Here is a 66,110-nt window from a genome sequence, read left to right on the forward strand (position 1 = left end):
TTATTTGTTACCTTTCCCTGCCTCCTGTGCTATGAGTTGCTGGTTAGCCTGTTGAAATTATTGATAAATTGGATGGCTAAATCAGGCTCTCTGTTCAATTGTGTGTGACCTTTCCCTGCCTCCTGTGCTATGAATTGCTGGTTAGCCTGTTGAATTGTTGATAGGTTGGATGGCCTAATTAGGCTCTCTGTTCAATTGTGTGTGACCTTTCCCTGCCTCCTGTGCTATGAGTTGCTGGTTAGCCTGTTGAATTGTTGATAAATTGGATGGCCTACTCAGGCTCTCTGTTCAATTTTGTGTGACCTTTCCCTGCCTCCTGTGCTATGAGTTGCTGGTTAGCCTGTTGAATTGTTGATAGGTTGGATGGCCTAATTAGGCTCTCTGTTCAATTGTGTCTGACCTTTCCCTGCCTCTTGTGCTATGAGTTGCTGGTTAGCCTGTTGAATTGTTGATAAATTGGATGGCCTACTCAGGCTCTCTGTTCAATTATGTGTGACCTTTCCCTGCCTCCTGTGCTATGAGTTGCTGGTTAGCCTGTTGCAATTGGGGTTATTGATATGCTGAATGATGATTAACCTATTTGAGTCCCCTAAAGAACTGTCTGTCCCTTTGTCAATTAAGAGTCCCTTGGTTTGATGTGTTTGGTTGGAAAATCCATATGATGAAGGGACTCAGTTGATACAACAACTGCATAACCTGGAATTGCTCCAACAACTTGATACAAGAGTTGTTGTTGAGGGAACCAGTTATGAGAGTTTTGTGAAAAAAAAAACCCCCTCTGATGGATTTATTTGTCACTGTGTTTTGCCTATTTGATGCATAGTATGTGCCCCTAGATGTAAATAAACCTTCCACAGTTTTAATCATTAAATAAACCAAAAACTTTACATTGTCCAAATGGAAGGTAGCTTAGACTGCCATAAAATATCTATAGGCCTGACTTACAACAAAAACACATAACCAATGATTAACTTACACTAATGAACAACTCACAAAAATAACAGAAAACATGACATACAGTGATTCTTGCTGCTTCATTTCCTTGCATTGGTTATGTGTGGCAGTCTCACTAAACCTTCTTCATGTGTCAGTTGTTGTGTTTAGTCTCCATCAACAAGCATCTCTTCATCTCCTGCATTTCCTGTGTTAGTTGATATGAAAATGGTATTGAGGTAGTCAACAGCTTGTTGAACAACCCTGCTGTCCACATGTATTTGTTCTGGTAGCATCCCAATCCTTTCTAGCCTCTTCTTCCCTTTGTGTGGTGGGGTGAAGTTATTCCCTCCCAAGTGATTGAGTATTTCTTCCATGCAGCATTGTAGTGTTATCCAACAATATTTGTTCAACACTGGGTTGAACAACTCATATGCTTCTTTTACCCTATCTATGAGTTCCAGCAAATTCTTTGGGAATGATTGGTATTGTAGTGATTGTATTACACTGAACAGCCCTAGATCTAGGACATTTAAATCTGGGGACTGAGGGGGTTGGTATATGAATTGAATGTTGAATCCATCTGACTGACAGGCTGACTGAAATTCCTCATCCCTTGGAACTTGATGAGGTCTGGCATTATCCCATTGAATCCATATGTCCTTGGGTAGATGGGAAGGCCATTTAGCTTTGATGCTTGGTATTACATGATTCAGTAGCATTGCCCTTATGGCTTCTTTGTTGACATTCTGAGTTGCCTTGATTTCTACAGCACCAGCTTCCCTGTTTTTGCTTTTTTTCTTTGCTGTTGTTTCATACACAAATTCAAAAATTCCATACTTGCCATCATGTGTTACTGCTCCTTCATGGTAAAAAATGGGCTTCCCTATGGCTGCCATGAACATGCCCTTCACTTTAAATCTTTTAGACTGTTGGCACATGTATGGGTTAGCTTCGTTTGGTAGGAGGTAGAACTTCCTGGTATCTGGGTTCAAGTAGAACCATTTTTCATCAATGTGGATAACTTGCTGCATGTCCATGAACTTTGGGTCCCCATTTTCTTCAGCAGGCAGTAGATGACTTAGCACCCATTTTATTCTTGCTATCTTGTGATTGTCTGTCAGATGTGGGTGAGTTGTGGTTGTATGTGTTCTGAGTCTCCCTTGCTTCTTTAATTTGTGGATTGTGACATGTGGTACTTTGAGAGCTGCTGCATAGCTTCTCTAGTTGTCCTCTTATACAGGGGCACTGACTGCAGAAACTCATCTGTGTACACCTTTGGTTTTGGTCCTGTTTTGCCCAGCTTATTACTCCTGACATCTATCAAATTTCCCCTTGCCATTTGGGATTGGATGTCCTTGAATAATCTCTGAATTGTAGACCTGTGAACATTAAATTTGTGGGCTTGCTCTAATAAATATCCTCTTGGCAAGGGCCCCCCTAGCTTCAACAGCAGGCCATCAACAAGTTCCCTTTTTTGAAAAACTGTGAGCTGTTTTCTGCTTTTCTGTTGCTGTTCATGGTCATTGTTGTTCATGACATTTTCTGCAGTCCCTTGCATGTTGCTTGCTTCAGTTTGTCCCATTATGTTTTCTTCATCTAGCATTTGATCAATGCTGAAAAATGCATCATCTTCAATTACTGACATGATGCTGATGTTGAGTTCCCAGATATGAAGCCTGGTAATGAAGTGAGGGGGGCTGTTTTTGATTGTTGTGCTGTTGCTGAACCAGAAATTAAGGAGCTGATGCTGCTCCTAACCTAGAACTAATTTAGGTTTTGGATATTAATCTATCATGTTATTTTTTGGAACATATTAGTACTCTGTGTAAGCTTTTGGATTTTCTGTTGGATTGCTTGAAAACTGTTGGCAGGTGGTTTAAATACCCTATTGTATGAAAAATTCAGAGGGGGAAATGTTGGTTGGCAAATGATTTTTTTTTAAAGGGAGGGAAAACATTTTCGTGAAAAGGCCTGTTTTTAAAAAATTTTGGTCTAATTTTTGAAAAAGGGGAGGGAAAAAAATTGAGAGGGAAAATTTGGCCCCAATTTTTGCTGACAGGTTCACATGTTTTTAAATAATGGGACCACTTTCTCTTTCCTAAAAAAAATCAGATTTTTTCCCTCCCTTTTTAATCCTTTAATTACATACCCCACTACCCACTTACATACCACTAAACAACCCCACAATCTTTTGCATTGGCCTCCGTGAAACCCCCCTTTGTTGCAGATAATAAAAAACGGAGGAAGTATATAACTTTAAGTGACGTATTGACGTATCCCCGTATCCGTGTCAAAATATCAGACAGATTTCCCGTGTCCTAAAACTTGCCGGATCGGACACTTGTCCGAGACCTGTTCCCGATCTATGTAACATAGATTGACCCTATCCAATAAGGGCTCTATCCGTTAAAGGCCGTATCCATTAAAAGCCCTTTAAGCATAACCCTGAGCCTATTATCATTGAATTACCCTACTCAATAATCAGCTCTAATATAAACTTATTATACTGTGCAATTGCACGGGTACTATATTAGTATTGGCTTAAACACCAACAAAAACTAACCTTACAAACCAAAACCCTTCACCACAACCCTTACCAGACGATGTATTAGCCTTAATCCTAGGAAAACTCGACATCATAAGCCTCTGTCATTGCACAGCCGCCTCGAAGCCGGAATTCTCTAACATCCTACACTATCTACGCACCCTCTCCACCCCTTTACCCCCTTCTTTTAACCTCCCTGAAAGGGCAACCCTATGGTACGGTAAAGTTATCTTATTTTTACTCCAAAAGTCAGTTTCTTATGTAATAAAAGTAACCAAGTATTTGCCTTTGCCCGTAATTATGTACATGGTATTATCGACATTATCCTTATATTGTTGGACTTACATGCCAAGAATTTCTCCGTCTGGCCGGCGGTTTTTAAACAAGCTAATTAAAGGGCTCGAGTTCGTTGAACTCGAGCTTCCACCCCCCGTTGTCGTCGTCTGATTACCTTACAAACCTAACCTTTGGTTTAGGTGGGACGGCGGGCTTAAGTCCGGAGGAAAAAGTCGATGAAAATATTGACAATAATAGGTTATTTTGTCCTAAGGAAGAGTTTTTTCGTAAGTTTGGGGTGGCTATTCGTCACACAACGTATCACTTGTTTACGAATGTTTTGTTACAATCGGATGGACTGTTCGAGTTTGTACTAAGTTTTTATTTAAGGACAAAATAAAATGGTTTTTGAAGGACAACGACGATTTGGAACACTATGAAAAGATGCATTATGTGAGCAAAGATGCAGGAAAAAACGGGAGAATGTGGGGTGTACCGAAGGATGAAGACTTGAAAACCACGAATTTGGTGGGAATGGCTAGCTATGTTCCTACAACAATTACGGTGACAAATCACTCTAGTACGAAGAATTGTAACGACGATTCAGTTGATATAAAAAATGTTTGGCTTTTGTTTGTGGCGTATGATGATGGTAATGGTACGAGCGAGGAAATTATAAACGATTGTAATGGTGAATTTGGAAAAGATGTTGATGAGGCTAGGAAGGAGCTTGCAGAAGCTGTGATGAAAATATTGGCGGATGATAATCGACGTAATTTGGATGATTCCAAATTTTGGTTACCATATAATTAGAGTATGTTACTACTTATTATACAATGTATGTATTAATTTGATTGATTTGTGAACATGTTAATGATTGGACATACTTGACTCTTGCTAATTTCAAATTTTTACGGAATTTTAGTTTGATTACAAGTTTTAATTACGAAGTATATAAGCTAAAGTATTAGGTTAGCCAAGTAAATTGGAATTAGGATTCTTGTACAAATGTTCTGAATTTTAGATTACTTATTTACTGATCTATTAATCGATTATGTGTAGTATTACTAGTGTTTGGGTCCAATTTAGTCCAATTGGGCCTGGTCACTGAATGATCCAATTAAAAGCCCAAGGTTAAGGTTCAACTCTCCAAATGTGCTAAAGTCAAAAATCAAACATCCTCAAAGCCATGTCAAGGTCAGTCAACGGCCCAATCAGCTTGGCCCAGCCCAACTGACTTCCGGGCCCAATCCGCCTCCTTCATTAGCCAAGGTATAAAAGCCAACAATTTGGTCAATTCTTGGTAAGACAATAAAGCCTCAAGCAACTAAACTCTTGCACAGCTTTCTCTCTCTAATATACTGACTTAAGCATCGGAGGGGCCTTCCTCGGCGTCCCCCCCGAGGCTAGTTTACGTGTATTTGTTGTGCAGGAAACCCTCGGCTCCTGCGTCGTTCGGACCGAGACCAAGTTCCCTCAAGATAAAAGGATCTTCCGAGATTCGATTGTTTTCATCCGAAACAATTTGGCGCCGTCTGTGGGGAACGCTACTAAATTTCGCGTCAGTCATCAAACACTCCGGCAGTCGCCATGACTAAGAGTGGAAAGAGTTCCAAGAAGGCTAAGAAGGGAGGAGGCCGGATTACGGTGAGGGAACGCCAGCCGGTTTATCCCTCCCCGGAGCAAGCCTCTTCCGAATCGGAGGCCCCCATTTCTCCGGAAAGGGAAGCCTCAAGAGGTCCTAGCCTCCAGGAGGAGAACACCTCGCACCACACTCGGCAGCCGGGGCCATCCCCGAGACCGAGTGGCTCAGGTGCGAGGAACTCCCCGCCGCGCCATAGCGTGCAATCCAGGTCACATCCGCGGGAGACTCCTCCCTCCGGACCCTCCACCGAGGAAGTGGCCAGAGCAGTGGCCATCTGCATGGAGTTCCTTAAAGCTCAAGGGGCTCCAATCCAGATGCCTGATGATCACCAGCCGAGAAACCTGAAAAGGAGGATCGGTCAGGATGATGGTGGACAAGTTCCACCACATAGACAACTCGGCCAGAGGTGGCGAGGGGACACCCGAAACTCCAGTAAGGAGAGGAGGAGGAACCCTCAACCCTCTGACCACTCTGAAGCTCAGAATTCCATGGGGCCCTCCAAGGACCCGGAATTCGCCCGCCAAAGCGTTCACGAACGCTTGGGTTCGAGGGAGGTGAGTGTGCATAGCCGCCTCACCTTCCCAGAGGATACCGGACCCCACCCAACCTTGTCTCAGCCGGGGACGAAAACCACTTCCACCTCTGAGAGAGGAGGGAGCGAGGTCCCTGAGGCCGGGTACAAGGGGAAGGCGGTCATGGTTCCATCGAACTCGCCCTTCCAGAAGTGGATTCTGGAAGAGCATGTGCCAACGGTCAAAATCCCGGCACATATTACTTACGATGGTACCTCAGATCCTAAGGATCACATTGCCTCTTACGAGGGGCACATGTATCTGAACCCGAGGTCTGAGGCTACCTGGTGTAAATACTTTCCTACGACCCTCAAAGGTGTTGCCCAATCCTGGATCACCAAAGGGCTCAAGGAAGGCTCCATAACCGGTTGGAACGACCTCTCCAACAAGTTCAAGAGCAAATTCTCTACGGCCAACCGCCGAGAGAAGACCACTGCAGAGCTAATGAGTCTGCAGCAGGCGGAGGACGAGAGCCTCCGCGACTATCTGACTCGCTTCAGCAACGAGTCATCCGGAATCACAAGCCTGGATCAAGGCCTGGCCGTGTTCGCGCTACGGAACGGCCTCCAAGCTGGAAAGTTCCTGGACTTCATGGTCATGCATCCCCCGCAGACCCTGGAGGAAGCCTTGGAAGCATCGGATAGGTTCATCCGAGCCGAGGAGTGGAACAGATCCAGGTCTCAGTCTCGTCCGAGAATTGAGAAGCCGAAAGGGCAGCAGCCCGAAGTCTCGGCGCAGAGGAAAGGGAAGGCTAAGGCCTCAGAACCGTCCTCTGCTGCCGAGCCGAAGAAGGAAAGACACTTTCCCTACACGGGAAGGTACGATTCATACACTCCACTCTCCCTTCCCCGTGCTAAGATTTTCAGCACGACGAAGGACGAGGGGAGATTCAAAAAACCTCGTCCGTTGCCTCCCTGGCATCAGACGAGGGGAAAGGACCAGTGGTGCGAGTTCCATGACTCACCCGGACATCGCACCGAGGACTGCGTCCAGCTGAAGGACCAGATTGAGGATCTGGTCCGCAAGGGGTACCTGAGCCAATACCTCGCGGACAGGCGCGAGGAGAAAAAAGCTGAAAAAGATTCTCGGCAGGACCTCAACTTCGCTCGGAAGAAGGATAAGGGACCTCAGGGCAAGGAGTCCCTCGACATCCTGGTTATTTCCGGGGGAATCTCGCGAGGCACAGCCAAACGCCAACTGAGGGGTCTAACCCATCAGATTCATCAGGCTGAGCTTCGGCAGTCCCAGTCACCGGCGCCGAACATCCTGTTCACAGCCGAAGACTGTGAGGGGGTGGTATACCCCCACGATGACCCACTAGTAATCATTCTGGGCATCGCCAACCGCAACGTCTGGCGGACCCTCGTCGACGGCGGTAGCGGGGCGAACATCCTCTTCCGAGGAGCGTTCGACCAGCTGAGGATGGGAGCCGAGCACCTGGCCCCCGCACCCTACCCGGTGTCTGGATTCAACGGCTCTTCATCGTATCCTGACGGGAAGATTACACTTCCTGTCACCATCGGCGAAGGCCGAGCAGCTAGGAATATCATGGCCGAATTTTTGGTCGTAGATGCTCCATCTGCATACAACGTGATCATGGGGAGACCCCTCATTCACGGCATTCAAGGAGTCGTCTCCACGTATCATCAAATCATGATATACGTTTCAGACGAGGGACGCTCCGAGAAAATAAAGGGCAGTCAAAAAGAAGCCCGCCGATGCAATCACCTCAAGCCATCCACGTCTCGCCGAGGCGACCGTGGCGATGGGGAGGAAAAGCACCGGGACCGAAACGCCAAAAAGCCGAGAGGCTCAGACGTTTCGGCTAATGAAGCCCCAGACAACGAGAAATCTGATGGGGGCCAAAAGGCTGACTCCGCCTCAGGGCCGAACGACTCTGATGGCCAGCCGCGGTCAGGAAAGTCTGCTAATATTGATAGCAGGCCGGAATTCGAGGAATCCAACTCTAAGAGCATGGAAACGGATGACCTGACCGAGTCAATAGAACTGACCGTAGGAGATCCGAACAGATGTGTTAGCATCGGGTCGTCACTGGAGCCAAACACCCGTGCGGCACTCGTCCAACTCCTACGGGCCAGTGGAGACGTGTTCGCCTTCTCAGCCGCAGAAATGCCCGGGATTGATCCGGACTTCGTCTCCCATAGGCTTAATGTCGACCCCTCCAGTCGACCCATTAAGCAGAAAAAGCGGAACTACTCCGCCGAAAAGAACCAGAACATCGCAGCTGAGGTCGATAAGCTCCTAGATGCTGGGTTCATTGAACCCTGTCAGTATCCGGAGTGGCTGGCCAATGTTGTAATGGTTCAGAAGGCAAATGGTAACTGGAGGATGTGCGTTGACTTCACGGACCTGAATAGGGCATGTCCCAAGGACTCCTATCCGCTGCCGAGGATCGACCAACTGGTCGACTCGACAAGCGGGCATGCTCTGCTCAGTTTCATGGACGCATTCTCGGGATACCATCAGATCTTCATGCACCCCGAGGACCGAGCTAAAACAGCGTTCATAACAAGTTCCGGGTTGTACAATTACAGAATGATGCCCTTCGGATTGAAAAATGCGGGGGCAACATATCAGAGGTTGGTTGATCAGGTTTTCGCCGAGCAAAAAGGCCGAAACATGGAGGTTTATGTTGACGACTCAATCGTCAAAAGCATAAAAGAAAAAGATCATGTCACGGACCTAGCCGAAACCTTCGCCACCCTCAGAAAATACAAAATGAAGCTGAATCCGAAGAAATGTGTCTTCGGCGTGAAGTCAGGCAAGTTCCTCGGCTTCATGGTCAGCAAGAGGGGGATTGATGCAAACCCCGCCAAAGTACAAGCTGCTTTAGACCTCCCCGAGCCGAAGACAAAAAGGGATATTCAGCGTCTAGCCGGGAGAATGGCTGCCTTGTCCAGGTTCATCTCACGAGCCTCAGACAAAGGGCTCCCTTTCTTCAAGGCGCTGAAGCTCCAAAATTCAAAAGGCATTGAATGGGGAGACGAACAAAAGTCAGCCTTTCAGCAGCTCCGTGAACACCTGGCTCAACTCCCAACACTGGCAAGGCCAGTCGTAGGAGACATCCTATACTTATACGTGGCGGTCAGTCCAGCCACGGTAAGCGCGGTGCTGCTAAGGGAAGAAGAAAAAGTTCAACAGCCGATCTATTTCGTCAGCCACACCCTGACGGATGCCGAGACGCGCTACCCATTGTTAGAAAAAGTGGCTTATGCAGTGGTGGTGGCTGCTCGGAAGTTGCGACCCTACTTTGATTCTCATCAAATAGCGGTTCTAACTGATCAGCCGTTAGAGAAAGTCCTCGGCAAGGTTGAAAAATCCGGTAGACTGGCAAAGTGGGCTTTCGAGCTCACCGAGTTCAGTATCGGTTATCAGCCGAGAACAGCCATCAAGGCGCAAGCCTTGGCAGACTTCTTGGCCGAGTGCTCCTATCAGGAGACTCTGGATGCAAGGAGGAAAATCTGGACCGTCTTCACGGATGGGTCCTCCACCGTGAACGGTTCGGGGGCAGGGGTCGTCATTACCTCTCCCGAAGGCAAAACCTTCGAGTATGCACTAAAATTTTCATTCAAAGCCTCTAACAACGAGGCCGAATATGAAGCAGCCATTGCTGGCTTAGACCTGTGCATATCGTTGGAAGCCGAGCATGTCTACCTCAAGACAGATTCTCAGCTGGTCGCCAATCAGATCCGGGGGGAGTATGAGGCTAAAGAGCCTTCAATGGCAGCTTACCTCACAAGGATCAAATCGACAATTGCGAAGCTGAGATCTTTCGAAGTAGAGCTGATCCCAAGGGGTCAAAATGCTCAAGCGGACGCACTCTCCAAACTTGCAAGCTCAACTCTGACTGAGTTAAGCCGTTCTGTCTATGTGGAGGTGCGCCGAGAAAAGAGTGTAGCCGAAGCAATATCAATCTGCTGCGCTGCACTCGAGCCGAGCTGGATGGATGACATCCTGGCTTATAAACTCAGGGACGAGCTCCCCGAGGATAGGAATTCGGCCTCCAAGATAAAGCGGATCAGTTCACGATTCCTCGTCTTCGGCGGCCAACTCCTCAGAAAATCCTTCTCCGCTCCATTATTGAAATGCGTGGGTCCAACGGATGCCGACTATATTCTCCGAGAGATTCACCTCGGCATCTGCGGAAACCACATAGGAGGGAGAACCTTAGCCCACAAAGCTCTCAGGGCAGGGTATTTTTGGCCTACAATGATCTCGGATGCAAAGAACATGGTCAGAAAATGCGAGAAATGCCAAAAATTTGCACCGATAATCCATCGGCCATGCCTAGATCTCCAGCCAATTCTTAATCCTCTTCCATTTGCACAATGGGGGTTGGATATTCTGGGACCCTTTCCCGAGGCCCCATACAAAAGAAAGTGGCTGATAGTCGGAATCGACTATTTCAGCAAATGGATTGAAGCGGAAGCTGCTTCAAGCATATCTGAGCAAACTGTCAGACAGTTCATCTGGCAGAACATAATAACTCGGTTCGGCATCCCAAAAGTTTTTGTGTTCGACCACGGCAGACAGTTTGACAACCTGCCCTTGCGCCGATACACTGATCAATTCGGGATAAAATTGGCTTACTCCGCGGTTTGCCACCCTCAGAGTAATGGCCAAGCCGAAGCCGCGAATAAACAGATCCTTAACGCTCTCAGAAAAAGAGTAGAGGATCAAAAGTCCAAGTGGGTAGAGGAACTTCCGGGAACCCTCTGGTCACTCCGGACAACCGAGAAGGAGGCAACGGGGCATTCACCTTTTCAGCTGGTGTATGGATCCGAAGCAGTGCTTCCAGTGGAAGTGGGCTCAGAAAGCCTACGAGTGAATCTCTTCTCAGCCGAGGAAAATGAGCAGCTCATGAAAGAGTCCCTCGACTTCCTTGACGAGATTAGAGATCTAGCCCGAGAAAGGATGGCTGCACACAAGCTCAGAATGAGCAAGTCCTACAACCGAAGAGTCTATCAACGACCTCTCAGAGTTGGGGATTTAGTTTTGAGGAATGCTGCAGCTGTTCAAAAAAGTCGCATTCATGGCAAACTCTCAGCATCTTGGGAGGGACCTTATGAAATTTATCAAGAGCTTCAGCCCGGTACCTTCAGACTCAAACAAATGGATGGCACCGAGCTGAAAAACCATTGGAATGCCGATGTGCTCAAAAAATACTATGTGTAAATCCTTCGGATAGTACAATCTATGTAAGTACACTGATTTTGTTTATAAAAAGGCCATCGAGCCAGTATTCATTCAGATTGCGTGTATTCTTTAAGTCTTTATGCTTTCTACGGTTTTTCAAAAATTCAAGGTTTCATTCGGCGCTGTCCGGGGTATTGCATAATGATGCCTTGTACCTCGGCAAGCCGTAAAACCTGCCAAAAAAGGATACAAGCCCGAAGTATTGCATAGTGATGCCTTGTACTTCGGAGAAGCTGTTCCTTTGGGCAAAAAGGCCATAGACTTATCCGAAACATAGCCTAAAAAATAGGAACTGATAAAGCCCCGAAGTATTGCATAGTGATGCCTTGTACTTCGGATGAATCAGTTCCGGGTGGTAGTTGCAACTCTGAAGTATTGCATGATGATGCCTCGTACTTCAGATAAACTGCTGCCCCGGCATGGTGTTTCGGATAGTTGTTCCCTTGGATGAATTGAAGAAAGTGTCACAAGAGTACCATCTCTAGAGTGAAAACTCTCAGGTGGGAAATCAGTACTTTAAAAACAGATGTAGAAAATAAAGCAAAGTGTTCAAAGATCCTCGGCTTAGCCGAGAAAAATTATCAGCCATTCCAGAATTCAGAAGACCTCATCTTCAGATTTCTGGGGGGGCAGAGGGAAATAGAGAAATGGCACAACTGATCTAATACCCTTCAGCTCAGCCGAAGTTTGATACTTATGTCAGTTTTTTCACAAGTTGAAAACATCCGAGTACAAACGGCAAAAAGAAGTCTCAGCAGAAATGATTCTCGCTAGCCGAAGTTCTGCACTTAGCAAATATTTGAAAGATCATTCAAAGAAAGCAGTAAAGTGCGAAGACTGGTAAAGCGAAGAAAAAAAAAAATACACAAGAAAGCTGAGAAAGTGAACTTCTTTGAAATAAAAATGTTGAATTACAAAAATAGTCGGCAGCCGCCCACAAGCGGAAAGTAACAGCTGCCGAAATACGTACAGGCAAAATAAAAATATAATAAGCTGTTGTACGGTAAGGCAAGCTGAAGCAAAAAAAAAACAAAAGGCAAAAATTCAGAAAGCGGTAAGTCTAAAGTTGAGCGCATGATGAACCGCAAGATTCTGAAGACGACTGCCCGAGTTCCTATGCTTCAGCCTGAGGATCAGACTGATCAGCTTCATTGGGCCCAATGGTGGTCTCAGCTCCAGCAGCAGAAGAAGCAGGCTTTGCACTCTGCCGAGCCTCCCTTTCCCTCTGCTCAGCCTCCAACTCCATCCTCTCAGCTTCTTCCTCGGCTTCCTCAGCCTTAAGGATTTCAGCTTCGATTGGAGTGGCATACTTCATGTGAGGGTCTTCGGGATCTTGGACCCATTCAGCACATTTGGACCAGTCCAGCTTCGGCTCAGCATGAAGGCAGACCCTTCGGCACACTCTGAACCCGTTTCTAAAACCCATTTCATACTCTTCTTGGGTATAGATACGGACTTTGAGTAGAGCCTCAGCATCGGCCAACTTCTTCTTCGTCTCCTCCAAGTCTTCCTCGGATCTCTTCAGCTCATCGACGAGCTTGGAGGAGGAGCCTTTCAGCTCGGTAAACTCTTGCTGAACCTGGGAAGCCTCGGCCTGAACTTGGACCATTTCTTCCTTCTTGGCAGTGAGCTGATCCTCAGCCTCTTGTAGCTTAGCTCTTTGAGCTTCAGCAGCAGCAGCAGCCCTTGAGAGTTGGACATCCCTAGCTTGGAGCATCTCTTCAGCAGCCATTCTGCTGGCTTCAAGAGATTCTAGCTGATGCTGCACCTCAGCCTGTGCAGCAGCTCCTTGGATTCGGCTCTCGATAGCAGCCTTGAACTTGGAGATGTCCACCCCCAGGTGCTCTTGGAGGAATTTTTCCCCTTCCATCAGTGGGGGAAAAACCTCCATCTCCATAGCATCACAGAAGGTTTTCAGAGCTTCGGCAGCTTTTTTACCGTACTCCTCAACCTCCTGCTGCTTCTCTTCAGCTGCTGCTTGCTTCAGCTTAGCAAGCTTAACTTCCTCTTCAGCCACCTTCCTTTCGTGCACAGCAGCGTCTACCCTATCTTGTAGGGTATCAATCAGCTCTACAGTGAGAGTCTGATTGTGCACGAACTGAAAACAGGGGCACAAGTTAAAAAAGTAAAAAATAATAGCTGAAAGGTTGAGTTCAGAAAGAAATCAAGGCAAGGAGAATTACCTGCATCATCAGCAGTTGGTTGGACCTGGCAGGGTCAGGAACTGATCTGCTGGATTCGCCCATCCCAGCAGTGGCCTTCAGCGACCAAATCCTTGCCCTATCTACTTCGGACAGGCCAGCAAAATCGCCGAAGTAGGCTGCAGCACCTTCTCGGTTCTGACCCCATATGAGGTCCCAGATGTGGTCTGGGACTGGAATTCGGGGGGCCGAGAAACCCATTTCTCCAGACTGCAGCGTCTGGAAGGAAGGGAAGGATGACGATGGAGCCTCTTTAGCTTTGGGTGGCTCAACGTCCTCCTCCTTCTCAGAAGAGTCAATTATTGTGACCTCTTCTTCAGGTGTGAGGACGAAGGCCCCAACCTCTCTGGCAATGTCCGCCGTGAAACCCTCAGCACTGGGCATCACGGCGTCTCCATCCTTGTCCTCGGCGGCACTCTCTCGAGCTTCTTCCAGAACCTCTCCCTTAGGTTCGGGAGTCCTCTGATCCACCTCCATCTCAGGAGGTGGCGGAGGGGTCTTTTGAGGAGATTGGGGTGTTGGCTGGGGAACCCTCGGCGATCCATTGCCTTCCTCAGGTTCCCTTATTGCGACGCCGATGGTCATCGGCCTCTGCTGAAAGTCATGAGGGCCGATGATGGCCATCCTTCGGCGCCTTTTCAGAAGGGGCTGCTCGTCCATATCTGAGTCTGAAGACTCTTGTATTTGATCTTCGGGACGAACAGGAGCTTTGCCTTCTCTGTGTCTGTTACTCTCTTCAGACTGTAACAGACAGGGGGGAAGAAGAGTGTGAGTAAAAAAAAAAAAAAAAAGAAGAAAGACAAAGTTAAGTCTAAAGGCTCACCGAGGTCTTCAGCAAAGCCTCGTCTTCTTCAGCTGCCCTAGCCGCAGCTTCTTCAGCAACTCTGGAGGACCCTTCTCCACCTTCACAAGCTTCAATAACCCGTGCAACCTCTTCGGCTGTACGGGCAGCTTCAGCTTCTTCTTCCAGCAGCTGAAACAAGGGATCTCTCTTCTTCCACCAAGGCTTCTGCCTCTGATACAGAGCAACAGCCTCAATTTGGAAGTGGGAAGAGTCTAGGTGAACCTCTCGGCGCCTTGGTTCAGTGATAGGGGGAGCCCGATCAGTTACGACTCGTTCTCGGTTGACGCCAAGGCGAGCGTAATCAATGCCGATGTTGGTCTCGTCCCGTTCTGAAAAAGAAAAGGGGAGAAGTCAATTCAGTTAGTTCGGCACATCACAAGAAAGCAAAATGAAAGAAGAAAAGAGATAATTAAAAGGCCTCGGCCCCAGCCGAAGAAGATTACCATCCCTAAACTTTCGGCTGAGGCCGACAGCTGCCAGCATATTCTCTTGGAAAACATAGTGCGTATCGGGGAGCCAAGTCTCCGGGATATGCTGCATTCGGCCGCTGCCTCCCCGGTTCGGCAGCTTGCCGAAGATGTTCTGCTGATTAAGGTTCGGGTCTGGCCCGCTATCTTCGGGAGGACCTAAACTTCCCATATCAGGATCCGGCTCGGCAAGATACCGGGGAGCGCTGAAAACGTAAGGGTGGCTCGGCTCCGTGGGTGCCCTAACCCAAATCCATTGACCTCTCCAGTCCTTGTCTGAAGAGTCGTTCGGCCACATGGTTAGGAACGGGGGCCGAGACTCAATCCGATACCACCCAGAGCCATGGCATCCGTGCCCACTTTGAATGTTTGGCACTAGCCGATGGAGCCTTTTGAAGCAATGCAGGTTCGGCACGTACCTGAAGAATTTGCAGACCCATAAGTACGTCATTACCCTTCGGATGCTGGTGGGGGTCAGCTGGCACAGGGAAATGTTGTAATGGATCAGCAAGTCTCGGACGAAAACGTCCAAAGGGAACCTCAGCCCATACTGAAGCTGTCTCGTGTACACCCCCACATACCCCGGGGGTGGACGATGGATTCTATCGGATGCTGAGGGCATTCGGCACCAATATCCATCAGCTTCAAAAATGCCGTAGTGCAACTCAATTTGCTCGGCAAATCGATATTGATCGGCGTTCTCCACCCACCATGAGTAGGGGCGGTTCTTTATCATGGCCGAAGCGACTTCGGCATCCTCCCACTCTGAAAACCCTGGGAGGATATCCCAAAGGACAGCGGGAATTTCATCGTCCCGTCCAGAAGCACTCGGCTCATCCGTTCTCTGAGGAGGAGCCGAAGAAATGGGAGTCGCCCTAACCCCTTCAGCAGGGTCAGACTCTGTCCTTCGTCCATTCCAGGTCCCAATCCTGTCCCTGGGATCGGGGATTAGCCTTGCTCTTCTTGGAGCACGGGCTCCACCTCTAACTCCCCTCACCATTGACGAATTTCGAAGGAAAAAGTCGAAAAAGGGGAAAGAGTGCAAAGTCGAAGAAAAATGAAATAAAATCAAAGGAATTTACCTTGATCTGAAGCAAAAGTCGCCGATTTACGAATTGGTAGTGACAAGTCTCAGCTTCTAAGCTTAATGCTCGGGGAATTTGCGAAGTTTTGATGCGGGCTCTTGAGCGTTCTTGAGAATTCTGGGTTTGTGTTGATGAATGAGTGGGGAGAGAAGACGCGCCTCTATTTATATCTCCAGAAATGGGAATTCAAGGAGTCTGCGTTTCAATTTCTCTCAAGCACCCCACTAAGTAACCGTTAAACACACGACCCTGCAGTTAAGTCGCCCACTACCCGTCCAACTTCCGCAATTATCCACATTAACTGTTGTTATCTCATTAATCATGGGTTAATTACGGTTTAAATTCACATTTTTGGATTAACAAATCATTCACTTCCCTCCTTTTCTGATTAAATCAAACCCGACCCGTCATCCTTCCAAATCGGGTCTGGGGGGCAAGTTGTTTGGGTCCAATTTAGTCCAATTGGGCCTGGTCACTGAATGATCCAATTAAAAGCCCAAGGTTAAGGTTCAACTCTCCAAATGTGCTAAAGTCAAAAATCAAACATCCTCAAAGCCATGTCAAGGTCAGTCAACGGCCCAATCAGCTTGGCCCAGCCCAACTGACTTCCGGGCCCAATCCGCCTCCTTCATTAGCCAAGGTATAAAAGCCAACAATTTGGTCAATTCTTGGTAAGACAATAAAGCCTCAAGCAACTAAACTCTTGCACAGCTTTCTCTCTCTAATATACTGACTTAAGCATCGGAGGGGCCTTCCTCGGCGTCCCCCCCGAGGCTAGTTTACGTGTATTTGTTGTGCAGGAAACCCTCGGCTCCTGCGTCGTTCGGACCGAGACCAAGTTCCCTCAAGATAAAAGGATCTTCCGAGATTCGATTGTTTTCATCCGAAACAACTAGTATACAAGTACACGCAAGGTACTTATGTATTGTTTAGGTTCATTCGCTATGTGATCGAATGGTAAAAAGGCCAGCACCAAGCATATATAGTCCCACTACAAGGCAGCTAGCATCATATAGAATATAAGGCGTCAATGTGCTTAGGACTAGAGTAGGCATATTAGAGATCATAGTGACAATCACCCTTACCCGGCATTCTTAATTAAACACAAAGGCGAGGCTACAAATGCTAACAATAAGTGTACCGTGGCTCGGTACAATTTTTTAAAATTAAGCCCTAAGGTCATTGTCTTATGGCAAATTGTAAAAAAAATAAATAAAAAAACACTTTGTTTTTACTCCAATCTCGATGTCCTTACTCCTTAGGCTTAATTTTTTTTGATGACCTTTTTGGGCCAAAAGGTTGAAAATCTGGATATTGACTTGCATTTCCCCCAAATATTAATGATTCATTAATCAACAAGTATTCTTTTCAACATAGTGAAAAAATAATTTGTGTAATGAAATACCAAATTCATGAAAAAAAAAGTTAAATTTTAGCATTTCATTTTCATGGTTAAATCAAACAAACAAAAATGTAAGAGTTTGATGTTTTCTTTTCATTTTGAATTTCCGATTTCAATGTTTGTATCAAATGTGAAATGTCCTTTTAGTCATGAATAAACTTGTATTGTGTCCAAGCTAGTAATATGGAGAATCAAAACAAGATTAAATGCTAAATTGCTAATAAAATCAAACAAACAAACAACAAAAGCGTTTATGTTGAGGTCTCACTATCTCGAACAAAATCCAAATGTGAGAATTCTATTAAGCACGTGCATTTAAACACCATGACACGTGGAATTAAACTTCTCAAGTAATAACCAATTAAATTTTGACAGCTGGCATTCTTTTTCTTTACTTGCAAATTTAAAACACTAAAAAAAAATAAAAAAAAAATAGAGAGCATAATTTGGTAATCTGGTATGGTATAGGCCGGTGAAATTTGAGGTCGAAATAAAAGGTAAGCCACAGCATGTGGTCTACGCTGTTTGTTTACAAATTACAACTACAAACTTACATATTACTCCGTACATTTTTACATAACAGCTTTCTTTTTATGGACAACAACTATATTTTGAGTTTTTCTTCCATTTTCTTCCCTTAGTTAAGAAGGCTTTAAATTTCCTTTTTTTTTTTTGGGGCCATTTGACTTTAAGATGCAATTGTGATATATTATTAGAATATAATCCAGGCTATCCCAACACGAGGAAAAAAAAAAAAAAACCCTCCATGTCGAGTTTTATTTAACATAGTTAGGTCTGATTTATTTATTTAATCGCATAAGATAAACCTCATATCATAACTCTTGTTTCCTTCTTGAAACTCAATCATGTAATATGCTAGCTCATGGATCAAGTGATAGCTATTGCAAGGCCTAAATTAATTACAATGTAGTGTTAAAGATGGTATGTACATAGACTATCGACATATATATTCTCATTTTGTTCGCTATAATTTTTAGACTGACCTAATAATCCAGGTATCCCTTAGGACCCTTACATACATGATATGTCCATAGCATAATCTTAATATAATAACTCACAAACGTGTTTATATATATATAGAGATAGTCGAAGACTAAGATATCCATAAATATTGCGTTAAGATTCTTTGAATTATACAAAAGGTGATTCCTTAAGGATTAGAGTTGAGGTAATGAAATTTTTTGCCATACTAAGCGAGCAAGAAAGTATATTTAATTTACTAAAATGATGACTCAATAATATCAAAATGAACGTATACATACATTATTATTGAAACTTTTTTTTTCCTAAAGTGTATTAGCTTTTTATTTGATGAATACTCTACAATTAGATAATAATTAAGATATGTGTGTATATATAAGTATATACTTTGTATACTAGTTACCCAAACAAAAAAAAAAGAAAAAAATGGTGAATATGTTATCTAGAACTAACAATAAATCTTATTAAGCACACTAATAGTAATAGTGTAGGACCATTTTATTTGTTAATAAAATGGCTTAAAAAGGGGAATAAAGGTATAATTAAAAAGATAAAATTATGACTTGCTTCCCAAGTATATATATGTTTCTGTTTCAAAAACTATATAAGTACAACAAACAAAGCTGTATGCGTGACTTCACAAATTAAAGCTATCTAACATTATTCAAACTTCAAAGCACTTTATTTTTTCGAATTATTGTTTTCTCTTGTTTTATGCAGGACAAATATATATCTACTCGAGCAAAAATAATACTCCAATAAAAGCAGGCCAGGTTAGCTCATTTTCATTTCACTTAAGATTTATTATTGTTTTAACTTTTATAAAATAAAATCACTGTTAGCTAGCCATTAGAGTGATGATAAAATCTCAGTATTGATTGCATCTACATGCATGGTTTTATTGAAACTCTATATTACTGTATGCTTATATGTTACGAATAAACAAACTACTCGTACAAGGGGAATTTCTAACGCGTCTAGAGTGGGATAGAAAATAAAGAACTATTACAACAATCGATATTTTGTATTATTTGAATTGTGTCATACATGCATTGCCTAGAATTAGAAAATAAGAAATAAATGCATGCATTTATTTCCCATTTATGTTTATTACAAGCTTAATTAATTAGAATGGTTAGAAACAAAAAAAGATGCATCTCAATTCATCCAATCAATCTATACAATGTATATAAAGAAATTTTTTGAAATGAAAAAACAAAGGAAAATAAATTCATCATGTTGGATTCACGTGATGAAGTTGGTTGAAAACTAGAGTAATAGCTAGATGCATTACAATTATGTAATTCCTCTGTCTCCAAAAGAACGACCTTTTTGGAGAGTTTTTACGGGAATCAAGAAACTTAAATGAAAAATACAAGTGTATGGAAAAAGCTAAGAAAAGTACATTGAAAAGATAAATTTACATGTGATTTGCAAAAAAGGTAGAGAAAGAAAGTAATAAAAGTGTATGGAAAAAACAAAATTTAAATAGAGAAACTAATTTTGCACAAATATTATTGTAAATTAGAGGGTATTTTAATGTAAATGGGATGAACATTTTGGAACTAAAATTTGGCCAAAAGGGTAGTTCTTTTAGAGACGGATAGAGTATGTTTTTTTTTTATCTAGCTCAGTTGAGTCATAGGATCGGAGGAATACAATGAAGGTGTTGGATTTGAACTTGTGACTTATTATACGCATGCAATAATCTCAATTTATATTTTTATTTTTATGTAAGTAGTTTTAAAATGTAAAACTAATTAAAGAACCTATTACAAAATTGGCAAAATTATATGTCGATTGATGTAGTCACGTAATTGATCAATGATATATGCTTAAAATTCTCATTATTGACTCCAATAAAATCACTTTCCGAAAAAAATATTGTACATAGTAAGAGTATCATTTTTGGAACTCAAATATGTTTCTTAAAAATATAAGAGCAAGCGTTAAGTTCACCATTATTGTTTGGTCATGTATGGCAACTTTGTCGAGCAAGTTGCTCATTATTACATAATTGTCGAGCAACTTTGCAGCACAAAACACGTAGCTTTTAGTAATATCGTCATAGTTGTGTCAATGCTAGGAAATTATCTGTTTGTTACTGCGAAATTGCGTAGCACTCCATTGTACAAAACTTACTTTGCCTTCCTACTAAGAAATTGCTCAATTTAGCTATGTCACTACTTTACTAGTGAGTACATTGGAAGATTAAGGATCTCATGCTTGTAAGATATTGGCTGATATTTTTAATTTAAAATAAAAATCATGGGACAATCGACAATATAATATGTCTACACCTATTGTACGCAAATATTAACTAGTAGAATATTTGCTTGTATGAAACGGGGTAAGAAAGGCGAGACTTTGTTACTTCAACTTATTGATAGACAGGAATGAATAACATTTTCCGTCTTATAGCATAAGATTGTTTTAGGATGATGATGTATACGATTTTTATCCTTGTATAATATGCGCGTTAAAAAACAAGGAAAGAGAGAGAAAAAGGAAGAGAAGACATTGCTTCCCGCGTTTTCCATCTCTGTTATTATACTTAGTAACCACATTTCCTAATTCTCTTTCTTGTTCCTCATGCGTGCAAGCCATTCTCTAATATCTCTCCATTTCTTGGTCATTAACGGTTTCAATTCTCTCCAAGCATCTTCAATCTTCTTTCTCTCTCTTCAATTTTCTGTCGTTTTGCTTTCTCTTAAACCTAACCATCCATTTTCAAAACTCTCTTGATAAAAATCTTAACAAAAATCTGGTTTCTTTGTCTCTTTCTTCTTCATTTCAGCTGTTTATAAGTCGAACAAAAATCTTAAATTTTCTGAAATTCCTAGATTTTGCCATCTGGGTTTTGTTCTTCTGTTTAGAATCTGAACTGGGTTCGGATTTTTTTTCTCAAATTTTTCATACTATCGTTAGAAAAAACACTACATTTCTGGGTTCTGCTCTGTTTCGTCGAATTTTTATGGTTTATGAATAGGTAGGGAATAGGTTTCTGAATGTTTGTAGACAACTTTAAGGGAAGACTTTGCTATAATTTGGGTTTTGATATTTGGGTTTTGATTGCAGTGTAAATTTGGGACTTGAAATCTGAAGTAATGGGAGGACATATGAGCAAGAAAGCGGCCGAAACGACAGCAGAAATCAACAACCTGCAGTACACAACAGAGCTAACATCTTATGAAGCAGCCTGTAAAACTGATAGAGATTTGCAGTCCTTTGACACAAACCTTCATGCTAGAACCAATCATGTGATCAACTCTTTAGCAGTCGGTGTTGAAGTCCGGTCGCTTTCGTTCACTTCGATGAAGGAAGTCACTGAATGCTTGTTGGAGATGAACCAGGAAGTTGTGAAGGTTATCTTAGAGTGCAAGCAAGATATATGGAAAACACCAGAATTATTTGAGCTTGTTGAAGAATACTTTGAGAACAGTTTGCAAACCCTTGATTTCTGTGCTGCATTGGAGAAATGCCTTAAAAGGGTTAAAGATAGTCAGTTGCTTATAATGGTGGCTATGCAACAGTTTGAGGATGAAGGCGGTGCAGGGGAGACGAGGTACTCGAAAACTTTGGAAGAGTTGAAGAATTTCAAGGCAGCTGGTGATCCTTTTACTGAGGATTTTTTCCAGATATTTCAGTCTGTTTATAAACAGCAACTCTCAATGCTTGAGAAGTTGCAACTTAGGAAAAATAAGCTGGATAAAAAGTTGAAATCTGTTCATGCTTGGAAGAAGGTTTCTAACATCATATTTGTGACCACTTTCGCCGCAGTTCTGATCTGCTCTGTGGTGGCAGCAGCCACCTTGGCTCCACCAGTTGCAGCGGCTCTAGCTGCTGCAACGGCGATCCCTGTGGGATCTGTAGGGAAGTGGATTGATTCCCTATGGAAGAACTATGAAACTGCACTGAAAGGGCAAAAGGAGGTCATAAGCAGTATGCAGGTAGGGACATATATTGCTATAAAGGACTTGGATAACATTAGGGTGTTGATAGACCGACTGGAAATCGAGCTTGAATCCCTGTTAAAAACTGCTGATTTCGCAATTTCTGAAGACGCTGTTAAGCTTGGAATCGAAGAGATCAAGAAGAAGATGGTTGTATTTACAAAGAATGTCGAAGATTTAGGTGTGCAAGCTGATGTCTGCAGTAGGGATATCAGAAGAGCTAGGACTGTTGTCCTGCAGAGGATCATCAAACATCCTAACAGCTGAGAAAAGAAAGATTGATTGACTTCAAAATTTCTTTCATTGTTATGTTGTTGTTTTTAGACACTTTGAATTTGAGATACATTATTCTGTATCTGTAATTCTTGCAATTGAATTCTTTTCATTAAATGTTACAAATCACAGGATTTGGATTCCTTATTTGAACATAATATTCATCAAATAAAAATATATCTTCATCTGTAGTAGTTCAAATTTTCTTGTTTGCTTTGTCTGATCCATTTCATTTTTGTTTTCTGTATAGTTTCTGATAGCTCCTCTTATCTATTTTAATTTGTAAACTTAGTTACTAGCCTTACTACCCACATCCCTCTTAGACATGGTCCAAATGAAATTAGGGAAATGATAAGTCAATATTGACACAAAACACTTGAGAGAGCCATAAAGGACAATGATGTAGATAAGAATTAATCGCAAAAGCAACAAAAGTCTTGAGATCACCTTCCGAGTCATTATTGACAAACCAAGCTAGTATCCATATACGTATGTATTACTATAAAATAATCTTGACATTCCCCGTACACATGTCCAAATGGGAGTAGGACAACAATGTAGTGAAATGATTTCTGATATTGACATAAGAATATAAGATTAGCATAATGAAAAATCCATTGCAAATCATTATTTAGTGACATAGGGTTAGCCATATAATTATGATCTAAACAAGACCAAATGATTTTCATATAAAATTACATTATCCTACCAACATCTTGGACACTGGTAAACGCAGCACAATTTCTGAGTCAAACAATTAGTAGACTAAGGACTAGAATTAGCTGGCTAAAATATCATATAGTATTATGAAGGAACCGGCCAATATTCAAAGATCAAAAGAAAGGATCTAAGGACTCCTGCTTTAAGGACCACTGAAAAGATATTAAAAAAGAACCTTCTTTTGATACAAGAAATAGTCATAAAGGCCAATCTAAATTCCATGAAGTAGAACATGGTCCAAGACTCCAAGTCATCATTGACAATAATGGTTTAAGTATAGGGAGAGTCATAATGGTATGTTGCAGACGAGGTTCGATTCCAATTCTTGGTTCCAACTCCAAGACTTTATTCAAGTATATAAAGTTATAGGCTTACAACGTATGTGACCGTAAACTCTTCATTGATGTAATAACACAACTACATTGCATTTAGGCTAAAAAAAACACAAAACTATCTTAAAATGACTATTTGACACTTAGACACATATTCGTGCTTGACGCTTCTAGTCAAACAATTGCTACTTTAATTTGAATATCATTGAAAATAATGCAGCATAACATAAGTAAACACATTCTTGTCAAGCAAGAGCAAGAGACTAATGATTAGTCATTTTAGAAGCTTTAATACGTGAAGAGTTAAACAATAAACATGTTGCGGGGCAAATCAGCTTTGAGAAATATAATAGGTTAAATGTTGCTTTCTTGAGAACGGTTGCCTAACCATGTGCTTCCTACCTTTCCAAAAAAAAGAATGATGTTGATGTGTTTTAGGCTCTTAGGGAAGGGTGAAGCAGTTTCAAAGATAGATCAAACTGCGTTAGAGAAAATACGGTAAAAACTAAAAATCCAATTGTTGCAATAATCAAAGAACTATGGAAGAATTGATCTAAAGGGCTTTTAGTTCAAATTCAAACTAGCTACAAGTTATGGAGGGCTGGAGGCTTTAATATACAAAAGCATACCAGGAGTAGTTAAGAGTCTGATATGATTTTGTGTCTCGGAGCTTTTGAAGTGAAGGATGAAACTAATCCAATCTTGTCGTCTTTTTCTTATATTCTTCACATACATATTACATAAGAGCGTTTTGGGGCTTTTTCTGGCTATAAATGAGGTCATTTTTGGTCTTTTGGAAGAAACAAATCTTAAGATTGGATGATTTTGTGGTTTTGTCTATCCTTGGGATAGGGTTATCATAAACTAGCCGTTTATATCCCCCCCACTAGTTTTCATATGCATTCAAGTATCCTACAATCTGAAACTGGTATTTGAGACAGATAACAGTCTACAAGAGTAACAAACAAAACAGAGATTAATCTAAACGAAAGCATAAAACATCATTAGTGGGGTTACTGGGGTATCATCAACTAAATCTCATTTCTAAAACAGGTCGAGTTAAGAATGACATAGGCAAAACATAACTGCAACTAGAGGACTCTAGATTAATTAATAGTTATATGAAGTATAATTTATTATGGCTCTTGTCTATTGTGGCTAAGTAGCAGAAGTTATCTTAAAGGACAAACTATGTGTTCAAGCTGAGGCAATGTCAAATTATGCTGCAAGTAGAAGCAAATGATGTCACAGAGTCTTCAGAAACGATTACTAGAAGTTACTAGTTGCAATGTCAATGAATCATTATCAAATAAACACTATATGAATCTATAGGGTTTAGCTATTTTTCTAATTTTCGAATTTCATCAAATCCAAGGTGTCATTTTAGCGACATCTCAAAACCGACATTTTTTTGATGTAGCAGCAGCAAGCCAGCAACGAACTGTCAAACTAACATCTGAAGAAAAATTAAGCAAGAGCTTGTTTATCTCAAATGAGAAAACTTGCCGAACACAGGAGTGTGACAAATATAGTAGAAACGATCACATACATAAAATGTAAATAAGGAAGATGCAAGAATCAGATAGATTGACAAACAGGTCTTGTCCAAATGATATACCGAGGAAAAAATGTAATTACAATCTTGAATATAATGAAAGTCACATTGATTGGCATATAGTTACTAAGGCATTAATCAAGTGCCTGCCTGATATTATTCTGCTTAAGCCATCGGTTTGGAAAGAAAAATATAGGTGAAGGCCGGTAGTTAAACTTTGTTGCAAATGCTAAATAAAGGCATACTAGAATTACGTAAATCTTAAACCAGATGAAAGAGGAAAAAGTGAGAAATGTACAGATGCTTGTTAAAGTCAAGGCAGCAACAACATTCACCAGGGATTTCATCATGCAGAGTTCGTTTTCTGTTCCTTCATTAGGGAAATGGCCTGTGGAGTGAAATTCGGATAGAAGCTTGTCCTTAAGACAGAATGTGTCCATCAACCAAGTGCCCAGCTCTTCCTCAGAATCAGGAATGTTGCTGATAGAGAGACGTCGAATGTGGATATGAACTTCAGATGGATTTATTCCGAACACATTGTCCAAGAAGAAAGGGCACTTAGGCTTGTACCCGATAGTAACATCATAGACTGCAATACAAATGGATTCTCAGGTAAAGAAGAAATAACATTAAATTTCATAGAAAATTAGAAGGTGCAAAACAGTGCAAACCTGCATCAAGAGAGTTCCTCAATTCTTCCATGCAGGCAAAGAATCCCTTCGTTTTTGGAAGCAGAACATTTTTAAGAATAGGCAACCCATGATCAGCTGCATACTTTTGACTTCGAATGCTCTTCTGTTCACTATATCAGAACACATCATGGATAAACTTGGTAAATTATTAGATAATAATCATTCAAAGTGTCATTGAGGATCTTAAAATTCCTAAATTCTGCAAGACCTTCAGCGATATTCACTTAACAGAGCTAATTATGTCACTAAAAATAACTTATGTCAACTGAAATCCTGCTTCTTTTTACCCCACTCACCCAGAGGTTAAATCCTGGGCAAGGCATTATTAATCAAAAACATACTGAAGTTCAGTCATTAGGTATCAGGCCTCAGTCAGTTGAGCTCTACAAAGGGAAATATCTAAGGACTTCAAGATTCTAGCATTTTCTTGCATTTATCTATAATAATCTTTCAGAAAAATCTACTTGATGCAGAAACTTCATCAGCTACTGTGTACAAGGGTACACCAAACACGCAATCATCTTATCATCATAGGTAGGAAGAAGCAACTCATTTATTCCAAACAACCAAGAATAGAAATCTTGTCCAAATTGGATTAAGCAATTTGAAATATATAATCATCACAGAAGAGAAGGCATTACGTACGTGAAATCTGTGCCTTCTGGAAAAATAGCAAGCCAAAGGGGATTTTGGGGATCCTTCAGAGTTGAAAGCATCTGATGCATGATTGGTTCATCAATCTCCCACTTTCTATGCACAGGAATGAATTCCAATATCTGAAATGCCCATCCAAATACAGGTAGTTTCATTAAGCTGCTCTTAAGAACATACTTAATGTAACCCAGGCTACCCTTTCTCAATGCCAGATCCCATATGTACATCCAGTCAACCTCAGTTCTGTGGTTAGCAAGTAACAAAATACGCTCCTTGTCAGGAACAGTCTCTCCAGAGAAGACTACTTTAGTCTTATTGATTTTTTCAAACAAGAAAGGCCATAAAGCAAGCCAGGAAGCAAACACTACAGAAGTCAATTTCCTGCTGTAGCGTACACTAGATAATCGTACTATACCTGCTGTCACAAAGCCAAAATACACCAGCATCATGAAGGCGGTTGAGATTAGCACCAGCAAACATATCACACCCCTTAATAACCTGAATGGTGTTAACACACAGAGCTTCTCATTGCTATCCAAAGCAAGAGGTTTTCTCAGTTCCATTTTCTCACTTTTACCCACTAGAATATCTCAATATGGTGCCTTGCAAAGAGTGAAAGAAAGGGCAGAAAGTGAAACTGCTAGATCTAACCTGATATCCAAGGATCAATCAAGGCCGTCCAACAAAAGTAACAACCATGGGACAGTACCAAGGAGCAAATGAAAAATTTTCACTCAAGCTGTCAAATGAACATGGTAAATGCTATCTTCTTTCATTCATTTCAAGAGTAGATAAATTTATCATCCCAATTCAGAGGAATGCCTTTAAAGTGAAGAGTGGTTCAAGATACAGAAGAAACAGTCACAAAGTCACAGTTCACAAGTAGATTGGCAACGATGAATAACTTCCTGGAATGAATCAACAAATGGATATAAGTTCCGTTCAATATTACCATAAATTGAATTAAGGTGTTCCTCTAGCAGAAGAAAGGTAGCAATAAGGCGGAGCAAGACCAAAAATAATACAAATGCAAAGTATCAAAAGAATGAGTAAGAGGATGAAAAACAGACAATACCAGGGATTAAGGCTTGAAATTCATAGAATTCAATGAGAAATAGTCTTAAGCTAAGTTGATTACACATGGTATTTAGCACTACAGGATCAAATGCTATGAATTATGATCTTGGAGAAAAATTGATATAAGAACTCATACTATTACATATAAGCCAAATAACCGAAGGCAAACCTACATTGGCTCCAGACATGATTCATACACAACATTGGTTTCAAATCCAAGCTCCTGCTAATCTGCTATATAAACTAGAAAAATTATTCTTAAAACCTTAAACTATACAGTGCCAAACTAATTAAAATGAATTTAAATCATCAATAAACATTCTTAATGGCTTTCATCAGCCTTTCGCGTTCATATCCTCTATGATACTAATATTACATATCGAAACAAAAAGTAACAGGCATTTGCTTATAATACCAACACTCTAAAAATGGTTGGTTCAAGGGTATTACCCATTCTTACACTATATAGTAAAAATGATCACATTCTTCAAAATCACTGGTAAGAATGATTAATTACCCTCAAACAAAGCGGCATTCGCTTGCAATCTCAACACTGTATGACACTATGACCCAATACCTTTTATTTTATCAAGATCAACATAAGATATTTTTACCCAAAAAAATATACTTGTATATATAGCAAAGATTTTGCAATGTGATCAAACTTTTTACTTTTTAACTCTAAAATTAGCAGTTTCCCAAACACATAATAACATTTTCCTAATCTGGGTTGTTCCGATGTCACCAACAAATTTCAGAATTTACCAAATTATTGACAAATAACATAAAAACAGAGAAAATAGTATGAAATCCAATAAAAACAAAAATTACATAAAACCCATGAAAATTGGGTAACAATAAACTCAAATCACCCAAAAAAGACTATGAATTTAACCTGCGATGGCTTCAAATTGGTGAGTTTCTGAGGCAGGAAGAGTGAGTGGGCTGGAAAGAAAAAATGGGGAAAAAAAAAAGATGTGGACATAAAATGTGGAAAATACTGTGATAAAAGTAAAGTTGATTACCGTATATTCAGGGAAATTGATAAATTTGTTCTATAAAAATTGAGAAAAAATAATAATATGGAAGTGGAAATTGGTGGGCTAGGGAAATAAGGACAAAGAAACTATGGCTGCCCATTAACAGAATGTGATGGAGGAGACATCATTCTGTACAAGAAATGAGAGTGCGGGAAACTGATGGAAGCTCAATACTCTAGATAGAGTGTGGAATTATTTATTGTTTTCATCGTCTTTGGGATTTTATGCTTGTCAATGCACAATTTTAATGATATTCGTAATAATTTTTTTATTATTATTTTATTATAATTGTAAAAGTTGTAATGTCGAAATGAATCTAATAAACTTTATCTTTTTATCACAAAAAACAATGATATAGAATTGTGTGAAATTGTGAAATGTACAATATACGAGTAACATTTTATATTTGGTACTAATATTAATAAAAAAAGTAAAGGAGAAATACACAAATAGAACATCAATGGACAATGTAAGATCATAGGAGTATAATGATAAGATTGATAACCAAATTAGTTGTAGCCTAGGTGATGCCCTAATTTGTTAGTGTGTACATATTGAATAGTTTGGTTTCCCAAAAAAAAAAAAAAAGTGCTAAAAATTAGCAAACAATAGAAATTGTTAAAATTAAATACTTTGTAAAACACAAAATAAAAACACTCAAATATAAGGAAAATTAAGCAATCCGTTTAATTGAGATTCATCAACGAACCTAACAGTTGTAATTTCTCAAAATGAACTTCAAATTTAATAATTTTGACAATGATAGAGGTCCATATCCACAAAAGGAAACACATAACTCTTGCCAAAAATAGGTTTGGATAACATCTTTTTCTCATTAAGGATATTACAAGTTGCGTTAGTTTTATTAGGAGGAATTATTAACAGTCGAATTAAATTGGATTTGAGTTAAAATCGCGTCGAGTTCTTAGGTTAATTTTGGATATTCAATTGATGAATTCAAGTTTAAGGTCAGGTCTTAAACAATGCGAGTTGAATAGGATCTCATGTCTCATCAAACCCGATTTAAATTAAATCTCGATAATATCAAGTTGAGTCAAACTGAACCCCAGATTATGTCAAGTTGAGACAATCACAATTATTCTCGGGTTAAATTGGGTTTCAGGTTGTTAGTGATCGGATGTGAGTTTTGTTCGACGCAAATTTTAACATGCACCATGGTGCATGTAAATCTGTGTGCTCCACCTATTAAACGGCGTTTTATTGTGTGCAGCAGCAAACCATCTTCGTTCTTCAAATTTCTGATTTATCTCTCCTCATCTTACACTTTCCTAATTTCTGATTTCTCTCTCCTCTATTTTTTTTCTCTCTCAAATTCATTCATTGATTATTTTATTTATTTTATTTTATTCCTTCATCACCATTGTTAATCACCATAGATTAAATTCCTTCATCATCATTACCAATCACCATAAATTAAATTCAAATTTCGTTTTTTTCAACCTTCAATTTGAAGCTTTGATAATGGAGTTTTTGCAATGAAGTGAAGCTAAAAATGGCGACTTCGACGAGGAGAAGGTTGTTAAGACGATGAAATTTATTATTTTCCGATGAGATTTCATTATCTAAATCACCATGACTAGGTTTGAGTTTCAAAATATGTAGGTTTCATATTCTTTTGATTTTTTTGTTAGTGATATTTGTGTATTTTATTATGAACAGTTCTGTTTTTGGTTATATTTTGAGTATTTTGAACATTTTAAGTTATAAATATGAACGTATAATACGTTTCCTATAAATATATATCATATATTTTTGAAATTATGAACATCTTAATTATAATTCTGAACATGTGATACATTACTTATGAACTTTTTGTTTTTTTTTTTGTTTTAGATCTATGTATTTTTAATCATTTTTAAAAAATTGGCATTCTGTACTTTATAATTTATATATCTGAACATTTGATTCTTTGCATATGAAAATTTATTTTGTTTTCAATTTATATATTTTTAATTAAAACCTTTTTTAAGTTTTATAATTATGAACATATTATGCTAGATATCTGAACATGTATAGGATTTTTATGAACAATTGAGTTAGATCAATATGAACATAAGTTAATTTGAGTTAAGGAATTATGAACCTCAATTGGGATTTGATATATAAAATGAACAGTTATTATACTTCAAATGAACATTTAGTACATCATAATGAAAATATAAGAATTTATAATGAATTCATACGATCTATTTTTCGTTAACAATTATATAAATAAAGTTTCAAACTATAGTTTCTGATAATGAACATGACACTATTAGAATTTGAACATATAATTTTTGAAAATAAACAATGAAATCTTTAAATATAATCATTACACTGTTTTATAACGAGCATCAATAAATATGAACATGACACTACTCGAATTTGAACATTTATTATTTGAAAATGAACATAATAATGAACAGTAATGAACATCAATTTTTTGAAAGAAGATTGTCTGACTTGAGATAGTTCAATAGTTTTGTAATAAATTGATGAACATTTATTGTATATATAATGAACATTTCGTTATAAAATATGAACATATAAAATTGAATGTTTACGTTTATTTTTTCTGACATGTTCATATTTTTTTTTACTCAATGTTCATTTTTTGTAAATTGTTCATATTTTTATACTAAATGTTCATATTATAGACGTGGACACATGGTGACTATTGATTCAGATATGATTAAATTGGGTTTCATACTTTCATTTGGTTTCGATCGGCTATTCAGATCGGATCACTTTTTGACGGCCCTACGGCCCTACCGATGAACATTGTATCAGATAACTTTAATGGGCTAGGATCTCTCTTCAAAACAATATGTACACAGTACACCACTTTAATAGGCATAGGCCCATTTTCAATTCTCAAAACATTTTCTTCTTTTCTCCCTCCTCAAGTCTCCTAACAACTTCCCACATAAATTAACTCACCATTTCCAAAATTAATCAAGCTTTAAAACCTCTTTCAATTCAGTCTACTAATACCAGTTCAATTTCCAGTCAAAAAAGCTCAATTTTCATGGAGATGGAGTACAATCTTAGCATTGAACTTCGAGGACACGAAGACGACGTAAGTTCATCCTATTCTCATTTCAATTACGATTTTTTTTATATAATTTTTGATAATTCTTTCACATTTCATGATGAATTGGAATTAAATTGATTGAAAACAAAACCCTAATTATTGCGGGATTTTAATTTGATTGCGATGAATGAAATTCTAGGTTAGGAGAATTTGCGTTTGTGAGAATGTTGGAATTGCGACGTCTTCTAGGGATAAAACGGTGAGGTTTTGGCCGCTTGATCCGGCAACCAATCGAGTGCCTGAATCGCCGAAGGTTATGGTGGGGCACACTAGTTTTGTGGGTCCACTTGCTTGGATTTCGCCGAATGATGAGTTTCCGGGAGGTGGGATTGTATCCGGTGGGATGGATACTTTGGGGATGGTGTGGGACTTGAAGAGTGGAGAGAGAGTCCATGTATTGAGGGGTCATGAAATGCAGGTTACCGGGATTGCTCTGGATGATCGCGATATTGTCACCTCATCGGTTGATTGGTATATCTATCACTCTTTGCTTCTGTTTTTTCTGAATATTGTGATGATTGTTATGACTAAGAAGGTAAAATTTTGTAATGCAGTTAGAAATTAGATTGTTGTGGCTAGTGATTTAGTGGGCAGTGAACAAGAAGAGTAATGTTTCTTCTCAAAATAATAGGGCTTGGCCCTGTGGACTCTTTCAAATAATATATAATTCCATAGGAAGACTGTATTTTTAGTATGAATTATACTTGTAGAGTTGTAGTTAGTTATGTACAATACTACAATCAAAGTCAAATCTAGTAAGGTTGACTATGAATGTCATATGTTGCCTGTTATTTTGGGGTTACGAGAATATTTGTTTAAGTTCTTGTTAGGGATTGATATACCAATATTTCTCTTTGTTGTGGGTTTGTTGTATGATTTGCATTAGCTAATGAATATCGGCACTTATGGAAATGTAGAACTACTTATCTGGATAGGGTTTACAACATGCTGATAAAGAAGTGAGGTACAATGTCATACAGTTGTGTATACTAAGATCTAATTTGATAGGCACATGGGTAGTGTTTTGACTGTTTTCCTTTAGGGAGATTTAAGAGATTTGTTGTCATATTTGTTATTGTAACCAAGTTATTGGTTTCTCTGGGTGCTATTGAACATTGTCACTTGACAGGAGAGAATTATGAGACGATGAAGTTTTATTATTCAACTCAGCAATTAGTAATTTTAATAGACTTTTCACTTGTGAAGCCTGCCAATAAATAAGTAAATAAATGAATTATGCTTGGTGACTGTTTGACATTGCAAATTGCATAGTTTTGTTCTTTATTTTGCCACCTTTTTTTTAGCACTTTGAAAAGATGGAGAAATGGGAAGGCTGTGGAGTCCTGGGAGGCTCATAATGCTCCTGTACAAGCTGTTGTAAAGCTACCCTCAGGCGAGCTTGCCACAGGTATGCGTTACCATTTATTGGGAATTTTCTTTGTATTAAAAGGATGGGTAATTTCCCTTTTACTTATGTGCAGTGCATGTGATTTCTCACTAAGCAAAAGCTCGAGTTATGATATTTTTTTTGCGAAAGCTATGACTAAAGATTGAAAGAATAGTCACATTGCAGTTGCCACACCAACCTAGCTGTTCCTTAAAATGTAGACTGCGTTGTACCTTTTTGTTTAAAGTCTTTTAACATATATGAAGTATATCTTGTATATGAAATTCCAATTCCGCGATAAAAAAGTTACTGTATTATACACCCAAAATTGAAGTTTGCACCAATATTAGTATTGAATCTATTGATATTGTGTGTGTGTGTGTGTGTGTGCTCCTTTGCCTAAGTGAATAGATTTCTAAGTTTTTAACTCACTATTGGCTTATATCTGAATACATTTGTCATTTTGCTGATCAGCAACAGATTTTTGCTTAATTATATTGATGCAAATGGGCCAATGGCATGAAACATTTGTCTAACACTCTTTCATTTTCTTTAAATCCCAGGATCCAGTGACACAACCCTTAAACTCTGGAAAGGCAAAACATGTGTACACACGTTTGTTGGACATACTGGTTCGTGGCTTAATTGTTACAAGAATCTTTTTGGCTTGATTCTTAGGCCCTGTTCTTTTGGACTTATTTTCAGTTTAGCTCAGAACAACAGGGCTTTAGAAAACAAAGATTTTTACTCCTCGGCTTTATTCTTCATATTCTAATGCCTACCATAAATTTTATAGATACTGTAAGAGGTCTGGCTGTGATGTCTGATTTAGGAGTACTTTCTGCTTCGCATGACGGGTAAGAAACTCTCTATGCTTGTTCCTCTTTCTCGTGCTCATATTCTCTCACCTGCCACAGACAATAAGTTTCTGTTTTGTCCCGAAGTTTTATTACTGACACATGAATGTTCATCAGATTTGATCTTTTACTCTATAACAGGCATTTAACTCCTTTTCCCACTGCTACCATTACTCTACCAATCAGGCATTATGCTGGTTGGGTGATTTCTTATCTCATCTAATGGTGGGTTTAATTTTTCAGTTCTGTGCGACTCTGGGCACTGACGGGTCAAGTTCTGTTGGAGATGGTTGGTCACCAATCAATTGTATATTCTGTTGATTCACATGTCTCAGGTCTTGTTCTTAGTGGTAGTGAAGATAACACAGCCAGGATATGGAAAGGTTTTCAACTACTTCCTTTATTAATGTAGTTTCACTGAGTCACTGTAATTCACTTCATACTTTCCCTTGCTATTTTATGTGGCTTTTAGAGCTTTTAAATCATCTTTCAGATTTTAAGGAAATATTGAATGTACTTGATCAAATATGTGTTTGTTATTTATCTAATCAATCTGTCCCAGTTAATGCATCCTGCTTGAGTTGTTATAAACTTTATAAACATTAGACTTGTCTCTTTTTTATGCAAAATAACCCCACTTGAATTGTGTAGTTTAGATTGAGTCTTGTGGCATATCAATTCTTCTAGAGGAAAAAAGTAATTGTAATATAGAAGTTGAATAAGACAAGTATAAGAGTAGCCTCTTTGAGTTACTTTTACTAACTAAACAATTATAATAGGATTATCACAATAAGGAAAGATGGACATTTTTGTGGCGCTGTGGGAGTTTTTTATTTTTATTTTTTTAATGTTCAAGCAGCATTCACATTATTGTGTTTGGTCACAAACTTGTACTTTGGACATATAAGTGAACTAGATTGGAATTGATTTAAGTCTTTCTTATTCATTCCAACTTTGAGATCTTAGTTTGGCATCATCTTCTGTGTGGTTGGTTACAAACTTGTTCTTTGGATATAGTTTTGATACTTTGTTTCTGATTGGGGTAGAGCCTCATAGAGGTTTGAGCACTGACCAATTAGCCAGTTGACTGGTAGTGTTGGACCGTAGGTACCACATGCTTAATTTATGATTGAGGGATAAAGTTTTGGTGTGGAACATTGGAACTCCCTTTTACCCAGATCCAGTGTCGAATGTATAAAGCACCTCCTTATCTCATACCATAAGTATTAAATTGTTTTCAAAATTTCTGAACTCGCAATAGGTGGAATTCCTAGTCTAGCTTGATCAATTGTTTTAGTTCTGCTTCTGATGTAAGGATCCTTGGTGTAGCGATTGTATTCTGGATTATTTTTTGTAGGAATGCATTGATTATTGTGACTTTGTTGTTTCAACAGCAGTTTATTTTTGATGGTGAGATTTGAGGTTGCACTAAATGTACCTTCTTGTCATTATAATTTCGGATTGATCAATGTCTGATTTTTTAATGCACTGAGAATATTTGCTTCGCTGCTGCCTTGCCTGCTCAACCAGCATTTTCTACATTCCCAAAACATATTTCACACACATCTATGCTTCTTGGTCATGAAGAAAATTCTTTTTGCAGACGGTGTATGTGTTCAAGTAATTGAGCACCCTGGATGTGTTTGGGATGTCAAATTCTTGGAAAATGGTGACATTGTTACAGCATGTTCAGACGGAGTAGTGCGCATCTGGACAACGTATGAAGATAGAGCAGCAAACCCTATGGAGGTTCAATCATTTTCTGAACAACTTTCTGCGTACAAGATCAGTAGGTGATTATGCACCCATATATTCAAATATCTTTTAATTCCTGGACATTGCTATAGCTTGTACGTAGCACTGTCTAAATTGATGTCTTACACTATATGATTCCCATGAATGAGAAATTCTGTAAAAATCCTGAAAACAGGTCTGTGTACATGAAATGGACAGCATTAAGCACATTTTTATAGGTATCTTTTGAAAATGTAGTGACTGGTTTGTTATTGTGAAATGGTAGTTTGACGTCTTTTTATATGACTTGCAAAAGATCATCTTGCAGTCATGGCTAATGCTATTTGCTTTTTGTTTGTGGTAGAAAGAGAGTTGGGGGCTTGAAATTGGAGGAGTTACCTGGATTGGATTCATTACAAGTTCCAGGTTTGATGAAGTAGTTATTGGCTGCTTGCAGCATCAATCCTAATTATATTCTTCTAGATTGATCTGCATCGTTTTCCCATTTTGCAGTTTTTTTCCTGAGTTTTCTTTCCCTGATTTGATATCTGAACCACATTTATGTTCCAGGTACGAGTGATGGACAAACAAAAGTTGTAAGGGAAGGAGACAATGGAGTAGCATATTCTTGGAATATGAAAGAGTACAAGTGGGATAAAGTATGTAACCTTTGTGTCCTTTGACACTCTTTTTTCTGTCTTTATCCCACATTAGGTCTGGTTATAACCAATATGTTCTGAGGTTTAGTTCTGATTTCCCGTATGCCTAGTCATAGAATGTTTAGATTTGATGTACTTTGGGGTCTTGGGGCTTGAGTGCTAGTTTGGAACATTTTATGTCTAAGGTTTTCATCTGGATCCTCTGTGAGTTTTTAAAATCAAAATTTGCTTGTCAGCTTCCATTTAAAGAGAGTTTATGGTAACTGCTAGGCTGGCAGTTAATCTTAAAGCTCAATATCTAAGCTCTAATGTATAATTTTTTTTTTTGGGAATATCCCGCATTGACATTGAACAGACTGTAAACCATAATTGTACCCTTCCCGTGGTTAGTATAAGAGTATTAGTCTGTTAGTTTTGTGACTGCTGTGTGGCCTGTCGGTTGTCTAGTTGGGTACTGGACTATTAGTGCTGTACATGTCTTGTGGGCTGTCTAGTTGGGTGCTAATGTCTTAGAAGTTTTCAGGGTTATCTAGTCAGGTGCTTCTTTTGATATTTACTGATGTGAATAATCATTCTTACTATGTTCAACTATTTATAGGGAAAATCTGATTTATGGTTAGGGTTTGGCATTTTAGCCTTTGTATTTGATGGGGGTAAATTTTGCAGCCAGTGTCATTATGTTATTGAGTATCCTGTGTGGTTTGTAAGTATTTAACCCGTTGGTCTGTTGGATATCACTTAATTATCAGCAGTGCTATTGTGGTATATCATTTCCCTTGATGAACTTATACTTCCTTTGCTTCATATATTTTGCTACATCTTTCTTTAAGTGAAGCATCAAATTGATTGAAACACTACTTTATTTGCTAATAGGTTCTCTCTGTCTGTATCCTCATCACATGAGCCCCTTCCCCCCTCCCCTCTTTTTTTTTTTACCATCACATGGCCTCCTAAAATCTTGTGCCTCCCTCTATGTTGCGATAATATAAAATGGAGGAAGTCTATAGCCTTAGTTTGTGATTTCGCTTTTGTCCATTATTCTTGTTGCTAACATATGTGGAATATTTCCTCAGATTGGTGAGGTTGTTGATGGACCTGGGGAAGGCCTGAAGCGTCCTGTACTTGATGGAAAGGAGTATGATCACGGTGAGTAACTTATGGCAGTAAGCATTTTGCAACTATGTGGAGTTGTGGACCAATTGTCATCTGTTGCTCGGATATTTATCAAAGATTTATTGTCATTTTTTTTGAATTGTTCCCAATGACAAATGTGGTGAATTGAGTCGTTCAACTTCATATGTTGCTTGTTTTCTAATTTGCATGTGTTTTCACCTTCTCCTTATTGTGTTTGTGTCTAGTGTTTGATGTTGATATTGGAGATGGGGAGCCTATTCGTAAGCTGCCTTATAATCGATCAGGTACCTTTGTAATTGCTGGATAATGTGCCATCTGTGACGGTGTTGCCATTAGTATCTTGTTGGAAGCATATGCAGGCAAAACGTTTCGATTCTTTGTCAAATCTTGCATTTCAATTCTGTGAATCCCTGCTTCACAGTGAATAGATTTCATTGACCTTGATCTTTTTTCTAGATAATCCATATGACACTGCTGATAAGTGGCTTCTTAAGGAGAATCTTCCACTTTCTTATCGTCAGCAAGTTGTAGATTTCATTTTAGAGAATACTGGTCAGAAGACATTTTCTTTTGATTCATCATTCTGTGATCCTTACACTGGATGTAAGTTGAATATATTTTTCTTTTGATTTATCATTCCGCGATCCTTTTTTTCCCTTAATATCAATTCACATTATATGTTTATTTTGGTGCATTTCAGCCAATGCCTATGTACCTGGGGGTACTTCTGCCAACCATGGTATGTGCTTCTGTAAAAATTCAGTTTATATAATATTTATATGCTGTTTTATAGTTGATCACATGACAAGTTTTTGGTGATGCTTAAGCTTTAAGGTCCTATATAATGAGTTTCTATGTTCCCTGACATACACCTTGCTTTTAATCAACAGCTATTTCTAATAAACCTACTTTCAACAATTTCAAGCATATACCCAAGGTACGCTTATACTATTCTCTTTAACATTTATTATTATTACTCTGTATTTTATTTGTTTTTTTATTTATCAATCTAATTCCAGATTTTTTTTTTCCAAGGACAGGGAGTTATATAATGTAAATTAAGATTATTTCACCCTTTCCTTACATCTATTGATTAATCATGCCACAATCGAGGAACAAAATCTGTAGATGTGTCATATACTCGGTAGATATAATTTGTTTTATTGGCCTTGCTTTGATTTTCAGAAGTCTGAAGATCTGGACTGAAGCTTTATCATGAACTTTTGCGTTAATTATTATGTCCTTAAAGTGTAATTATTATCTGGATATGTTCATATTGTAGTTGTTCATGAAGAGCCTTACAATGGGAAATGGCTATCTTATCTTGTGTTGGCGATTAGAAGTATGTTGTGTCATAGATTGTTTTCCTGGGATTTATCAGTTTAATTTCAGAATAAATTGGAGTAATACTTTAGTGATCCTTGAATATGAAGTTATTTAAATCTAAAAAGTTTTTTTTGATTAGACATAATCTAACTTTGCGTTCATACTACTAAATTTCTGAATAATATGCAGATTGACAAGCCTTTTAAGATTTCTTCTTTTGTTTCTATTGTTGGTGAAATGTGCATGCCTTTGTAATAATTTGAGTATCATCTTTTAAAATTTGAGAGTTCCTGAACCCCTAGGCTTTGAACCTTTAACAGAGCATTAATATTCTAGGTTGTCCATTTTGCAGAAAGGTGTCCTCATCTTTGACGTGGCCCAATTTGACGGGATTTTGAAAAAGATGTCTGAGTTTAACAATACTCTACTCTCTGACCAGGTATGTGCTTTGCTAATCCCTCTACTAATTCGTGTACAATGGTTCCCCCACCCATCCACCACACACACACCCCACAACTACACACACATAGGATGTAGAAATTTATTTAAAATCTGTTGATGTTTGAATGAGTTTGTACTTTTCAAAACGTGCTGTAGTTGACATTTTATACCTTTTAATGGTAAGGATTACATTTCAATTGCTTATTGATCTGATGATCCTAATACATACATAGTGGGGGTAATGTTTATCTGTAGTCAGTTGGTAATCTGTGATAACCTGTAGCATTGTTGTGACTTGTTTTGGTTCCATTTGCATACATGCTTTGAATATGGCTTCTTGATAAATATTCTGAATAATTTCTCTGTTACCAAATTCAAAGGGCCAGAAGCAGCTCTCACTTACAGAAGTGGAAATGTCTAGAGTTGGCGCTGTTGTAAAGATCTTGAAAGATACATCACATTATCACAGTAGCAATTTTGCAGATGTAGACATTGACCTGCTGCTGAAATTACTGAACTCATGGCCATTATCCATGGTTTTTCCAGGTTTGCTTGCTGAAAGTTCAAATCATCTTTTTTAATCACTATATTTGTGCTGCATAACGATATTCTGGAGTGTTTCTTTATTATCTTTCAGTCATTGAGCATTAGTTTGTTGCTCTACATGATATGTTGTCATTATTTCAGAATCTTTGAAATACATGTTAGAGAATGTGAGAATGTTGTCGGAGCTTTGTCTTCATCTCATTCATGTGTCTTTTATTTGCAGTTATTGACATCTTGCGAATGATGATTTTGCACCCTGATGGAGCTTCTAAATTGCTGAAGCTCATAAATGGTGGAAACGGTACTTAGAACTTCTTGCTTCTATTGCTTTTGTTTGGAGTTATTATTATTCTTCAATATGCCTGTATTGTATACCATTGACATGAATCAAGAGGACACCAAGGAGTTTGTGAATTTGTGAAATAGCTTTAAGCACAAATCTGGCTAGTTTTTAAGAAATGGATTGTGCATACCCTATTTTTTCCACAGCAAGATAATATGCTCTGAAGTCTGAAGTGCAGTGTATGTTGAGCTTTATTTGCTTTCAGGATCAATTGATCAAATCTGTACGCTTTTTGGAAAAAGGATATAAATGGTTTGAGTTGTATCTTTTTTTCCCCCGATAGTTTAAAAATTTATTCAGCAGGCACAACCTAGTTCATATGTATCCGGTGATATATGAAACGTCAATTGATCTTTTTGCTTCCAACTTTTCCCTTACCTTGGCTAGGCTGAACATGTCACTTGTTGGTGTTGGCACACTTTACTCTTCAGAACTTTCTTTTCTCTTCCTCTCCATTGAAAGTGAGTTTGCTGTGAAAAAAAAAGTGTAAGTGAATGCTTACAGTTTATCTATTTATTTGTCCAGACGCACTAATAGAGATAATCAAGAAAGTTACGATGAGTCCAGTGATCCCGGCGAATGTTTTGACTGGTCTTCGTGCATTAAATAATCTATTTAAAAATACTTCTTTCCACCAGTGGCTTCAATATCATCGCAGTGAGGTTTGTCCCTGTCATTTACTAAAGGGCACTATTGACTATGACAGTTTTTAGATAACATTTTTCTATTGTTGCAGATACTTGATGCATTTTCTGCTTATCACGCATCTAATAAGAATGTACAATTTGCTTATTCCACATTAATTCTCAAGTAAGTGCTCTTCATGTTATTTTATCTTTTATTCTTCCACCTGTGTGGCTGTGTGTGTGCATTTTGTTGATGGGGGATATCTCCAAGTATATCCTGTTCATTTCTGTTCCCATTTTCATTTGATATTTTTTATGTTGTGGATTGACTAGCATTATTTTAAGTTTGCCGTTCCGTTTATAGGCTGTGCAAGTGTTAGATAATTGTGTCTATTAAACAGTTGGAAGTCAGTGTTTACATAAATGTTATAAGAGTGTTTTTTTGAGGTTTTCTGTGGACTGATACTATGAAATCTTGTTGCCTGACCATTGTAATTGTATTAGCTTTGCTGTGCTGTTGATTGAAAAGAGAGATGAAGAAGGGCAATTACAAGTACTATCAGCCGCACTTGAGGTAAAATTTCCTTTCAACTTCCCTTTGTATTAAGTTTCTGTGTTATGTGTTGATGCAATTATAGCCAATTTAAAACTATAGCAATATTTTAATGCTTGCTCAGATTCAACTGTTCAAGGGGATCATTTTCATTTACGTTTGAGAATGTCAGAATATATTAATAAATTTGATTGTATACAGTGGCCAACAATTACTTAATCTGTTTGGAAAACTTAAAAGACAATTTAGATTTGAGGAGTATTTGCGATGCTCATGGATTGAGCTTGCAAATTGTTTAACAGTTTAAGTATAATAATGCAGAAGTGCTACTTTTATTTGCTGGGTAAGAAGTTTGATTTATTCTCTGGTTGCAGATTGCTGAAGCAGAGAGTATTGATCTAGATTCAAAATTTCGTGCCCTGGTTGCTATTGGATCATTGGTATGTTGTCTTCTTATATCTGTTGTGTTTTGAAAATGCCACGGCCGACAGGGTAATTTTCTAGCATTAAGAGACACTTTCAAGTATAAAGAGGCTGTTTTTGCAATTGTTTACTATACCAGCAGCTCTTTGTGGAGCTTCTGGAGGGGATGATTGCCACACAGTTTTGCTGTGCTAGTCTTTGGATGTTTATATGGTCTCTGTTTTTGAGCTATTCGTTTTGAAATTATCTTATCTGCTTATTTAATACGGAGTACCTAGTATTTTTCTGCTTTCATCCAATCACTATGCATTGTATTTCGGATCCTTTTGCATGGAGTTCACTTATATATCGACTGTGCATTTTCATGGATCCTTTTGCACGGAGTTCACTTAATATATCGACTGTGCTATGTTTGGTGTTTGGACTAGTAGATTTGTTCTGTAACTTGAGACTGTAGACTGATTCTTGTTAGTGTGTTTTGTGAGTCTATTATCTTAGAAGTTATATTGGCTTACTCATGGTTTAAACAATAATACTATTAATCCCGCCTATCATTACTGCTTAGTTATTTCTGGCTTGTTCTTGGACATTGTCTCTATTGACTTCTCAGTTAAAAAAATAAGTAAATTATCCCTGTTGATTTATATGCGCTGTGATGAGTTTTTCTTAAGAGTATTGTTGTTTGCTTTGTTGCTCGTACTTGGGCACATGTCTAATGCGGTTATGTTTCTAAGTGTCTGAGTCAGCTATTTTGTGAACATATCAAAATATTACATAATTTTAGCCCAAATAAAGTGTCCAAGTGTTGATGATATGACATGAGTTCTTGCTGTGAATTAAATAGTAAGTCACATAGGTTGTCTTGAGAGGACTGTCATAACCACTTGTGTATCTCTCCTAAAAAGAAAAGAAAAAAGACGAAGATTAATGTATACAATACGTTGCTATTAACTTGGCAATTTGATGCAGATGCTTGATGGTTCCGTCAAAAGAATAGCAATGGATCTTGATGTTGAGAGCATTGCAAAAGCCGCAAAGTCTTCCAAGGATTCAAAGATCGCTGAAGTGGGGGCTGATATTGAAGCACTAACAAAGCAAAGTTAAGATCTTCGGACCAGAATTCAATAGATGAAAACACACATCATGTTAGATTTTTGCTGAAGGTCTAGGGAGGATACTGCTAAACCCCAATACATGGAAAATGAAACATAATGATCTCTTGATATAATGATTTGTACAGTTGTAACAGCATTTTAACCTCTACTTTCCTTGTTATTATCATGTTTTATTCATATAGCCACTGCTGCAGTCCGCTTTCTTTTTTCTGTTGCAGTGTTGCTTACCGAAACATATTTCGAGTATTTTTTTTTCCTTTGATTATGGATATTATGCTTCACAGCCTTTAGAATCCTATCTTCTTCTTTGCCCCCCCTCCCTCCCCCCTTCTGCCGGCGAGGCAGGGGAATTATGATATGTAATCTTAGATTAGATTCTTACAGTGAGATTTCAGTCACGTTCTTCCTAAATTTTCTAAATACGGAGTATTATCGTATGCACCTAGTAACATATCACAGTTCCAAATTTGGCTGCCCACTAATAATTTTAGCTCTCTTATGGTAAAACGTTAATTTTTTGAAAATTTAGATGAAAAAAAATCTAACAATATTCTGCATATATATATATATATTTTTTTTTTCTTAAATATAAATCAACATATAATTTATAAGTAGTGCCAAAAAAAATGTTGCAATTATATCAAAGCAAATGTTACTCATGAGTTATGACCTGAGAAGTTGAACTACAAAAGAAATTGGGAGAAAATGAAGAGAGAAACGTGTAAAGAATTTTGCGGGAAACAAAATGTGGATAGGATAAGTAGATAACGGTTTATAACACATTTTCTGTTTAATCCAAAAACACAAATTTCAGATAAAAATTCTACTAACTGGAGAGAAAACACACTCTCATACTACTCAGTAAAGATGAAATCTTCATCTTCACTTCTCACCAAATCCATTCATCTTTATCGACCCAATAATTCCTTCAAATTCCACCATTTTAATCAACCCCATTTCCCCAATTTGCAAAATGATAGAAAAAATATGTTTTTCAGGGTTTGTTGCAAAATCAATGTACCACAAGATAAGAGCAACAAACCCATTTCCCAGAAGATTGTAATTTCTGAAGGAGCTCCATCTTTGAAGGAGAATGAGGATGGCAGTGGGGAAGTTCCTCCGCCGCCTCCGAAAAAGCCAACTTCCTCTGTGAATAGGTTGTTGAAGAGAATCCCTCAAAGGGTTTTGGGTGTTTTGTCAAATTTGCCACTTGCTATTGGAGAGATGTTTGCTATTGCTGGTCTTATGGCTATTGGTATTGCTCATGTTCTCTCTTTTTGTGTCTATTTTTTTTTATGAGTGTGTAGTGAGTTACAACTGCAATGATGTAGCCGAGATTTGATCCTGACCCATATGCCATCCCAAGGACTATAATTTTATCTAAAAATTTTAGTTCAATGTGGAATTGTAGGGTTAATTTGAAATTGATTGTTTAATTTGTTGCTACTATGTGTTTCATGCTATTGTTTGTTTAGTTTTGTTGTTGAGATTTGGTATTTAGCAATTTTGCTTGGTTGATATGTAGTTTTGTTTTAGCAAGATTATGAATGTTGTTCTGTTAGGGAAAATTTGGTCAGAGAACTACAGCAGTTCCAGGTTTCGAGTATTAAGCCAATTATTCAATAATTAAATTGGGGAAAGATTTGATTTCATATTAATTGTAGTCAAGTCCAGAGCTTTGGCTGAGAAAAGGATCACATAAGATGTAAGGAAATTTCATGGAAAAATGAAGTGTTATCATTACTTATGAACTTGTTGATTACCAATATAGCAAAATGAGCTGTGTTGGTCACTAATTGTTGTGTTGGTTTATTTTTGCTGAATGGATTGTAGTTTCAAGTTGTTTTCCATCCTCCTTGGATTTTTATTATGTATTTGAATCTATGCTACAGGTACTTTCATTGATCAGGGCGAGGCTCCCGATTATTATTTTCAAAAATACCCAGAAGATCATCCTGTACTTGGATTTTTCACTTGGAAATGGGTTCTAACACTTGGGTTCGACCACATGTTCTCATCGCCAATTTTCCTTGGAACATTAGGACTATTGGCAGCATCTCTAATGGCCTGTACTTATACCACACAGATTCCCTTGGTTAAGGTCGCACGAAGGTCCAATATGAATTTCATACTATGAGTTTTTTGGCTGTTCCTAAGCAGCTTAGGTACAATATAGTCACATGTATGTCTTTTCCGACAGATGGAATTTCTTAAAGTCATCCGAGGCCATTTGCAAGCAGGAATTTTCAGAAAAACTGCCTAGAGCATCAGTTCAAGATTTGGGTGTTGTTCTTATGGGGGCTGGATATGAGGTACAGTGTAGCAGTTTTTCAGGTTTGACTAGAATCAGATGTTTATTAATTGAGCTACAAATTGCTATACTTTTGAGCGAAATTATCCTACGCAATCTACAGTCAGATGCGTAATCGTGGTTGTATTAAAGGATGTTCTGTAATTTCCATTAAAAAAAGGGAAGATTTAATCAATCAATCAAAGCCTTAATCCCATGAGTGGGGTAAAAAGGGAAGATTATGATCAGTTAATCTCCTCTTCTTATAAGGTTTGTGAATATGGTTTCTGTAGGTATTCTTAAAAGGACCATATATGTATGCTTTCAAGGGTCTAGCTGGCCGGTTTGCTCCAATTGGAGTTCATCTAGCTATGATACTAATAATGGCTGGAGCAACACTTAGTGCCACAGGGAGTTTCAGAGGTTCTGTTGATGTTCCTCAAGGACTAAACTTTGTTGTAGGTGATGTGCTCAGTCCATTCGGAGTCCTCTCAAAGCCTACCGAAGCTTTCAATACAGAGGTCCATGTTAATAGATTCTCAATGGAGTATTATGAGAGCGGAGAGGTTGGTAAGCCTTTTGATCTCATCTTGAATCTTTTGTTTCAACAAAAAGCTGTTGTTATCACATTCACCATAATTGTCAATGCTCAAGGCCTCGTTGGCTTTCTGGATAACTCGTTTATGTTAGTGACTTTGAGACACTTGCTACCATGTTTTGTTTGGTGATCTATTGGATTAAAGGGGGTAATGTCATATTACATTTCTGGTTTTCATGCAGGTATCGCAATTTTACACTGATCTCTCTCTGTTTGACCTTAATGGGAAGGAGGTGTTGAGAAAAACAATAAGCGTGAATAACCCTTTGAGGTATGGAGGAATTACAATCTATCAAACAGATTGGGGCCTCTCTGCTTTGCAGATTCTCAAGGATGATGAAGGACCTTTTAATTTGGCTATGGCTCCTTTGAAGTTGAACGGTGACAAAAGACTTTATGGAACTTTTCTGCCTGTTGGGAATGATGACTCTCAGAATGTCAAGGGAATGTGAGTACTTTGTGTCTATTCTTACAATTTCTATTAATCATTTCTGTTTATAGTGTAACAAGTATTAGGTCAATTTAGTTTGTTGAAAGTGTAGTATTCTAGCTTCCTATGTGTTTTTTGCATTTCTTACAAACTTGCAAACATTAATCTTTTCTGGAGTACATTGTTTTCTGCTGGTATAATTGTATAAATATGCTAGCCCTTGCCAAATTCCTTCATTTATCTGTGGAAAAGTTTCATATTATTTGTTTATGCAGATCGATGCTTGCTCGTGACCTACAATCTATTGTCTTGTATGATCAAGATGGAAAATTTGTGGGGGTTCGACGACCAAACTCAAAACTTCCAATTGACATTGATGGGATAAAAATTGAAATTCTAGATGCCATAGGAAGTACAGGCCTTGAACTAAAAGTAAGTTCTAGGAGATCTTCCAGATTTGTCAATTCTTATTACCTCATTTAGCTTCCCCTTGGCTAATCCACATCTCTTTTCAGACTGACCCTGGAGTGCCTGTTGTATATGCTGGATTTGGTGCTCTGATGCTCACAACATGTATCAGCTATTTATCTCATGCACAGGTGATTTTCTGAGCTCTTGATTATCACTCTTCAAGGATTTGTTACGCAATTGCTACTTGGATATACTAATTCCATTTTATCCCTACTTTACAATGTTTACATCCCTGTTGCACCCCCCATGAGATCTTATTTAGCATCAAGGGGTGATTAATAATATAAAATGTATAAACATTGTTAATTAGCAAGACAGAATACCTAGGGATTACTTAATCTTGACGGAGAAATTAAGTGGCATATTTTTTCTCCCTTGAAGAACACATTGATTCTTATAGGCATGTTTATTCATTTATTGTAGTTCATTTTTGTTGATACATGCTCACATTTTCTTTCTTGCAAATTAATCTCAAGATATGGGCTTTACAAGACGGAACAACAGTGGTGGTTGGGGGGAAAACAAATCGTGCAAAGGGTGAATTCCCAGATGAAATGAACCGCTTGCTTGATCGAGTTCCAGAACTAGTAGAAAAAACTCTAAACAACCCATCTGAAAGCATGAGTGCATAGCTTGCATATCAAATGAAGTAACAGTCGACTTCAGGGATGCATGAGGTAAATTTCAGGAGGAAAGAGAAAATCATAGTGCTTCCGCAATCTGACATTAATACATATTGTCAAAGTATATGCTCTCAATCTCTCATTGATGAATTCCGTATATAGCTGTAGTCATTCTTTGGAAGTGTTTATTTATGATCTCTGAAGCTTGAGTAGGAAAGAATCACAAATTCTCAAGTTTTGATATTCGGTTGATTTTTTCCCCAAAATATATGTTAATGTATTACATGTCAAGGGAATACTAGATGGTTGTATAATTGAACGAACTGATATATACAAAAGGGTTGAAATACTATTTACTATACAATGTTATAGTCATCTATTGTGGTGTAATTTCTCTTATCTGAATGACCTGCTTTTAGCCTGTTGATCATCCATCAGTCTACCAGCACCACTCTTTAAGTTGGTTTTTTTGCCTTTCCTTTCACCTCTACTCTGTGCATCTGAAGTTTCAGCCACTTACCCTGTATCAAGAATTCTATGTTGCTCAAACTCTTCCAATTACTCGTGTGAGATGACATGAGGAAGGAATTGCCACTCCTATTTGGATTGAAAACAAGGTCGTTTTCTTTTATATGCCACCACCAACACTTGGGAGTACACATAATTGTGTCTAACTAACATGAGTAACCCAAGTAACAGAAGTCTGAGTGACATTAAAGTTTTTTTTGCTAGAAGAAGAAGCATTTGAGATTGAAGAACCAGCCAACCGGCCCTAGTAAATATGAACCACAAAGAAAGACTACATTGGTTTTAATAACAATTATCAACGGAAAAAAAAAAACACTTTTTGGATGTATGAAGAAGATTGTGTACATTGGACCCTCTTAACCTCCTCCTCCCCTAGACCCTATATAAAGTAAAGGTTTTTTTTACAAAGTATCATTGTAATATGGAGTATAAAGTAAAATTGCTTTGCATAAATGAAACCAAATTATACCAATTTCTAGTACGGATAGAAATAAGGGAGAAAAATTTAATGTTTGTTTTTAGATATGGAGATAAGAACTTGAGAAGGGGACAGGGAAATGGATAAAGTTAAAATCTCTCAACAAAATCATACTAGGGGTTAAAATCTCTCAACAAAATCATACTAGGGGAAGGGTGTTGTATGGATAGTGATAAAAAAAAATGAGAATTATGGATATAGAGTACTACAACAATTTTTCTGTGTGGTTGGCCACACCGTGTGACAGGGGTTGCTTATTCAGGGGTTACTTGTAAGGGTTATTTATTCAGGGGTTACTTGTAGGGGTTACTTATTCAGGGGTTACTTGTAGGAGTTTTTGTGTAAGAGTGGGTTACTTATTCAGGGGTTACTTGTAGGGGTTACTTGAAGAGGTTTCTGTGTAAGGGTAACCCCTAACCGACCGAGTAACCCTTTAATAAGTAACCCCTATAATTTACCCTTGACCATACGAATAACCCCTATAATTTACCCATGACCAATGAGTAACCCTGAATAAGTGATTGACCAAACGAGTAACCCCTGAATAAGTAACCTCTGATCCAACGAGTAACTCTTGAATAAGTAATTGCAGAATAATTAACCCTTACAAGTAACCCCTAACCAAACGAGTAACTCCTACAAATAACCCCTGCCACACGGTGTGGCCAACCACATACAAAAAATTGTGAGAGTACAGGTTATATGTGTAAATTTGTCATTTATTTCTATTTTATTCTCCATTTATATCGAATGAGGGATAATCATTATTTTATCTTTTTTTTTTATTTATTTTAACAAAAATCATTATTTTATCCTTATCTCACATACAATTTCCTTATAATTTATACTCCATTTGATGCAAAGATACAAGTATTTTATTTTTATTTTATTAAACAAGCACGAAAATTCATTAATTCAAATCAAGCTCCGTCAAAGTTAAGAATTCTTGGGAAAACACGTCCATACAAACTAATTCCGTATTACTATTCATACAAAATATGTTTTTCCCCAATAATTTGTGTTTTCATACATTAATAAAATACTATAGTATATGTAAGTTGATATTTGAAACTACATATTGCTTGTCAAAAAAAGAAACTACATAATGAAACGATTATAATTTATATGTTAGTATGTTATGAATAAGCTTCTATGATACATGTTTTTATTTTTATTTTTTTTACTAATAAATTTCCTTAACTATACATTTAACAATAAAAAAAATTAATAAAAATGAATATTTAAACCAATATTTAAACTATGAATCTGAAACTATGAATCTGAGTATAAGTTTTGTGTTATGAACACAAAACACACTTGGATTTTAATTCTTTTTTTTTTTAAATGGGTGTTTATTACAAGTATTCTTTATTTTTTGGTTTGGAGAACTTTTTTTTGTTTTTTGACAGAGATCTTTGGAGAACTTTAAAAAATAAAAAAAAGATAGGTTAAAATAAAAAAAATAAAAAAAAAAAACGTCGGCCTTCATTTTGCTTAATGGGCTGGACTGCAATTACTAATTACATTAATTTATCAAAAGCCCAACTATTTAAAACACATTTAGGGTTTCGTAATAGTGGGCGTACTGCTGGCAGCTTCCACGCCTATTAAAGGTGACGTTGGTACTTCCATTTTTTCATCCACAAATCAACCAACCCTAAAAAAGCTTAGATCTGTCTTGCCGCTCTTAGCTCAGAGAAAAGCAAACCAAACAGATGTTTTCGAGAGAATGAAAGTACGAAACCAAAGTATGAGTTTCTGTTTTTTCAGAGCTCTCGTCGGAGATTTCTCTCCGCAATTGCAATCAAGCAGCACGGCTATCTCGACCGTGGTTTCCCTGTCTAAATACGAACGCGGTGTCGTATGATATCGTGTACCATCGTTATGGGTTCGATTCTAATTGCTACTGTCGCTTGGCGTGACATGATGGATTCGAATCCAATTGTTACTGCCATTTGGCGTGACATTAGAAATGAAAATCTAATTGTTACTGTCGTTTGGCGCAACATTTTCTACTTAGCGTAGACGATGGGAAAAAGCTAAAAGCTGTAATCGGAGGATGGGAAAAAGCTAATTGTAAATTTTTAGTTATTAGATTTGTATTTTATTTTTCTAATATATTATACGATGTAATGTATTTTTATAATTTTTGCTAATATAATTCCATTTTAATATAATTTATGCTTTTAGAATTGGTAGATTTCCAATATTTTAATCATGATTCATGAATTATTATTATGCATAATTTAAATTTAGGAGAGAAATGGGGAGATAAAAAGAACTCAACAATGATTAAAATGTGTCTTAATCAAACTTTGAATGCTATTTTTCCCTGTAAAGTTTCTTCACTTATTTGTGCAAATTTAGATCCGAATATTCGATTACTGGAGTTATGAGTTTGGCCTATTTTGATTCAGATATCCGTATTTTGGTTTGAATTTTTAGTTTAAAAAAAGGTAACTCTAACCTAAAATTTCGGCTTACTTTATCATATTTTGGTTTGGGCATTTCAGTTTTTACTTTTAGGTCAGGTATTGATTTTCAGCTTATTTGCAAATTTTAATTTTTTAATAACAAATTCTAATTTCTTAAAGACTTTTTTTTTTTTTTTTTGGACAACCAAATCTCTTAAGACTTAATACGGATATTCAATACTTCTTCTTTACTAATTAATCTTAGACTTTATTTTTGAAGGAATCTTAGAAATTTTTTTAAGAGATAATAAATGGTTAAATATGTATACAAAATAAAAAGTACTAGAGATGAGTAATTATTATTATTTTTTTAAGGTAGGGCTAGACTCTTTAAGAGTGAGAGGGAAGGGTAAGAAATCCTTACTCTCAAAACATCTCTAATGAAGATTGAAAGCTATTTAATTTTATTTGACTAGTGAATTTGTGGAAGTGAAGTTTATTCATTTTTAATTAAACACATGGGTTAATGTATTATTTTATCAATGTAAATATATGGTAAATGAAGTAATTAGGTAACTTAAATAGTAGAGGGAGCTCAAATAAGAAACCTAACAATACAAGAGAAACAAGGGAGTGTTTGGAATATATAAATTGACATAAACAAATTAGATCTAAGCATGGTAAAGTGATTGATAATTCTCATCGTTCATCTCATAGTCGTCATATTTTAATGCATGTACTTTTTTAGTGGTTATGTTTTGTTGTCACGTATGTCACAAGTTAAAACGCGTTAATAATATTAATAAAAAAAAAAGTAATTATTATATTACTCCCTCGTTTTTTTTTATCTATAACAGTTTGACCAGCATAATTGTCGAGACATAACTTTGACCATTAATATCTTAATTGTATATTAGTAAAAATTGTAACAAAATTATATTATGAAACTAGACATAATGACTAATCTAATGGTATATTTAGATCATAAATTCGGGCCGGGCCTTAATATCAAATGTCATGGTCAAACCCACCCAAAAGTGACGGGCTTGTCGGGCCAAAACAAGCTTTTTCGGGCTGGGTTCGTGCTTTTAAGTAAGAAGTTGATTTTTAGCTTGTCCAAACCCGCCCTATTTTTGGGTCGGATCGGGCTGGGCCATTGTTGATCACCTCTAGGTATATTATATAATAACATTTATTTATTTTCTAGGTGAAAAAATTAAGTCAACTACGATAGGTGAAAAGTGCAACAATCAAAGTAAAGCATTTAAAAAAAAAACGGAGAAAGTATAATATACTATATTTATACTCCGTATTTAAGGTACAAGCTAATGAAAGCCTCCAAAACGTCAAATAATATGATAGCTTAAGTAAAAATACTATTAATTTTAAAAAAACATTAATTATTTAACTACAATAATCATCAGAGTAATTTTGACACATATTTCAAACTTAATGTTTTTGTAAGAGATTTATTAATTTGTCATCTAACCCCCTGAGTTGCTCATGTGTATGAAATGCTTTTTATTGATGTCACATTGTCACCCCTAAAAAACTTGATTAGCAATTTAAAGGTAGTCTCTATTGACTAAGATGATGGTACGTACTAATTGTGGGCTGGCTGCTTAGTCCTAACGTTTCCAACTATGCTAACACTTTGATCTGGTTGGATATCTAATGTCCTCTCAAATTTTTAAATTAGATTAGGCCTCTTAAATAGTACGAGTACTTGATACTTCGTTATTTAAGTTTTAAGAATAAAACTATTGGTTTAATATGGTTGGAGAATTATTAGGTGTTACAAAATATTTTTTCCGTTTATATTTAGATGACACGTTCAATTGAGGTACATACTTTAAGAAGAGAAGAGAGAATGTTAAAGCAAGTGGGTAAATTATGTGCTTTAGCTTATTTAATCCGCAATTTCTATCTTACTCCTGGAGTACCATGCACAAGGTATTTCAGGTTTATAAAATTCATGTTATTTTAATGTAACTTCGTATTATTTCAATCTATATATATGTTATTTTTAAATAAGTACTATGTTATTTTATACATGCATATGACTATGAAGTAATTCTCTAACTCTATTTTGATTAGAAATTCATCACCCTTTTTCTCAGTCATCTTCCTCCTACACTCACTCTCTCTTTCTTCCTCTCAGCTACTCCAACTCAAAATCAAACACACTTACTATCTCCTCTTTTCTTCTTCCAATTTTCTAGGTTTCCCAGAAATCAACCTCCCACACTCACTCTCTCTTTTCCTCTCAGCTACTCCAACTCAAAATCAAACACACTTTCTCTCTCCTTTTTTCTTCTTTCAATTTTCTGAATCAATGGATTCGAAGCCATTTAAGGGTTCAAATGTGTTCATGTTCAAAAATTTAGTACCTCCAGAAGTGTTCGATTCTCTTCCTGATGTCCTAAAACTCAATGCTGCTAATGTTATTTTGATGTGAATTTCTTATTATTTCAATTTTTATATATGCTATTTTTAAATAAGTACATGTTATTTTATGTAAAATGGCACGAGCTGAGCTTAAAGTAAATAAGTAAAAAACATATTGTTTTAGCAAAATAGCATAAAGTTTAGACAAAATAATTCAAGCATATATATTGGGTACGGATCCATGGTACTCCAGGAGTATATAATACTACCTCACTATAAGAGCATTACCCCTATAGTTTTAGGCTTAGATGAATTTATAAAATCTTTTTTTAGGCGGGTGGACAATTATGGGGTTGAGGATCCAAGGTGAGGTGGTGAATAACAGATGAGTATTGTTTCGGGGTTTTCTGATGTCCTGCGGGAGAGTTACAATTCCGAGACTGGAACCGGACGCCTGTACCTGCAAAATAACGGAGACTCCTGAGAGCTCCGCCTCCAACGGTCAAGTTAGTACCTGATTAAGGAGTAATTAATACAGAAATTAAAGTAATAAGGTCTCTCTAGGTGAGAGTATTTAATGTAGGTAATCTGCTTTGCTAGCGAGATCAGCCGGTTATTAGTGTGTTCCGTAATGTATTCGGTCCCTGATTAATGAGGATTAATCGAGTATTTATAGCCTTGGGAAGCGTGCAACTCTCTAGGTTTAAGGTAAACCTAGGGCCGATCGGGCTTCTAGACTGAAATGGGCCTTGATGGCCGGTTGTCCCATTTGGCATGGGTGGACACGTGGCGTGTCTTAAGTGGTCCGTGGAGGACGCGTGGCGGAACCTGGTTGGTCCACTTGTCAAACGGTGCTTGGTGGATAAAAATCCCCTAATCATTTGCCCCTCACAGGTGGCACGCGACTGGTCACGTGTCGCCTGTGACAGGCGTCGCACGGTGACAGGCGACGGCCCGTTACAGGTGTCACCTTGCAGACGGCCGGGAGATTCTCCCGCCCAAATTTGAATTCGGAAGCGACCCTTCGCCTTCTCATTTTGCCTATAAAAGGAAGTGCTGACTTCGGTCATTTTCACATTTGAGAATTTTTGCGAGAACATTCGGACCCCTGAACTTGCTCTGACATTTTCGGACTTTTTCTGCCTACCGCCTGTTCTGACAAGCCGACTGACCCGAACTTTCAGGACTTCATCAACTGTCATCCATTCAGGTAACTCAGTTCTCTTACTCTTAATTTTCTTTTTATTTTTTGAAATGGCACCATGGAAGCACACGACACGCCCTAAGTTAGTGATCAGCCGGTCACCGGGGACGGCTGAATCTAGGACTAGGAGTGCCGCCTGCCCTTTTCTGGACCCATCTTTGCCCTTTATACAAAGTCCGACTGAATCTGTGTCTATGCAGAACGTGATGGCCAGAACAAAAAAGACTGCTAGAATATCAAACTCAGACGGCTCCTCCCAAAGAGTACTCCTTAGCGAAACATCTGACCAGGCGCCAGATGTGGAACGAGGCGACTGTCAAGCTGACAGTTCTGAGAGAGGGACCAAGGTGTTCCCTTCTCATCTAACCGTGGACATGTCCAATTTACCTTCTGCTCCTTCTAAGGGAGAGGAGGCGGGCCCCTCTAGGAGAGGGGAGGAGTCGTCCTCTTCGGACTCGTCAGGGGACGAGTCCGATTCCAGCTCTTCTGACCATAGTTCTTCTGACTCAGAAGAAAAACATAACCGCCTACAAGAGGCGAGAAGTTCCCATGCAGTGGAGAAGGGGGATAATTGGGCAGAGCCGTCCGCCTCTTACAGAGAGGAAAACACCCCCTACTACTGCAGGGTGCCCCGGGGCCGGATCGCAACCATGCGAGACAACGTGGCTAGCTTTATTGCTAACCACAAAATGGGCCCGGAGTATTTACTGTTTGTGCCGGATCCAGAAGATACTGTCGTCTGGCCGGCTGGTACCAGCTATGGTGACGGCTGTTTTGGCTGCTATGTGGCGGCCATCAAAGCTGGTCTGCGCTTCCCATTACATCCGGCTGTTCAGCGGATTTTAGATGGGTATGATCTGGGGTTATGGCAGTTAGCCCCCAACTCTTGGGTAAACGTACTCGGCTATGTGGCCGGGTGCGAACTGAACGGGGTGGAGCCAAGTTTTGAGGCTTTCGCCCACATGAACTATCTCAGCCGGACCCCTAAGTCGGGAGGTACCGGCTGGTATCAACTAACAAGCCACAGGGGTTACCTCATGACGAGAGGTAAGGCAAACAAATGGAAGGATTGGCGGAACACCTTCCTTATTATCGAGAGTTCAGACACGGAGCTGAACAAACGTTTTAACAAGTGGAACAGGGATCCGCCTCTTCTTGCAGGCGGCCGCAGCATGCCGCCTGTTCCCCCAAAGGCTAAAAGAGAGATCCTAGACAAAGGACTCTTCAAAGTAGAGACTAGGGTGAACTCTACTTCAGGGGTACGAGAGCAAGTACCCCTACACTGCGTCCCGAGCTTCAAGTGGCTCTATGATGAGTACTTCTTGGCCGCCTGTGGCCTCGGCAGTCGGTGCTCTAGAGGTAGCCGGCCTGACGAATACTCTGTTTTCTCACGCCTTGTTTACTTGGGATTTTTACTAACTTTGCTGTTTATTTCTTTCAGCCGACGCCATGAGTAAAATAACAGCATCTAAGACTGCGGCGGCCATGCTGCGGGTTTCGCTAATGAAGCAGTCGTACGCCGACTCCCCCAGCAAGGAGGCACCCTTGGTAAGCTTTGAAAACTCTTCCCCTTTAAGTTGTATTATGCATATACTAACTCTTTTTGTTTTCAGTCTGGCACTCCAAGGGCTTCTTCCTCGCAACAGCCGGACCCCAAGGCCCGGAGGACGACTGTTGCAAGCTCTCCTGGGTCTTCCAGGAAAACAGTGGCGGCTGAGAAGCAGCCGGCCACTTCTTCAAAAACCCAAGCGGGGCCGCCTAGATGTATGGACACTTGCTTGTAAAAACTCACTCTTGATTCCTTCTTGATTAGGTCTAACTTGTTTTTCCTTCTGCTTAATGCAGCCGGCCCCCAGGGACTTGACTTGGTTGAGGTAGCCAAGTCAATGGTTAAAGTAGTTCCTCCCTCTGACAGGGAGGCGGTCAAGGGTGCCGGCACCCTTGACCTCGATGGAATTTCGGGGATCTTAGCTGAGGTATACCCTTTTGAAGTTCCAGGACGCCTGTTAACCCTTATGATTGGAAACTGACGCCTGTTTTTCTTTGTTCTTAGGCCCTGCTCCGAGTCAACAGCCTTCGCAAGCCGATTGATCGGAAAAACAAAGAGGTAAAGGCCGCAAAGGCTATGGCCGCCTCCAGCTGTGATAAAGCAATGTTTCAAATTGCCCAAAATGAAGTACTGACCATTGATCTTCTTTATTATCAGGCGCAGGCGACCGCCGCTGTTCGGGCTCAGCTAGAGGCGGCCCAAAAGAAGGTTGACGAGCTGGAGGGGACCGTCACCAAACTTAAAGCCGAGCTGAAGCCCCTTCGTCAGAAAATGCACTCTTACGAAGCCATGGAGAAATCTTTGGCTAACGTAAAAGAACGCCTGGTGAACCAGGAGAAGAGTCTTACCCAAGAGCTCTCGGACAAGGCCGAGCAAGAGAAACAAGAGCTCGTCCGGGAGATGGTGGAAGACTCCGCCCAAATCCAACGCATGACCTGGGAACGACTGTTCCCCAGTGCCGACTTTGCCTCATGGGAAAGAACGTACCGCCAGTGTTCGGAAATATATAATCAACAGATCCTGGCGGCTGCTGAAGAAGAGGCGATGGACGTTGCGTTGGAGGAGGAAGAGCCGGTTGTGGCGCTTGTGCCACTTGGGGGAAAGGCATCAAAAGATGATGCAGCGAAGGCCGAGTCCAGCAAGAAGAGTGCTGACCAGGCGGCTGCTGCTGATACTGAACTGCCCCCTTCTTAAGCTTTAAGTATATTTTTTCTTTTCACGGCCTGCGTGCCGTTTGCTTTGTAATTACCCGGCCAGGGGGCCGGGGTTTTGAATATTCTGCTGGTCTTTTATGGCCGGCTCATTTTAATCAAACTTTTTGTTTTTGTTCAAACTTGTCTAAGTATTTGAAATTTGCTCACTAGACAGACTGTTGTGTATGGCCGAACGTTAAGACAGGTACAAATAGTAAGTATGCCGCCTATGCCCCTGGACGACTGGTTGTCTGTTTCCAGGATAGATGATCAGTCGGCCATTTAAACAATCGGTATTCGAACTCTTTATTCAATTTGACCAAGTAAATAGAATTACCAAGTAGCCAAGGAATTTAAGTAGGAAAACAAGCGGCGGGTACCGGTTGTTTCCCTTTATTGCCAATGTTGGCCTCTAATTTGTTATTTGTTAACCTAGCAAGAGTATTGGTTGAGAGCCTTTGTTTATTAAAAACAAGTGGACGACTCGTACCTTTTAGGCTCAGTACTAAGTTTGAGTGACTATTAAGTTAACATAGGAGTTACTTAGTCTTCGTCACAATCTTGATTGAGTAGTAAAGGTATCAGGCGGCGTAGGCCGGCTAGACCCCTTGATTTACCAATGTTTGTTGGCTATTTACTCAATAGGTTATCCAGTAGGAATAGGGGTTCGAGTGCCCTTGTTTGTATAAAACAGGCGGACGACTCAAACTTTTTAGGTTCCATACCAAATTTGAAGGAGTGACTATGAGTTAACTTTGGAGTTACTCAGTCGCCGTCACTTTTGTTTGAGAAGTAGAGGTACCAGGCGGCGTAGGCCGGCTAGACCCCTTTATTCGCCAATGTTTGTTGGTTATTATCTCAATAGGTACCCCCTGCATTTATCCCAAGTAATACAGGCGGTCATCTGACTCAGATGTCAACTGCTACCACTGGTTTGGTTAGTGATAGAGTTATCCTTGTCTCAAAAACGGCTACGTGGTTGCCCTTTGGGACAGTCGTATAGGTGCCGTGTAATTAGTTTATAGAACAATGTTCCACCCAAAAGGGAGCTGCTCTCTGCGACGAATTTCATCCGAATGGATGCCGCCGGACGCCTGCTATAATGTTGGGACAGGTCGGATTAGTTTTTAAGTTAGATCAGTTGACTAGGCGCCTGGTCTGATCATTCGGCCGGTGGCCTAGGTAAGTTCTTGGTGAACGTAGGTGCTAAGTCAAAGAAGGGTAGCCGCCTGTTAGGCACAAGGTCGGCCAGGCCCTAATCTTTTTAGCTAAGTATTGTGAGTAAAATACTCAATGGAGAGTAGCCGACTGTAAAGGTACAGACGGCATGCCCCTCTGATGATAGAGTGAAAAAACTCAATGGAGAGTAGCCGACTGTAAAGGTACAGACGGCATGCCCCTCTGATGATAGAGTGAAAAAACTCAATGGAGAGTAGCCGACTGTAAAGGAACAGACGGCATGCCCCTCTGAAGATAGAGTGAAAAAACTCAATGGAGAGTAGCCGACTGTAAAGGTACAGACGGCATGCCCCTCTGAAGATAGAGTGAAAAAACTCAATGGAGAGTAGCCGACTGTAAAGGTACAGACGGCATGCCCCTCTGAAGATAGAGTGAAAAAACTCAATGGAGAGTAGCCGACTGTAAAGGTACAGACGGCATGCCCCTCTGAAGATAGAGTGAAAAAACTCAATGGAGAGTAGCCGACTGTAAAGGTACAGACGGCATGCCCCTCGTAATACAAAATTGAATAGTAAGTGCCAACTTTATTAAGTAGCTCTTTACTTTACATCATTCAAAAGAAATATTTCTTAAGGTTATCTACATTCCAAGTTCGAGGCAACGGTTGTCCGTCTGGTGTTTCCAGACGGTAGGTACCGTCCCTGACTTCCGCATAGATTCGGTAGGGTCCTTCCCAGTTGGGAGTTAGTTTGCCAGACTCGTTAGCCCTACCAACTGCTTCCATTTTTCTAAGTACAAAGTCCCCTACTTTGAGTGGACGCCTGTGCACTTTCTTGTTGTATGATCTAGTCATTCTCAGGCGGTAGATTTCATGGCGCAAAACAGCATTGCCCCTCTTTTCAGGAAGTGAATCTAATGCCAGGCGCATAGCTTCCCAGTTTGCCTCTTCGTCATATAGCATTACTCGAAGAGTCGGCTCGTAGTGTTCTATTGGAAGAACAGCTTCTGCACCATAAGTTAGGAGGAATGGAGTTTCTCCAGTCGCCCCTTTTTCAGTCGTCCTAATGGCCCAAAGAACATGTGGTAGTTCATCTGCCCATAGGCCGCCTGCTCGTTCAATTTTTTTCTTGAGACCGTCTGAGATGATTTTATTAAAGGCTTCTACCTGGCCGTTTGCTTGTGGACGGCCGACAGATGCAAAGTAATGTCCAATTCCTTGGTCTCCCAACCAGCTTTTGAGAACAGGCGTCTCAAATTGGGGACCATTATCAAAAACCATAGACATGGGAACCCCGAACCGAGTGATGACGTTTTTCCAAATGAATGAAATTACATCTTTCGTCTTGATTCCCTTTACAGCCTCCGCCTCTACCCATTTAGTGAAGTAGTCAACGGCAACAAGTATATACCTTCTGCCGCCTGTAGCAGGCGTATATGGACCCAGAATGTCCATGCCCCACTTAGCAAACGGTAGTGGGCTGTGAATGGTAGTGAGGTCAGTAGCCGGACGGTGAATTAATTTGCCAAACCTTTGGCACTTGTCACATTTTTTCACCATCTCCATTGCATCTGCTTCCAAAGTAGGCCAAAAGTAGCCCTGCCGCCTTGCCCTTTGAGCAAGCATCCTACCACCTATATGGGAAGCACAGAAACCAGAGTGAAGATCATCTAGTATCTCTCGTCCCTTTTCAGGAGTAACACACTTTAAGAAAGGTTGAAGGTGCCCCCTCTTGTGCAGTTCCCCCTGTATCATTTCAAAACAGGAGGCTCGTTTTTTCAGTGATGCCGCCTGTTGAGGATCATCCGGCAGTGTACCGTTTGTCAGATATGCCCTGATTGAATCCATCCAGGTTGAGCTTCTGTCTAGAATTCCAATAGGATTTTCCTCGATGCTTCTCTTCTCCATTACTTCCCAAAACACAGTTCGAGGAGTATCGGAGGAGGCGGATGATGCTAATTTCGAGAGTGCATCTGCCTGGTTGTTTTCTGATCTCGGTACTTGGATCAGATGGAAATCCTCAAGGGAGCCGACTGCTTGTCGGACCGCCTGTAAATATTTGATCATGGCCGGATGTGTTGCTTCGTATTCGCCATTGTACTGACTCACTATCAGTTGTGAATCAGAACAGGCGTCTATTTTCCTTGCCCCGGCCGCCTTACACATGCGGATCCCGGCTAGTAAAGCTTCATATTCTGCCTCATTGTTTGAAGCCTGGAAACTGAAGCGTAGAGCATACTCGAACCTGTCGCCCTCTGGAGATTGACATACGACGCCTGCTCCACAACCGTTTGAAGTAGAGCTTCCGTCCACATATACCTTCCAGACTTGTTCTGGAACTTGAGAGTCAGGAGGACGAGTCATCTCTACAATAAAGTCAGCAAAGGCTTGCCCCTTCACTGCTTTTCTAGGCTCGAAAGTAACTTCGAGACTCTGCATTTCTATGGCCCATTTGATCATTCGTCCGGAGGACTCCATGGTGGTAAGGGGCCGCTTGATCGGTTGGTCGGTATACACGACGACTGCATGTGCCAGAAAGTAGGGCTTCAATTTTTTAACAGCCATGAAGAGTGCAAGACCAAATTTCTCCACTAGGGGATACCTCAACTCGGCATTTTTCAGTACGTGACTGACAAAGTAGACCGGAAGTTGACAGCCGTCCCTTTCAGCAAGGAGCACCGCGCTTAACGCATGATCAGAGACGGCCAGGTACATGTAGAGATTTTCTTTGGGCAAAGGGCTGACCAGCCTTGGCAAGGAATGCAAGTGAACCTTTAATTTCTGGAAGGCGGCCTCAGCATCCGGCCCCCATTCAAACCTTGCCTTTTTCTTAATTGCCTGGAAAAAGTATAGGCATTTGTCGCCTGATCGGCTTAGAAATCTTCCCAAGGCCGCCAGACAACCTGTTAACTTCTGAACCTCTCGGACGGTACGAGGCGACTGCATGTCAATGACCGCCTGTACCTTCTCAGGGTTCGCCTCTATTCCTCTCTGGTTGATAAGGAATCCGAGAAATTTCCCAGACTCAACTCCAAATACACATTTCTTGGGATTGAGCATGACATGGTGCCGCCTGAGTGTGGCGAAAGTTTCTCGGAGGTCCGTCAGATGATCTTTCTGAAGTTTAGTCTTAACAATCATATCATCAATGTATGCCTCGACGTTTCTCCCAATCTGATCAAAGAACACTGTGTTTATCATTCGTTGGAATGTAGCCGGGGCATTCTTAAGACCAAACGGCATGACCGTATAGCAGTATAATCCCTGATCAGTGACGAAGGCCGTCTTCTCCTGATCTTTCTTCCACAAAGGAATTTGATGAAAACCAGAATAGGCGTCCATAAAACTCATCAAGGCATGGCCGGCTGTTGAGTCGACCAGGTTATCAATTTTGGGCAGAGGGTAACTGTCTTTGGGGCACGCCTTGTTCAAGTCTGTGTAGTCTACACACATTCGCCAGGTGCCATTCGGCTTTTTAACAAGTACCACATTTGCAACCCAATCTGGGAAGTAACATTGCCGAATGAACCCTGCATCAAGTAATTTTTTGACTTCGGCGGCGGCCGCCTGACCTCTTTCTTCACCATGGTTCCGCTTCTTTTGCCGTACCGGCTTCTTTTTTGGATCCACAGCGAGTTTGTGTACTGCCAGATCAGGACTAATGCCTGGCATTTCATGGACTTCAAATGCAAAGATGTCCTTGTATTCTTTCAACAGGTTGTGAAAGTCATCACCAAGGTTTCTCAGAGCAGTCGTCCCAACTTTGACTGTTCGGTCAGGGCAGGAGTCGTCTAATATCAGGTCTGTATGCTCACCAGCCGGCTGAGGGCGGAACTCATCCGGCCGGTCCTCTGCCAATGATTGCTATTTTCTTGCCTTTCTGGCGGACTCTGTCTGGGACGCCTTTCTTTTTCTGTCGCCTGTTTCTTGAACAGGCGCACTTTCCTTGACATTGTCAAGGTCTGTTTTTTCTCCACTTGACCCAGTGGCCTTAGCAGTGGGTTTGACATCCGAGAGATAGCACTCTCGGGCCATCCTCTGATCTCCCCTTAGGGAGCCGACTGTTCCATTGTCCCTTTCAAATTTAAGCAGCATAAGTGACGGGATTATAACAGCCTTGGCACTATTCAGGGTTGGGCGACCCAGAATCATGTTGTAGGCAGAGAGTTCCTCTACAACTAGGAATCGGACTACCATGTGTCGTCCTTCCCCTTTTTCGCCCAGGCGGACGGGTAGATCAACTCGTCCCAGTGGGTGGACGACTCCTCCTCCAAACCCTATTAAAGGGTGGGAGGCCGGATGTATGCAGTCCGTCTGATATTTCAGTTTTGACAGACATTTGCTGCTGATGAGATCTGAAGAGCTCCCAGTATCTATGAGGATTCGACCAACTCTCTGGTTGGCCACTTTACATTCAATAACGAGAGGGTCGTCATGCGGCCCCCTTATTCCTCCTAGATCCTCTTCAGTGATGACAATCTCAGGAAATGTATATTTGGACGGTCGTTCTTGGTGAACGGAATTTACATCTAACCGCCTTATATTATCTTTGTTGCCCCTAATAGTGGGGCCGCCTCCTGAGAAGCCGCCTGCAATGGTGTAGACGACTGCATCATCTGTATCGGAACTGTCGGCCTGTTGATTCTTTTTGGCCGACTGCTTTTTTGAGGAAGTATTCCCCGTAGATTTCTTGACATAAGTGTCAAGATCACCTTGATCAGCCAAGCGGTCTAGGTACCGCATGAGACTAATGCAGTCGTTGGTGTGATGACCAACGTCATCATGATAAGCACAGATTTTGTCTTGGTTCCGGTTGCTCGCAGAACCCTTCATGGGGAGCGGTTTCTCAATTGAGAGCCGTCCCTTTATTTCTTTTAGGATAAACTGGTTATCCTTGTTAAACACATACTTTGGGGAGTATGGTTTGAATTCCTTTTTCTTCTTGGCCGGCTGTTTAGAGGAATCAGCCGCCCAGACCCCTTTTCTTTTATCTTTGTTGGACGACTGTTTCTGTCGTCCTTCTCTATTGTCGAACCTCTTTCCGTCCGACTGTTTCATTGTACACAGATCAGTCGCCTGTATATAGGCTTCTGCTTCAATCAAGGCCTCTTGAAGAGTCGCCACCCTTTTTCGAACTAAATCAAATTTGAAGGTAGACCCGTCTTTGAGACCTCTAAAAAAGTCAGTATAAGCTACCTCATCCGGTAACCCTTGAATCTGTATTCTCATCAGGTTGAACCGCCTGATGTAGGAACGAAGCCCCTCCTTTTCACCCTGCTGAATTGTTCCCAAATCAAGGGTCGTTTTCTTCGCAGGGATGTTCATTGCAAAGTTGGAGGCAAATAAGTAAGCAAGCGTCCTGAAACTGTTTACACAACCAGTCGGCAGGTTGCCGAACCATTGCTGTGCAATTCCCTTGAGAGTTGCTGGGAAACACTTGCACCAAGTGGGATCATCCAACCCTTGAAGGTACATCAGGTTGGTGAATGCCATCAGATGGTCTTCCGGGTTAGTAGTGCCATCATAGGCGCCTACTAAAACATTTTTTACTTTGGCCGGCTGAGCGGCTTCAGTAATTTCCTTGGAGAAGGCCGACGGCTGTTCACCAAGTCTAAGCAGCCGTAGCTGCCAGTCCATAGGTTGGACGTTTTTTGCTGCAGGTCCACCAAATGGAGGTGGCTGCATAAAATATTGTTGTTGCGGCACAAATGGCAAATTTGGTACCGCCTGCGCACTATGAAAGCCAGACTGTCGGGAGGTGCCGCCTGACTGACTCTCATGGTACGACTGAGTTGGCCTCATCGAGGCATTTCGCAAACTGTCCTGAAAATTTGAAGTAGAAGCCGACTCTGATAATCGGTCACTCCTCTTCTGCTCTAGCAGGTGCCGAGCATCTGTGAACGTTTGCTTTGACCCGTCCGCCTGAATATGACGAACCGGTTTCCTATTTCCCGTAGGATAACGGAGTTTTGTGAAATCAAGAGCAGACGGCTCCCGCTTCTTAGATTTAGGATGGGGAGTCGCTTCTCGCCCTTGAACTGGCTTCCTCTTCAGTGAAGTGGAAGGTTTTTTGGCCGCCTGCTCTTTGACTGAAGCAGGCGGTTTTTTGTTGATCAACTCTTGGATCTCTCCCTTGAATCCCCTCATGAAGGTCATGAGTTCGTTCCTTGTGATCGGAGCAGACCCATCAGTCGGCTGTTGCCGAGCAAGCGGTGCGCCTGCTGGCTCCCTTCCTGTTTGAAGATACTCCCGTTCCCTTATTTCAGTATGACGGGTACGGCGGGCCCTTAGGGTCCCGTCTGGAGCTGTATGAGTTTCAACTTCAAATTCACTTTCGGTATCATGGTCCGACTGAACTTGAGGGTCGTCTAGGGGACGCCTCTCTTCTGGAGTCGGTACAGACTTGGATGCCATCTCTGAAGTACTCTCCCCACAGACGGCGCCAAATGTTTCGGGGTTTTCTGATGTCCTGCGGGAGAGTTACAATTCCGAGACTGGAACCGGACGCCTGTACCTGCAAAATAACGGAGACTCCTGAGAGCTCCGCCTCCAACGGTCAAGTTAGTACCTGATTAAGGAGTAATTAATACAGAAATTAAAGTAATAAGGTCTCTCTAGGTGAGAGTATTTAATGTAGGTAATCTGCTTTGCTAGCGAGATCAGCCGGTTATTAGTGTGTTCCGTAATGTATTCGGTCCCTGATTAATGAGGATTAATCGAGTATTTATAGCCTTGGGAAGCGTGCAACTCTCTAGGTTTAAGGTAAACCTAGGGCCGATCGGGCTTCTAGACTGAAATGGGCCTTGATGGCCGGTTGTCCCATTTGGCATGGGTGGACACGTGGCGTGTCTTAAGTGGTCCGTGGAGGACGCGTGGCGGAACCTGGTTGGTCCACTTGTCAAACGGTGCTTGGTGGATAAAAATCCCCTAATCAAGTATGATTTTAAATCTACAGTCTACACAGCTACACTCTACGGAGTACTCCCTTTGTCCCTTATTGTTTGCACCATTTGACTCAAAAAAACTCTCACATACAGTGGGTTCATGATGCAAACAAAAGGGGGTTGAGAGAGTATTTTATAATAATTGACACATTTGAACTTTTTTCACTATTTATATACTAAGTTTAACTATAGTTTTTAATTAATGTAGTAAAAACAATTAGTTTCATATAAAATATTTTTAAGTAGATATTAATGTGAAGTTTAGCTACATTGACTTTTTGATAATATTTATAATGTTTAATTATATAAATTAATGGTTAAACTCATGCATGCATTGCATATGTGTCGAATTTAATTGTTTCAATTATTATAGAACGAATGCAGTATGATTTTTATGGTATATTGAAATATTATTTGCTTAACATCTCTTAAAGTGATACCTAGAGCAATTCAGTGTGAGACAAGTGTTAATTTTAATTCATGAATTTTTCCCCATTTGCAATCTCAAAGACAAAATTTTTATATTTCCTTCACTATTGAGATTTGAGAAGGGGCTCTTGATGTTGTTGGGTTATAAGTGGTTTTATGAGCAAATTAAATTAGTTATTAAAAAGTTATTTATCAAACACTACCTAAAAAAAAATTATACAGTATACTGGTATTTTTCATACTTGACAAGGTATAATTTTATGCTTTGATATCTAAGAATACATATAGAACAAAAAATCGCACATGCATGACTATAATTTTTCTTAGTGTGCTAAAATCTATTGTGTTAACTATTAACATCATCTGAAAAAGAAATTAGTGTACACATTTTTCATCCTTAAATCACATAACCAAAAGGTATTAATCCGCATAAAGTCTATCAAAATGCTAGTAACCTTACGTTTTTACGGGTAAAGTTGCATACATTTGACACTCATCTTCTTTTTTCCACGCACAACGATGCGCATCAAACAGGGCTTTCTTTAAAGACAGAGGTGTAAAACAGTCTCTTTCTTTAAATATATCGGTGTAATGTTGTTGTTACATGAATCAGATTGGATCGAACTAGCTTCACATGTATAACAAAGGTAGCTAGACATGAATAAAAC

At 39.6% G+C, this 66,110-nt stretch overlaps 5 protein-coding genes across 6 annotated transcripts; 3 read left to right on the forward strand and 2 right to left on the reverse strand.

Moving 5' to 3' along the window:
- Positions 1-1,100: 1,100 nt before the first annotated feature.
- On the reverse strand, positions 1,101-1,973 carry LOC110698915. The gene has a single exon (XM_021876420.1). It carries the CDS (start codon positions 1,971-1,973, stop codon positions 1,101-1,103), a length of 873 nt encoding a protein of 290 aa, XP_021732112.1.
- An 18,714-nt stretch (positions 1,974-20,687) lies between these two features.
- On the forward strand, positions 20,688-22,614 carry LOC110698498 (UPF0496 protein At4g34320-like). Its single transcript, XM_021875939.1, has 2 exons — positions 20,688-21,181; positions 21,271-22,614. The coding sequence occupies exon 2, from the start codon at positions 21,300-21,302 to the stop codon at positions 22,410-22,412; it is 1,113 nt and encodes a 370-aa protein (XP_021731631.1). The 5' UTR covers positions 20,688-21,181; positions 21,271-21,299; the 3' UTR covers positions 22,413-22,614.
- Positions 22,615-24,998: 2,384 nt separating this feature from the next.
- LOC110698499 (probable 1-acyl-sn-glycerol-3-phosphate acyltransferase 5) lies at positions 24,999-28,745 on the reverse strand. The gene is made up of 4 exons (XM_021875940.1): positions 28,344-28,745; positions 26,363-27,279; positions 25,697-25,827; positions 24,999-25,614 (listed from the first exon to the last, which is right to left on the reverse strand). Exons 2-4 carry the CDS (start codon positions 26,932-26,934, stop codon positions 25,160-25,162), a joined length of 1,158 nt encoding a protein of 385 aa, XP_021731632.1. The 5' UTR covers positions 26,935-27,279; positions 28,344-28,745; the 3' UTR covers positions 24,999-25,159.
- A 2,586-nt stretch (positions 28,746-31,331) lies between these two features.
- LOC110698500 (phospholipase A-2-activating protein-like) lies at positions 31,332-43,024 on the forward strand. Its single transcript, XM_021875941.1, has 22 exons — positions 31,332-31,567; positions 31,722-32,053; positions 32,887-32,990; positions 33,533-33,601; positions 33,766-33,826; positions 34,070-34,209; positions 35,430-35,619; positions 35,925-35,986; positions 36,131-36,219; positions 37,293-37,365; positions 37,578-37,637; positions 37,810-37,956; positions 38,054-38,092; positions 38,244-38,290; positions 39,032-39,118; positions 39,501-39,666; positions 39,890-39,967; positions 40,535-40,671; positions 40,746-40,819; positions 41,140-41,209; positions 41,563-41,628; positions 42,581-43,024. Exons 1-22 carry the CDS (start codon positions 31,517-31,519, stop codon positions 42,713-42,715), a joined length of 2,277 nt encoding a protein of 758 aa, XP_021731633.1. The 5' UTR covers positions 31,332-31,516; the 3' UTR covers positions 42,716-43,024.
- Positions 43,025-43,444: 420 nt separating this feature from the next.
- Positions 43,445-47,515, forward strand: LOC110698501 (cytochrome c biogenesis protein CCS1, chloroplastic-like). Of its 2 annotated transcripts, none has more exons than XM_021875943.1 (8): positions 43,445-43,981; positions 44,619-44,838; positions 44,927-45,038; positions 45,479-45,586; positions 45,797-46,062; positions 46,320-46,476; positions 46,560-46,643; positions 46,992-47,515. In XM_021875943.1, exons 1-8 carry the CDS (start codon positions 43,594-43,596, stop codon positions 47,145-47,147), a joined length of 1,491 nt encoding a protein of 496 aa, XP_021731635.1. In that variant the 5' UTR covers positions 43,445-43,593; the 3' UTR covers positions 47,148-47,515. The 2 variants fall into 2 exon arrangements, with proteins under 2 accessions (XP_021731635.1, XP_021731634.1); XM_021875942.1 differs by having other exon boundaries at positions 43,446-43,981; positions 45,310-45,582.
- Positions 47,516-66,110: the final 18,595 nt, after the last annotated feature.

Source organism: Chenopodium quinoa, unplaced genomic scaffold (genome assembly GCF_001683475.1).
Source record: "Chenopodium quinoa cultivar QQ74 unplaced genomic scaffold, ASM168347v1, whole genome shotgun sequence".
Taxonomy (NCBI): Eukaryota; Viridiplantae; Streptophyta; class Magnoliopsida; order Caryophyllales; family Amaranthaceae; genus Chenopodium; species Chenopodium quinoa.

What these genes read in the sequence shown, in the direction of transcription:
- LOC110698915 (XM_021876420.1), bottom strand. Translation starts at nt 1,973, where the DNA reads ATGGACATGCAGCAAGTTATCCACATTGATGAAAAATGGTTCTACTTG.
- LOC110698498 (XM_021875939.1), top strand. Translation starts at nt 21,300, where the DNA reads ATGGGAGGACATATGAGCAAGAAAGCGGCCGAAACGACAGCAGAAATC.
- LOC110698499 (XM_021875940.1), bottom strand. Translation starts at nt 26,934, where the DNA reads ATGGAACTGAGAAAACCTCTTGCTTTGGATAGCAATGAGAAGCTCTGT. An exon ending in CCAGAAGGCACAGATTTCAC is followed by an intron (nt 25,828 to 26,362) that starts GTACGTAATGCC and finishes GTTCTGATATAG; the next exon opens with TGAACAGAAGAGCATTCGAA. An exon ending in GAGGAACTCTCTTGATGCAG is followed by an intron (nt 25,615 to 25,696) that starts GTTTGCACTGTT and finishes TTTGTATTGCAG; the next exon opens with TCTATGATGTTACTATCGGG.
- LOC110698500 (XM_021875941.1), top strand. Translation starts at nt 31,517, where the DNA reads ATGGAGATGGAGTACAATCTTAGCATTGAACTTCGAGGACACGAAGAC. An exon ending in ATTATCCATGGTTTTTCCAG is followed by an intron (nt 39,667 to 39,889) that starts GTTTGCTTGCTG and finishes TTTTATTTGCAG; the next exon opens with TTATTGACATCTTGCGAATG. An exon ending in TATTCCACATTAATTCTCAA is followed by an intron (nt 40,820 to 41,139) that starts GTAAGTGCTCTT and finishes TAATTGTATTAG; the next exon opens with CTTTGCTGTGCTGTTGATTG.
- LOC110698501 (XM_021875942.1), top strand. Translation starts at nt 43,594, where the DNA reads ATGAAATCTTCATCTTCACTTCTCACCAAATCCATTCATCTTTATCGA. An exon ending in GTACAGGCCTTGAACTAAAA is followed by an intron (nt 46,477 to 46,559) that starts GTAAGTTCTAGG and finishes ATCTCTTTTCAG; the next exon opens with ACTGACCCTGGAGTGCCTGT. An exon ending in GCTATTTATCTCATGCACAG is followed by an intron (nt 46,644 to 46,991) that starts GTGATTTTCTGA and finishes ATTAATCTCAAG; the next exon opens with ATATGGGCTTTACAAGACGG.